Raw genomic sequence first — 72,089 nt, 5'->3', positions numbered from 1 at the left:
TGATGTCATTTTTTTTTGTTCATCTCAGTTGCATACAAGGAAAGCTTCTTATGATGTCATCTTTTGTGCTCATCTCAATTGCATGCAAGGCATTTGTAAATGTTTTGTCGTATTGCTCTTGGAAAGCTTATAAGACACTCTCTTCTTTGGCAGTGTCTTGATGGCTTTATCTTTCTTGTTCAAAATTGCTTGGTTTGCCAAGAGCTAGGTCATATGTAATGAAGTGATTGTAGGTACACATGCACGTAGAGGATGGGCCTAGACACATGGGGTCTTAGGGTCATTTACACATGGGCGACATGGTGGGCCTTGGGGCTTTAAAAATGCACACGTCTTGTGTATTTTATGCCTTCATCATTACCTCATTAACTTTTTGACATATTATACACTTTACCTTTCTTAGAGCTATTAGCTTCTTGCCCAAGCTTTCATGGCTTTCATGAACCTATGGCTACTATAGGTATTGAGGAGCATCCTGTGTGGACTCCAACCATTAAGTCTATTTGTGTGAGCACTCCAATCAATGAGTTCTATTCTCTCACTAGATCTCTTTCTTGCATCAGAGCTTTGCTTAGATCCTTGCTTAGGGAGTGATTTAGTGCACTTAATCATTTTTGGATTAGGTTTTACCTAGTTTTTTAAATTTTCTTTGATCTTTGTTGCGAGCGGAGTAGCAATAGGATTAATGTTAATCTTTTTTGGGTACATACTAATCACACTTTTTAGAAACTCTAACTTGACTATTTCTTGATTATCTTCTTGATTAGAGTTTCTTTTATCATAATCCATGATTAAACCTTAATTATCATTTTATAAATCCTAATTTCTATACAGTATTACAACAAAACCTAGAACCAACATTTTCTTAAAAATATTTTGGGATTTCTTGTGTTAGTAAGGGATTTGCCAAAAATCTTTAGTCTTGTGAAAATATTGATGGAAAAAGATCTAGAAACGGTTAATGTGCAAGTCTTTGGAAGACCTTGGAGTGATGATTGCAAATCTCGATCAAGAAAGTTTATGAGTTGAAATCTTGGACTGCTGATTGCAAACCTTGATCAAGAAATTGTGCAGAGTTGAAATCTTATGCAAATCAAGTTTTCAACATAGATTTGGAGTGCAATACATTAAGTACTCAATCTTTCAACCTTTTTCAATTCTTGGTTGATTTTCTTTTAAAGAATCATTACTGTGCAAAGAAAGGCTACAAAGAAAGGTTAGAAGGGAATAAAATAGGTGGACATCAAGCAGATTACTCAAGTTTGTAAGCTACGCCACTGATCTTCTTAAGGATTTTGAAAGGTCCACAATATCTTGGCGAAAGTTTTTGACACTTTCCCGTCTTGAGAGTTTCCGACTTCGCGAGAACTTTCAAGAATACAAATTCACCTTCTTCAAAGGCTACTTCTCTATGACCTTTATTTGCATACGTCTTCACACGATCCTGTGTGTTGCGTATGCTATCTCTTACTACCTACAACATATCTTGCATATCTTTAAGGAACTCCTTGATAGATTGCAACTTCTCCTTTTCTAATCCTACGGCTATAGGAGACCTTGGCTAGAAACCATACATATCATGAATGGACTAAATCTAGTTATTGAATGTCAGACATCTTATATTGGGACACATTCAGAGTGTCCCTACTCTTAGACCCCATTGGGAGTCTTACGGCATTTCGATTGACATTCAGAGGTCATTTTGGCGGAGATTGTGGCACACTCTTATAGGAAGCCACATATTTCCTCCTTTTTCTGAGTTTCCCTTCATGGTGGTCTGGCCACCAATCAGTGGAGGTCTGTTTTACTGGTGCTTGCCCAGCATGCCCTAGATGTGCAAGAGTTTCGGAGTCAGTTTACCATTGTTTATGGGAATGCAAGGAAGCACATAGGGTTTGGTTTGCGACGATTGCACACCTCTTTGGTAGGATTAAGAGGGATGCTATCATTTCTTTTGGTTCTATCATTTGGTTGACACAGTTTGGGGCCTCAGTTGAGGTTCGAGGGGACTGACAGGAGCTTGGCCTTTATGGTTAGGCAAGGAGCTGCTCGGCAGTGTTGTCTTAAGGATTTGCCACTTTCACACTTTGTCCCTCCGGCACAGAGGCTAGATAGTTCTTGGGAGATTTACACCATTATGGCTACCTCGGCCAGAATCCAGGGATCTTCGAGGGCTGCGGAGAGGAAGCGCGCCCAGTTTTTGAGAGAGTGGGACATTGGTATCTTTTTCACATCCTCTCATTCGGGACCCTATTGTTGGCAGCACATGGCTCTTGATTGGTTGAGATCTCCACCTTGCTTGGTGTGAAATCTCCAATTTGTAAAATTTTCATACTTAATAGAAGTCTCCTTTTTGAAAAAAATTAAAATGTTTTGAACTATTATAAGCAAATTCTAAATGCGGCATTTCTCCCAATTGGATGACTTTTTACTGACATATGCTCGAAGCATGTATTCCAACACTTGGTTGACTCTTTTCTGTTTGACCATCAGACTACAGATGATTAGCCGTACTCATACTGAGAGTAGTGTCCAAATTTTTGAAGACTTGCCTCCTATCGAACTTCCTAGCTCTATCAAAAACTATATCTATAGATAGGCCATATAGCTTGTAGAGATGTTCGATGAACAACCTAGCTAACTTATGAGTTTCTACCTCCTTTTTAGTAGGTATAAACTCACCATCTTGGTCAATCTGTCAACCACTACCCCAACCGAGTCGTGCCCTCAATCTTTCTAGGTAAACTGGTGATGAAATCCATGGAGATACTCTCCCATTTCCCTCTGGGAATATCCAATGGATGAAGCAAACCTCCATTCTTGAGGTGCTCATGTTTATTGACCTGACACTCCTTGTATTTCAGCACATGAAGTCCTAGATGTCCTTGAACAAACTCGGCCCAACGAAACTGTCTTTTACTAGTGCATAGGTCTTTTGTATCCTAGGATGACTAGCACTCGGGCTATCTTGACAATGGACACTACAACCCAATACCATTTCTGCAGCACGTCCTCTTCGTATGCGTGTCTTTCTCAAGTTTATATGAACAGCTTATAGAGCTCAAACAAGCATGAACATCAAGGCTATAATTATATTCAGTGTGAGAAATCGATGGACATCGATAGAGATCTCAGAGTACATCGCAAGGTAGATAATTCCAAATTTATTTCCACATTTGAATCTAAGTTACACGTCATTCATCAAGTCATAGGATTTTCGTGCTGGTTTGTGTGAGAAGTTTAAAAAAAAACCATACATAAAGTATGGGAGGGAATTGGCACAGTCCTTCCCAAAATTCTATAAACATAGGAGAACGTGCCCTTTCCCAAATAGCACTTTCGATTTGGTAACAGAGTTGCATGTCAAACTCTTGTAGGATCTCCATCGACTGAGCTTTTCTACCTTTTAACTTAGAAAGCCATTTTAGACTTTTATGGTCCATCCGGACATCAAAAGCAGTGCCATACAAATAATGTTGCGAATCTTTTAGAGCATGAATAATAGCTAGTAGCTCTCAGGCATAGCCCGAGTAGTTACGTTCGGTGGTGCGGTCAAGTTTTTTGCTCTCAAATGAAATAGGGCATCCCCTTTGCATTAAAACCGCCCTTATAGCCTTCCCACTCATGTCTGTCTCCAATAAAAACGGTTTATTAGGATCCACAATACTCAAAACAAGTGCCGCTGATATGCCCACCTTGCGTTTTTCAAAACTTCTTTGTTGAGGACCCTCTTAACAAATACTTTTATCCTTTGTCCTCAACTGATCAGTTAAGGGGACTACAATCTTCGCGTAGTCCTTGACATGCAGTCGGTTAAACCTTGACAAGCCTAGAAAAATTTACAATTCTTCTACGTTCTTTCGTTCCGGCCATTTGAGAATGGATTCACCTTCTCAAGGTTCATTTACGTTCCTTCACAGATATAATATGACCCAAATCTTGAATATTCTTAGCTAAAAATGTGCATTTTCTTTCCTTCGCAAATAACTTATTTTTCCTAAACAATTCGAACACCAAGCACAAATGTTGTAAGTGTTCCTTGCCGGACTTAGTGTAAACTAGTATGTTATCTAGGAAAACTACTTCAAATTTTCCTAAATATGGGTGTAACACATTGTCCATTAGCGTCATAAATGTCACTGCACATTTGTTAAGCTGAATGGCATGACTAGGAACTCATAATGTCCAAAACGAGTTCTAAATGCGGTCTTGGGAGGAATATCATGTTCTTTTATCTTAACTTGGTGATACCCCGATCTAAGATCAATCTTAGAAAAGTATTGCTCACCATTAAGTTGGTCAAACAACTTGTCAATGCATGGCATTGGGTATTTGTTCTTAATTGTAATTTGATTAAGAGCACAATAGTCTATGCACATCTGCATAGACCCATCTTTCTTTTTTACCAAAATAATGGGTGATGCCCATGGTGAAGAGCTTGGTCTTATGAATCCTTTCTTTACATACTCAGCTAATTGTCATTCCACCTCTTGTGCTTTCGAGTGGTTGATTCTGTAAGTAGTCTTGCTTATGGATAGGGAACACCTTAATGCTATGGTCGATATCCCTAGATGATGGAACACCATCTAGAAAATCATCAAGAAAAATATCCCTAAACTCTTGCATTAAATAACTAAACGTAACTACGTACTTGTTAGCTTTTTTATTATCTTGATTTTTGCCTTGGATTTTTGGTTTTGTTCACAAGATGATGAAACAATGTTTAACAAACATGGGCCTCTTCCAACGCTGTTTAAGTTTTCATTACTTAAACCAATTTCAACTATGAAAACATTAACTTTAACACTTGTTTCATCTATGAAAACAACATCATCAACATGTTTCATCTATGGAAACAAAACTATGTAAATGGGTACAAATATATACCTCATGAATATCGTCGGCATCGATGGCATGTCACAGCTTTGGACGTGCTGCTTTGCTATCTCTAGCCTCAAAACAAATAAATCATAGATTTTCCTTTCTAGCTTTACTATATTGCTCCTTCTTAGTGAATTTAGATTGGCTTTTCTTTGTCCATCCCCTACTTTGCCCTCTCTATCACTCACTCTGGCTCCCTTCCCCCTATCACCTCGAAAGAATTTCCTCTTAAAGCTAGATCCCTCTTTACCCTCAGTTGTCTTGTTGAGCCCAGATTTAGAGAGCGATGTGAAAAGTCATAAATCTGCACATATTTTATGGCCTCACCGAAATCCATCGACTGCTTAGGCTCTGCAAAAGCCTCATAATCTGGGTGTAAGCCTCTCAATGAATCTGCGTAAGGTCTAGAATTCATTGATTCCATTTAATTTTAACACAATCTCACGGTAGTTGGAGATGTTGAATGCTCCTAAGCACATATAGAATCTCACCTTGATTCTTTGTTAACCACTCTGATTAACATTATTTTTCAAGTGTGGCTATGCTTCTTGTAATTTATCTTTTTGTAATTGCGCAAAGCGCTGAATAATAAAAGCGATACTAGATGATTGAGCTTATGGTTTTTGTAATGCCGATCATAGGAAAAAGATGTACATAGAGCTAGGAAGCTAGTTTTGGGCCCCCAAATCATAAATGGGCGGTTGGCCATTGTAAAATGAGAACTCTTGTATATAAGAAATTTTATGGAATATGAAAGGGGGTCAATCCCATTAGTCTCATTTGAGTTTTGCCCCTCTCTCTCTCTCTCTCTCTCTCTCTCTCTCTCTCTCTCTCTTGCTTGTGGATGCATGCATGCTTGATTGTTGTTGTGTATGCATATTAGGGATGGTGATGATCTAGCTTCTCCTCTCCTCCCTCTTGTCTCTCTACCAAGGTCCCTCTTTCTGCATGCATGTGGTATGGAGTGAAGGTTGAGCTTTCCATAGCTCCCTCCTTCTTGCTCTTCACCTAGCTCTTGAATCTCCACTTGGGTGACACACGTGGTGGTGGAGTGAGCCCCTACTAGCGGCCTCACAAAGGGGAGTTAACCCTCACTAGGGTTGGCTAAGTGTATATCTCTAACTCGACCCTTGCATGATGGTTGTTTCTCTTATTCTTTCCCTCTCTTTTGTGCAAGGTTGTATGTTTGGATTAACATCTTTGGCGTTATTGCCGGCGGGGATAGCACTTAGCTTAGGGTTCTCCACATATTTCATTTGCTAGAGTCCTCATTTAGCCTGGTTGGAGTGCAAATCCAACGGTTGTTTGCATGTGTTTGAGTTTGTTGTTTGTTTGTTTGATGGTGTTCCATGGAGTTATGGAGGTCAACCAGAGCATTGGAGCATTGAGGTCTTCACCAAGTGCGAGAGACACAAGTAAGTGTTTAATCTTTGCCCTTGACATTCATACAATTTTTGATTTTTTGTTCATCTTCCATTAAGTGCACCATAGTTTAATTATCAAATTAATCTTAATTTATTAGGTTTCTTTACACATTCTAGGCATCAATAGGTAGCTAGAGACTAGCTCTAGCTCCCTATCAAAACAAAAATCCAAAAAACATTGGGAAGGTACCTGAATCTGCAAAAATCAAAGGAGGAAACTAGGCAAAAATCCCATTCTGGATGAACCTCTAAGAAGCGAATGCTCGTTCCATTCACAGGGCACAGTTGTGGCAAACTTGCCACGCCCGTTCCATTCCTCCTAGGCAAATCTTCAGCCATTAATTTGGCAGTTATAGCATTAAAAAGATAATATTTTCATTAAGTAGACAAATTACATTTAACCAAGGGGTACAACTGCACTTTCAGACAATATTGTAGGTGGCAGTCAGACCTACAACATTAAATTCTCTGAAAACTCTTTGAAAACTGGAAGCAAACGCTCATTCCATTTGTGACACGATTGTTCCATTTGTGCCACGACTGTTCCTTCCCAGAAGCGTATGCCGTTTCAACGTGTTCCCTTCAACTGCCACGCTCGTGTCATTCTCTTTTGCCCCAGCTCGAGCAAGCATATGTCTGTGCCATTTGTGCCATGTTTGTACCATTTCTCTTTTCTAAAGTGTATGCTCGTGCAACCTTGCCATGCCCGTACATCTGCTTGCCACGCCCATACCTTCTTCATCCAGAAGCACACGCCCATTCCTTCTTGAAGCCACATTTGTGTCTTTTAGGAAGCATACGCTTGTGCCATCTTCTTCCTGAGAAGCGTACGCTCGTTCCCTTCTAAATTGTGCGCCCATACCATATTAAAGCGTACGGTTGTACCATTCCTTAAAAAAAAAGATTGTTCACAGGGGGGTTCTGCACATTAGTTCCACACATTCATGCACCTACGTTCGAGTAAATTGGTACAAAACAATCCTCTCTTTGACGATATAAACTCTCCCAAAGCTCCCTCGCTTATAAGGTCAGACCCATCGGTCAATACCGCTTAAAACCAAACGGTGCTCGTCTTTGACAGCACCAGTGAGAGCGAAGACCATCCTAGCACGGGACGAGAAACTCATGACCTCGAAATAGGAGAGCTCAAAGCTTAGCGTATGGACAGACCTCCTGTCCAAGAGCAAGACCCTACCTCTGCAACTTTATCCTGGGAAACACACAGTTGGAAGAGCCACAACCCAGGGTGAGAGTTATGGAACATCAGCAGGAAAGTGAGCCCACGCCATCTCTAGATCCTAAAGTAGAAATTGGGTAAAGCGAGAGCCATCAAACCCAGACTCAACCACTAGTCTGGAGAGCCGCGCCTATCTTAGAGTTGGTCGATTTATTCAGAGCCCAAAGACCCATACAAAACCTAGGGCTAGATTCATCTTCCCAAGGGCCAAAAACATATTACCAAAGATAAAGGGCCTACCTGGTCCCATCTCATCAGCAAAATCCACCTGTATATCAACAATACCCACCACGGGAGCATACCCCAAATATCACATGGGGCCACATGAGGCATTGCCTAACCCACCCATGAGACAAGGGCCTCCAATGGTCTATTATCCACCTGGACCCGCTCCTCCACCAATCATTCCCCAACCAACACCCGCTCTAGCCATGGCATGGCCAACACTAGAAATGTTAAGATTAGCCATGGAAATAGGGAGGGGGTGGCTGCAAGCATCACACCCCTAGCCTTGGCTCAAAGGACCCAGATTAGAGCGGAATAAACCCACAAACATCTTGTAGCTGTTCACTAAATTTGATGGGACTGGAGACCCCATCCCACACTTAGAGATGTTCAACCAAATCTTTGAAGCCTTTGGCCATGTGGAAGATCAGGTTAAGGTGAGTGCCTTTGGCCTCACCCTAGACGGTAAAACCAGCCAATGGTTTAGGTCCTTGAAAACTGAGGAGGACAAGGCCACCTTTGAAGCCTTGAAAGAGGCCTTCAAGGTAGGATATTCTCGTTAGGGTACCAGATGGAGTTCTGTTGAAAAGTTAGATAAAAGGATGGTGAAACCATCGAAGACTACATCAATAGAGTTAGATATCTCCATTCTCGTTGTGGAGCCAGAGACAAGTTCTCTAATGAAAGGTTAATAGGGAGATTTTTGGAAGGTATGGATGACGTACCCCTACACAATTCCTTGTATGACTTGGCCCCCCATACCTCCTTTGAGCAATGCTGCAGGAGTGCTATGGACTTCGAGGACAACTTCAAGGGAACACATTCCCAAGAACTTCATGAGGGTACATCAAAAGCCTCATTCAAGACCACCAGCACAAAATCTGATGTGGAAGCAGAAAGTAGACCACTTCTCGAGACAAGAAGTCGAGTAGTTGGCTACTTCATTAATGCAACAAATGGCCCAACATTGAAGAGCCGGCAAAGGCCAGATGGGGTTGGCCAATCCCATCTCTATCCAAAGAGGGATCTAGTATGGTGCCTGATTTGTCGAGCTAACCATACCACCATGGAGTGTCCACATTTGTGACCCCGTTCCACCCTCTATTGCACATATATTGCCAAAGGTGGGGCAATCATGAAGCCACGAACTGTTATCAGCAAAGGGATGCTCAAGCCCACGCTCTGTCTCTCAAGCCGCCCTGCTACTACTGCCTGCAAACCCAAGGGAACCGTTGGCCTTGCCAGCACCTGCGCTTCACAATGTACCTCAACTAGGCCAAGAAATGGCCCAATGAGGAATTATAAGGGTACCCGAAATGCCCTCTCCACCCCCTGTTCTCCCACCTCAACCCCTATTGCCGCCGCAAATCACACCTCTTTGTTAGCTAACCCTGACGTAAATTTTTGAAGAAGGGGACAAGGGGGAAGTTCCTGAAGGTCCTACCTACAAACCTTTGGAGCCAACCAATCCACCCTCTCAAATTCTAAGCCACTTCGTGATGGAGGGTGACCAAATGTTTCCACAGTGTACTTAGCTTCTCCAATCCCACGGGGCCAGGACATGAATACAATGGAAACGACCACGCATGCAATAATGCTATCATTGCGAATGACCTCATTGGTGTCCAATCAAGAAAGAGATGACAAGTACCTCTGCAGGCGCTTCCGCATTAACCCCTCTATGCATTGGGTGTGGGATAGACCATGTGTATAAGGATTGTCCACTGAGACTAGGAAACGATAGGGAAGGCTTATGAAACTACCCCAGCACCAACATTAACCTGTTGAGTGTAAGAGATGGCTTCATCCATATGGTCCCTCTTAATACCCATAACTAGATTGCAAAACAAATAGAGGACCTAGCCCGCCTAGCTCATGTTGCAGCACAGGCATCAACCTCGCGAGATTAGGGACAAGCAAAGTTCTTATCTCCGAAGAATGTCCTTGAACAAGCACGAGCAACTAGACACTCGAGAAAGAAAACTAGAAAAATCGGCAAAGGAGATAGCCGAGCAATTATCAAGAGTGGTTTGGAAGATGGCATGATCACACATGTCAACCTCTTCATCAGAAGAGGAAGATCTACTACACTTAGCCACCCAAGCCAAGGAACAGATTGACAATAACCAACTCCCTAAAAAGCTTGCCGAATACCCTAATCCCATAGAGGAAAAGAAAAGACTCCTAGTAGCCCAATAATTGGTCAGGGACTCCCAAGCTCAGATAGAAGATGAGCCTCTAACTACTTACCTTGAGCCATGTCCTTCGGTCTCCAACATGTGACCCACTAAAGAAGCTCAGGTATATAATAGAGAGCTCCCAGACCTGCTGTCACCCCACACATAGGCAACACAAGCAGTAGCACCCACTACAAAAACTACCCCTCACCAGGGAAACTGGGTAGCTGAATATCTCAGAAACCTGGGGGATGACCATCTTAAAAGAATGGACATAGAGATCCCCATCCAAATACCATATACATATAAGAGCTTAAGAGCAAGCCAAGGCAATCTTCCTCACGGAACAACCTCAGCTCCTAGAGACATTGCTGGTCTTCCTTCCTCTCTTCTTAGATCCAGATCCCCATTGGCACCTTGCTTCAAGGTAGCCCAAGCTTATGGAAAGATCTGAAGGATTGGATGGAGGGACACCTCGGGGCGGGCATGCAAGAATTCATAGAGAGCTAGACAACACTAACGAGTCAGAGGAAGATAGCTCTAGCGAGTTAGAGGAAGACAGCTCTAACGAGTCAGAGGAAGAAGAACTTGTTGAACCCCACGAGATTACCGACACCCCCACAGTTTGAGTAAATAAGCTCGGACAATACTTTGAAGGAAATGAACTCAATGCGGAATTGCTGATAACCTTCGATGGCCTCCAAGTCATAGCAATCCTGGACGGTGAGTAGGAGTGAGCATTGTTACAAAACAATGCTCGAAAAAATGGGGAGCACCCGCCATGGATGGCACAACATTACTAGTCAAAATCGCATGACGGAGCCATAGCCAGAGACCCATTGTTCTATTGATGAAGGATTTGAAAATAAAGATCCTTGGAACTACCTTGTGCCACACCTTTGTGGTGATGAACTTTGGATGTCAGCTAGTTTCATATGACTACATCCTTGGGTGACCATTCATGAGGGAAACCAAAATGATCCATGATTGGGATACCAACCATATCTACATTTGAAGGAAAGATCAGACAGTGAAGAAGATCAACCTATGCACGTGGAAGAAGGTACATCCCATGAGCGGCAGGAGAGATAGTGAGGAATGTGCACCTCTTTTAGAGCTAAAAGACTCTGAGAATTGGATGCATATCCTTACTACGCTGTACATACTTTCAAGGCATATAGGAACCAGGTTTGCTACGGTAGACAGACAGGAGATCACATCTCTCTACATGCTTAGCTCTGCATACCTGCCTGCCTAATGTTGCCACTCAAGAACTTGAACATGCCAATAAAGCGGAACCATCAAGGGAAACACGCTCACATAGAACTCGCAAGCCTGATAGATTCCATGGGCTAGAACGCTATGTGTTCCCTTACAATTCAGACACCCATTGGCTAAAATATGTCGAGGCGATTGAAGCACATGACCACTTCAACCAAATATGCCAAAAGGAGTTCACAAATAACTCCCTTCTGGTTTATAAGACCACCCCAAAGACAATGGAGCTTGTTGATCCCAAACCCAAACAACCTGAAAAGCTTTTCTGTTCTGCGTGCAAAGCACACAATAAGAAGTTAGCACTGTGGTGAAAAAAGAAGCCAAAAAGCTAATAAAAGAAGAAAAAAATAGGGTCGAAGTTCCCAAACAAGTTCCCAAACACTTTAAGACCTTCCAGATGGCCAACATATTTGTACAATATGACTCGGCCCAAAGGTCCCACAATGGATAACCAAGGACCTCATATGATGGTCCAACCAAGGTAAAAGAAATTATTCTGGCAGGCCTGGCGAAGACTCGAGGCCAATATACATTAGAGATGACCCCTCAATGGAAGAAGATACTGAACTCATCGCTCTACTCATAGAATTCTAGGATTGCTTCGCTTGGAAGTACACAGATATGAAAGGTGTACCTCCCGAAGAAGTAGTCAAGCACACCATTCTGATGGTTGATGGAGCAAGACCGGTCAAACAAAGGGCTTATCCTATGAACCCAAATTATTCCAAGATGGTCTGAGAAGAAATCGATCGACGCATTGACGCCGGATTCATCTACGAAATAGAGCACACAAAATGGGTATCACCCATAGTGATAGTGCCCAAAAAGAATGGGAAGGTAAGAGTGTGCGTGGACCTTAAAAAGGTCAATGTCGCCACCATATAGGATCATTATCCCTTACCCTTCACGGAGCATGTGCTCGAATGGGTCATGGGAAAGGAAGCCTACAACTTCCTTGATGGATTCTTTGGCTACAACCAGGTGTTGATCGACCCCAAGGATCAACACAAAATAGCCTTTGCCACAAAATGGGACACTTACGCATACCGTGTCATACCCTTTAGGCTAACCAATTCCCCCAGAACCTTCCAGCAACTAATGTGCATGGCCTATAAGGAATATCTTCGAAAATTTCTTGAGGTCTTTATGGATGACCTTTGTGTCAACTCCTCGCGAAGGCCCACCTTGCCTTTTTACGTAAGGTGTTGGAAAGAAGGCCCACCTTGCCTTTTTACGTAAGGTGTTGGAAAGAAGAAGGTTGTATCACATTTCATTGAACCCACTCAAATACCAGTTTTGGGTTAGGCATGGAGTTATCCTAGGACACATTATCTCCCGACATGGAATCTCCACGTATGATAGCAAGGTGCATGTTGGCTATTATCATAGCGTTTCATTTTTATGTATGCTGATATAGCTCGACCTCTTTTACGGACTCTTAATCCTTTTCGAGTGGACGAAGGAATGCCAACAAGCTTATACGACCCTCAAGAAAGCCTTAGTTAGTGCTCTTATTCTCAGGTCCTCTAACTGGGACATTATCTTTCATGTCCACATCGATGCCTCCGCTTTTGCTGTTGGATGTGTGCTGGCCCAACCTGGCGAACACAAGATGGATTTTCCTATTAGCTTTGCCAATCGCCAAAACTGAACGAGGCCAAGAGAAATTATACTACGACTAAAAGGGAAGAATTAGCCATGGTTTACATTGTTAAGGACTTTCACCATTATCTTCTAGCAACCAAATTCATCTTCTTTGTAGACCATCAAGCTCTTCTATACCTGGTAAACAAGCCTGTACAACAGGAAGAATCACCAAGTGGTTACTTATCTTGCTTGAGTTCGACTTCACTGTCACAGTGAGGCTTTAGGCTCACACCATGTCCTGGTAGACCACATGTAAAGAATCCCCAAATGGTGAGCCACTCGTGGGAGTTGATGATGATTTACTAGATGCCGCCCTATTCCAATTATGTTTAATTCTTGAGTGGGGCGAGGAGGTAGCACACTTTTTATCCAATGGCTTACTAGTGGACCCCCTTCTAAACAAGGACCGTACTCGTCACCTCATTAAACAAGGACCGTACTCGTCACCTCATTAAACAGCTAGCCCCCTACTAACTCATTGCAGGTCAACTCTACAAGTAGGGGAAAGACAAGATTCTCAGATGTTGTGTCCATGAAGACGAATATGTCTTCCTTCTAGAATAAGCTCACTCTACCTGTGTTGGAGGGAACTTTGCAGCAGATATCACTGCACGCAAAGTCCTCACAGTCGGGTTATGGTGGCCCACCTTAAGTTGATGCGGAAGAATACATCAAGCGATGTGATGAATGCCAACGTGTGGCAATCCGACACTTTAAGGACAGCATGCCCGTGAACCCTGTTGTGTCCTTGTAACCATTCAAAAAGTGGGGCATTGATTTCATTGGGCCCATTAGTCTCGCAGCCAGATACACTCATGCCCGATATATAATTGCTGCCCACGGACTATTGCACCAAATGGGTCAAAGCTTGGGCCACTCGTAAATATGATGCGTGATTGACTGTAAAAATTCCTATATGATTCAGTCATCACATGCTTTGGTTGCCCTCTTGAGCTTGTGAGCGACAATGGAACACACTTCATTAATGAGGTAATCCAATTCCTCTTACAATAATTCCTTGTCACTCATAGAAAGTCCTCCCCATATTACCCCCAAGCTAATGGCCAAGCTAAAAGCACTAACAAAGTTTTGTGTGCCGTTTTCTCACCAAAACTGTTAAGGCTAATTGCAAAGATTGGGAACAAAAGTTACCGGCAACACTTTAGGCCTAAGGCAGCTACTAATGCCACACCCTTCAGTTTAACCTATGGTACTGAAGCGTTTAGGTCTATGGAGTTCTTGGTCCTAATCTTACGCATTGCTATACAAGAAAAACTCACGGGGAATGTCTTAGGCTGTTGCCTACTTGAGCTTGAAAAGCTTGATGAAACACGTCTTTTAGATGTATATAGCATGAATGTCGAGAAGCTAAGGCATAAAAAATGGTTCAATGACTAGCTGAAAGAAAAGCAAATGAATGAGGACAACATGGTCCTGTTATTCAACACAATAACGCACAAAAAGAAACTCAAGCTCAGAGGCTTAGGACCTTTCCTAGTCACACTGAGATAACCCTGTAAGGCGCTGTGCGCATAGAGACACTTGACGGTGTCAAAATGGCGAGATATTTCAATGGTGGCAAGTTCAAATGCTACTATGGCCCACTAACCAAAACCACCCTAAGGGCCATTCATGACAAGAAAAAAAGAAAAAAGGACCACGAAGACATGAAACAAGCAGCCCAATGAAAGGCTAAAGCCAAGCAAGCCAAACTTTGGCAGAAGAATATAGTGGTCAATATGGCCCAAGTGGTAGACCTCAAAGAGGAAGAATGGTAGGTGAAGCCTACTCATTTATGGTTAGGAATGACCACCCCGACGAGCTTCGCCCAAAAATTAGCGCTAACACACGCACATAGGGCACACCTTCTCGACTATGGATACCTAAAAGACTCCTAAACCCAACTCTCATCCTCATACACCAGCACCTCGAGCTTGTCTCCCTCGTAGTAGGCAACCAATTCAACAAACACAAGCCCACAGGGTACTAGAAAAACGCTGGCCCAAATGCTCTCCAAGGCCCAACAATCCGCAATCACACCCTCAACCTTGCCTAACAATAACCTTTCAGTGGATCCCAAAACCTCTCCTACAGGCTCAACATTTCTATGAGGGCAATCACCACATATCACCATGGCACCAACTCCTAACTCTTGTCACTCTGCAGTCATACCCACCCTTCAATGGAGACCCACTCTTGTCACTCTGCAGTCATACCCACCCTTCAATGGAGACCCACTCTTGTCACTCTGCAGTCATACTCACCCTTCAATGGAGACCCACTCTTGTCACTCCGTAGTCATACCCACCCTTCAATGGAGACCCAAAGTGGCCTCCGCCACAACGATTACACAAGAGAAAGGGAAGTAAAAGCTTCATGATGACGACACAGTGACCCCCCAACTACAGCCAACAATCCAGACAAAAGATATACCCTCGACGTTAGCTACTCCTCCGCCGTCATTGTCAAGCTACATCGCAGTACTCCCAATCAACTCCCAACCTCTCTAGTCTCATGTACTCCCTTGTCACCAGCCTTTGAACTTTACAAGGAAATCCCAACCTCACCATCCCCTAATTAGGGCCAACTCCTCCATTTGGCGAATTGGGTGTGCAGCCAGTACAAAACTTGCAATGCGATGCTGGCAGCATAGCCCAAGGATATAAAACTTGGCTATAGGGTACGTTAAAAGAAATGCCACGGCAATACCATTCATCTCTACCTTTGCCCCCACGGCCATACCATTCAGAATTCTAGGTGCCACGCTCGTACCAATATTCAATTGAACTACCCACAGCCGTTCCAATCTCATCCCTATTTGCCAATGGCCAACTCGAATGTGCCACAACCATTCCAACTTTAGCTCCAATAGCCACGCCTATTCCAACCTCACCACTCAAAGCACATAGCCATTCCAACCAAATGGTATGCCTATTCCAAACAGATTCCACACCCATACCATTCACATGGTATGCCCATTTCTTGGGAATGCAACGCACGTACCCTCTTGCCATGGCCGTGTTCTTCTAGAACCTATATATATGGGCCCACCCTCTCATTTCCTCACTTTTAGCCTTTAGCCTACCCGAACTCTTGCAAATTTTTTTCTCAAGCTTTCCCTTTTTGACCACCCTCCCTTTTTGACCACCCTCCCTCACCATGGCCGACACATCCGCGACTCCTCACTTGAAACCCTCAAGCACCCCACCCTCATGAAGAAGAGCACAACGGGGGGATGCTTTGAGGAGTACGGCTGCCACCCGTGAAGGTGCAGTTGATGAAGTAGGTTAGCGACACATAGTCCACTCATTCGTGAAGAAGAACAATCATAAAGTGGAGAATAAGCTGCTATACTTTACTGGGTCATGCTATAGGGCCATTGCAGCTAATCCCCTTGCTGGTTGGAAGCCAAAATGAAGGATTTTGCCCTCAGATGCTGAATCCAATCTTAAAGAGCTTGATGTCGGCTTTCCGATGAGTACTACAATGCATTTATCGGATTCATGGTCTAGGAGATATGAGTCTCCAAACAGGGTTGTTTTCAAGACTCCCCCTTTTTTTTTGGTCAACGGACCCCCTTTCATGACGTGAACCAACAGGGTGCGGTTCACGACATGAGGTGGACTTCATGGATTTTATTAAATTTGTTTTTTTTTTTTGGTGTGAGACCTTAAGGCGTGACCTTAACGTGTGTTTTTTTTGGGTGTGAGGCCTTAAGGCGTGAGACCTTAACGCGTGAAATGTTCATTTTTTTGGGCGTGAACTTAACGTGTGAAACATCTGATTTAAAAAAAAAAATATTAGCACGGGGGCTGTTTCACGATATGAAACAGTAGGTACGGTTCACGGCGTGAACTGGGTTGTTCATGGGTTTTTTTTTGTAGTCTAGAGGGAAATTAGAATTTCCTTGTTTGGGGGGAATATTTTTTGAATTTTAAATTGGGGAGATATGGGCATTTTTCCAAAAAGGCAAGTGGAAATTAAAAAAAACTCAACCTTTTTATGACACCTCCTTACACCCTTCATAAATGACTCCCAAAATGGATAATTTGATAACTCATTGGTATCTTTTCATTCAATGCTTATTAGACTTAATGAGTTATGTAAAAAAGTGCTTAGGAATCAATAAAAAATTAATCTTTCCACTAATCTTTCCCCCTTTTAGATTGATCAAGGATTCTAATTAACCACTAATAACTAATTAATTCATACCATTGAACACATCATTGGATAGAGCATGAAATTGGTAAGCTATATGCATCGACTCATGTGTAAATTATTTCATAATTAGATATTAATTGAACTTTTAATTTTAGTCTCTTCTCTTTATGTAAAATTAAGAAAAAGAGACAGAAATTCCTCCAATTGATGTAATTAGGTGTTTTGATGCAACCTTTTACATGATTAATTTTGACCCAAAAAACACATTTTCTAATCTTTTTGCCTCTTGAACTGAATTAATCACCCTTAATGACAAAAACTAGATAATCAAGGAAGATTAGTCGATTTCAAGAGTTTTTTATTTTTTTAAAAAATAATTAAGCTACTCCTAATGCTTGCTACTAACACTCTAATGCATACAAATCAAACAAAAAACATACAAATCAAACAAAAATTAATGATTCTAGCTCTATGTTTAACTCTAAAGAGAGCTAAAAATCACCAAAAATTACATTCTATTGCATTTTTTGATGCAATGGAAGCAAACAAAGTCTAATAAACTCTATGTGCAAGTCCTATAACATTAAAAACTAAATTGACAACAAAAAAACAACGATTTAAGTTAAAAATTAAGCAAAAAGGCATTCTTTACAAAACAAAAAAGAGAGGTATTCTACACCAAATCACCATCAAAACCACATCTTTTTCATGGAAAACCATTTATTAAGACACTGGGCAATGGGTAATGCGTAGATTAGAGAAAAACGATGAAAAAAACCAAGGGATGATTCCTCGACAGCGGTGCCAAAAATGTTATGGCTCACCCTAATCCCCCAACACATCCAACAAGAGATTACCTGATGAATTGCAACTGTTGTGAGGATCTTTTGGATGGCCGAGCTCGTGACCCTTGAGGTCTCCAAGCTCTACAACTCCTTAAGAAGCAATTCCATCACGTCTCCCATGACTGTTTTATCACACCGTCGCGTTGCACTACGTGTACTCGTCCCTCCTCTCACCTCACTTCACTCACACACACACACTAGCATGCATTAGAGAGAGAGATTAGCAAGAGCAAGACTCTATTGCACAATGGGAGAGTTGTTTGTGTTATGAGAGATATTCACTTATATACATGGCCATAAGAGTTCACACTCACTTAAACTGTGGCCGGCCAGGCACTTTAGGCTTATAAGAGGCCTAATGCTATACAATGACTACTCTCATAATATATCCATGAAGTACATCACTTGGGACTTCATCCTAACTTACTACCACACGCTCTTGAAGCGAAAATCACCATAAGTATCACATAGGACCATTACAGGTGCCCATCCACCAAGTTGTAGATTGGGATACCATTGCCACATATCTTGAATGTATGATCTTTTGGTGTATCTACCTTGACTCCTTGATACAAGATAATGGTAGTAGCTCTTGTCAACCCCAGAAATGGGTTAATAACCCTCCACACCAAAGTCCTCTACCACACCGCAAGGTGGGAGAAGCTTTCTAGGGCCATACAGCTCAGTGGGCCCGACGCCACCCTCATCTTTGTGCCTCGTCACTAATATAGAAAGGTAGATGCCTTGATGGACAATGCGACGGAGCTCCCTGACCTTGCCATCCCTCCCCAAAACCCGTTCCTTGACCTCCACTACAGGATGGTCCGCCTCAACCTGCTGCAACATAACATCTTCATTCCAATCTCCCATACCACCTACACATACATCCTCACCAAACTCCCCCTCCACAGCATCACCCTCCTCCCCTAGTTCTTTTTCCAAGGCCTCATCTCCCTAGTTCTTTTTCCAAGGCCTCATCTCCCTCACCCACCCCCACATCTTCTTCGACCATCCTACCCACCCTCTCCAAGAGAACCTGATGAGTTGGTTGCACTTGCTTTGCTTCGGGAAGCCCCAACCTTACTCTCGCAGCTGGCCTCTTAATCCTTTACTATAGATGTAATATCCAAATGGAAGTAATGGAAGCCACAGGCATCACATAGTTTAATGACTCGCATGTGGCGTTCCCAATGGAGTTTACCCTAGAGGAAGTTGCGGAGGCCAAGGTTTTCTTCCACACACATGGCCCAGAATACTCCGACAAAGAAGACAACGACAACAACCATGACAGCCATGACTGTGGAGATGGCGCCCTAGGAGCCCAGCCCCCTTAGCCTCCACCTTCATCTTCCCCCCCTTAGCCTCCACCTTCATCTTCCCCCCATCAGCCTCCACCCCACATCCCCTCTCACCCAAGCACAAGCACCCAACCACCCCCACCCCCAACCCCTCCTGGCACCACAACACTCCCCCTCTTCCCCTCCCAATCATCTACAGCCATTCGTTTTCCCACTCCACCTCCCTCACCAACCCCCCTCACCTCCCACATGGACATTGAATTTAGGCATGCACATCGCTCTCACACCACAGATTTACCTTCAACATCACTAAAGCCTCCTCCCATGGTTCATGCCAGCCTCGCCTCCCATGGTTACCTCTTCATCACCAACCCTTCCAACCTCATCGTCGCCGCCGCCACCCAGAAACTCCCATCCTTGGAAGGCAAGATCTCGGCTGCCACCACTCGAGTGTGAGGAAGTCAACCCTTCGCTCAACCCACTAAATTGGCGTGACCCACTTGACAAAACGGACTTCGAGCAGGCAATATAGATCCTACTCGATTGACAACTCCAGGCGGTGCCACTCACACGAGTCACAGATCGCATGGACATCCATGTATTGCGTCCATACATCGAATGCGAAGCATCACAGTTGGCGACGAGAGCATTCCCCCCAACAAAGAGGCGGCTACCATCACCCAACCACCACCCGCTACTCGCCCCATAACATTCAATCTCATGGGCGAGTAGTCAGCCTGGAGACGCCTATTCTTACTGAAGCCCTACATCTAGGAGAATTACTGCAAGGCATCGCACCCCCTTTGAATTAACACGAGTACGTGCCAATAAGATGAAAATGGGCTTGGAACCTCTTCCACAAGGAGCAGAAAAAGAACCCCAAGCTGCTATTCAACTTTCCATGGTTCGCTCCTCCAACGCCCCAGCAGCCATGCACAGAAGAGAGCATGTTAAATTGCATCCATGATTTCATCCGAAGATATGAACAAGTCCTCGATCTTGCACTTGTTGCCACTATTCGATTTTTCAACCTGATCATCATCACGCTGCTGGAGACATTCCCCAAGTGGAATCACTATCGTGAAAGAATGCAAGGATTGGCCTTTTACACCAACAAAGGGCCAACACTAAATCAAATCTTTGGTCACTACGAGCACGTCATGTGGATGCTAGACTGGCGCCTCCAAACTTTTGAAGATATGATGGAGACTACCTTCTGGACTAGCTCTACTGAGTCTTCCATCGAGCCCCCCTGACTCCTACCTCGCAATGTGATTTTTTCAGAACCTATTCAATCTACTACTGCTAGATCTGGCTAGCTTCGAGAACAGATTTGAATTAGGGAGGGGGGTATGTTAACCACTCCGGTTAACATTATTTTTCAAGTGTGGCTATGCTTCTTGTAACTTATCTTTTTGTAACCACGTAAAGCCCTGAATAATAAAAGAGATATGGGATGACCAAGCTTACGTTTGTATAATGCCAGTCATAGAAAAAAGATGTACATAGAGCTAGGAAGCTAGTTTTGGGCTCCCAAATTGTAAATGGGTAGCCAGCCATTGTAAAATAAGAGCTCTTATATATAAGACATTTTATGGAATATGAAAGGGGGCCGATCCCATTAGTCTCATTTGAGTTTTTCCTCTCTCTCTCTCTCTCTCTCTCTCTCTCTCTCTTGTGGATGCATGCTTGTATTGTTGATGCTTGCATGCTTGATTGTTGTTGTGTATGCATGTTAGGGATGGTTGATGATATAGCTTCTCCTCTCCTCTCCTCTCCTCTCTCTTGTCTCTCTACCAAGGTCCCTCTCGAATGCATGTGGCATGGAGTGAAGGTTGAGCTTTCCATACCTCCCTCCTTCTTGCTCTTCACCTAGCTCTTAAATCTCCACTTAGGCGACACAAGTGGTGGTGGAGTGAGCCGCTAGCGACCTCACAAAGGGGAGTTAACCCTCATTAGGGTTGGCTACGTGTACATCTATGACTCGACCCTTGCATGGTTGTTTCTCTTCTTCTTTCCCTCTCTTAAGTGCAAGGTTGTATGTTTGGATTAACATTTTTCTCTAATGCACTGGTCCTAGCAAACAATTGGGCAATGGACTTTGCCAAGATACCTATCTCGTCATCCTCTACATCTACACGAGTGCATAGAGAATCATCTCTGTACTCCTCCCCATCAAGAAGGTCATCGGTCATAGCTATGGTCGTTAGCCTACAGAGGCTGATCGTCCACTAACTCCATCTTGTCCATCGCTCTATATAACGGATGAACCTACGAGGTCATCTATGGACATGGGAATATCAAGAGATGTGCCAATGGGAATGTCCCCGGTCTCTTGTGAGCCCAAGTGAGATTAGCCTTGCGAGCGGTCACTACTTGACATATACGGTAAGCTTGGCCTAAGACATGCTTGACATGGAGGATAACATACGAGAAAAACCTCGTAAACCACCTGTTGTTGATGGGGTGAACTACCCCCGCTAGACATGTTGGAATCGGATTTCTAAGTCTTATTCTTTTAACTTTTATTTTGCAGATAAATAACAAATGTGATAAATAAATAAATCACAAGGGAGAAGTTGGAACTAGCTACCCATGTCCTAGAGTGTGCTGGTCCAGTTGAGTAGTGCTTTGTTGCGGGGGTGATGGCTTGGCGATGACCCTCCAGTGATTCGATGACTAAACTAGAGAGCCCTCACCTTTCTCTATAGCTGCGTGTAGCCTTTAAGGCACGAGAGAGAGAGAGAGAGAGAGAGAGAGAGAGAGAGAGAGAGAGAGAGAGAGAGAGAGAGAGAGAGAGAGAGTTGTGTCTCTAATGTTGTGTGCACACGGGATGGAGATGCATCTCTGATGCTATGCACACATGAGAGAGAGAGATAGAGATAGAGATAGATAGATAGATAGATAGATAGAGAGAGAGAGAGAGAGAGAGAGAGAGAGAGAGAGAGAGAGAGAGAGAGAGAGAGAGAGAGAGAGAGAGGGAGAGATGCGATGGTGTTCTCTCTATGGGTTACTACGCATGCCAAAGCGAGAGAGAGAGAGTGTGTTTCACTCGATAAGGCCCTGTGTGCCTCTACTAGTTGCATTTTATGGTTGCATTTTGGCTATGGCGAGATGAGAGTAAAAGAGAGAGAGTTTACTGGTTTGTTGCTATGCACATGTGCCCTTTGTGGATTAAACCCCAAGCTTCAAGCTCCTTACGACACAACCATCTCCACCACAAACACCGTGCTATAGAATCAATAAGGTGATCTTTTTCCACCACACAAAAATTATTTTGATAAGGTTGATTAGCCTTTGTGGGCCTAGCCCCCATTCATGCAAGGAAGACGGGAACCAAGGTTCTAATACCAATGTCATGCACTCGTAGTGGTAACATGCAAATAACAGAGAAGAAGATGCTCTGGATCACCACCCATCAAAGGAATGGGGTAAGACTCCCCACTACTGGCTATATATGGTGGCATGCCTGCCCACACATACCTGGCCACTCGCGGGACTATGCTCGGGTGCCTTCTCCCGTGAACCCCGGCTCACTTGCCGCCCATGCTTTGATGGGCAGTCTTGGATTTCGGTCAACTTCCTTGTAACTGCTACAAGCTATGTAACAATCATCATCTCACTGCTCACAGATAGAGTAGCTCAGCTTTTAGCATGCATGAGGGGGAGAGTAGAGTCCGAGTGCATGAATTGAGCAAAAGCTTTCCACTACACTATGATCTTGTGGAGTTGTGCATATAGCCATTGAAGACACTCACAGGCAGAGAGTTGTGCATGAGAGAGAGACCTACGTGATAACTAGTTACAACTATAGAGAGAGTCTAGCATGATAACCAACTACGTAGCACACACGTGATAACCAACTACATAGGATAAATAGCACTAAGGGGTTTGTAGAACTTGTCTAAGAGTAGGACTCTGCCTATAACACAACAAAAGAAACACAAGCCCTTACCACCATCATTGAGCTTGGAGCTCTAGGCCGTGTTTGCAATCAATAGGGAGAAGAAGAACCTATAAGGGGTTTGTAGAACTTGTCTAAGAGTAGGACTCTGCCTATAACACAACAAAAGAAACACAAGCCCTCAATAGGGAGAAGAAGAACCTTTAAGTATACAACAAAAAGAAGAAGAAAAAAGAGACACATAGCTTTGAATTTGAGCCTCTAGGCTACATTTTCTAGGATCATCATAACTCAAGTGGGAAGGAGAGAAAGTGCGGCCACATGAGAGGGAGAAGAAAAAAATAATCATGATTTTCACTCATGGGGAGGAATCCACCCATGAGTCATGGTGTGACAGGATTGGGTCCTTGGAGGATGTGTGGTGCATGCTTACATATATGTTGATATCGTAGTGGTGTTCACAGGGGCCTCGACAACCTCTATGACTCGTCCACCACGACATCTACTAGTCATCATCTCATTGATTCCCATTTACCTAGATCGATCCATTCATTGTATTATGATACGAATAAGATGATGTATCATACATAAATGCACATGATGACACATATACATGATGATACAGATGCACATGATGATATTGATACACATGCATACGGTGATGATATTGTTACATATGCACACACGGTGATGTATTGATACATATGCACATGATGATAATGTATGTGGTATTGATGTGTGTGAGTTAGATCATGAGGACATGATCTCTGCTTATTTCATAGTTGATGTGTTACTCTAATTCTATGCACCTTTGTTGTGTTTTTTAATGGGGTCTTTTGTGATTTTTTTGCACTTCAGATTCGAGAAATTCTCATATGTGAAGTGAGGCTATGAATGGCATCTAAAAAATTTAATGTCTCTCTCTTCCTTTTGTAGAACGTTTTAATTTTGATCTTCAAGGTATGTTTCCAACAAAAGAATGGCTTTTAAACTCTTTGATGTGTACAATCTAGTCTAGATTAAGTTGTGAGTTGTTGTATATTGTAGTTTAAGTAATGTGATTTATAAATACAAAAGATATTATTGAGGACTCCCATATCTGTATCTCTCTTATACTCGATGTACTCTCTTGGTATAAAGCAAATGCAACACATAATGATACTTCTCCACTTTCTCGACCTCTTTAGAAAATTAATCATCACACTCTTGAATATTGAAATTCTCATTGCATTTTCTCTTTTAGTATAAGTTATGAACATTATATAAGCTATTTCAGTGAAGGGATATAGTGGTACTAGGAGACTAAAAAATGATATAGTGATATATCATTTTTTGATATAGCGGTACATTATATAAGCTATTGGAGTGTCAAGGGATATAATGGTACGAGGGGACTAAAAAATGATATAGTGATATATATCAAATCTTGTATGAAAGAACTGTTTTGAAATTGCCATGCGTTTTTTAGTAGTAAATGCACCCCAATGGATCCCTAAGAGAATAAACCAAAGCAATAACCATAAGTTCTTTGCTATCATCCCTATAACCTAACCTTAAAGCACTTTAAGTAGCAAATGCCTTAACTCTATCCAAGCAATCTCATCTCAGAAACTAAAAAAATCTGAAGCAACCAAGCAAAGATTTCTAGTAAAGTAACTTTATATAAGGTGGTTTCAGTGGGCAAGGTTTCCAAGTTTTCTAAAGGCTCAAGCACTCCTATAAGTTGAGTAGATTTTTCAAGAAGTCTAGTCATATCTGAAGAAAGGCGAGTATCCAAATCCTCCAAAAATTCAAGCATTCGAGTGATGATTTGCACAAGCCCTTGGAAGCCTCAAGTCTAGCTAGAATTGACTCTTGCTTGGATATGAAACTTGAATTTTTGACCCCATATCGTAATGTAGATAAGAGGTTTCATAGTCCTCCACTCTCTCTACCTACTATGAATCTTTTGGATCCTATAAATTTGTTGTATATATCATGCTTATGTGAAAGAATGGTCTCTAAATCATTTCATGTGTAATGTGTGGCTACATATTGTCTCACGTCATTCAAAGGCCTTCATGTGTACTCTGGGGATGTGGACCCTCAAGACTAAATCCCACAAGACATTTAAGAGGCTAGAGGCACGGGATCGACAGGTGAGGAAATGGGCGTGGGACTTTGAGGGAGGATTGCCGTTGAGATTGGGAAATTGTAAACTTGGCTAGCTTGGAATGGCGACGCCACTTGGCTTGACAAGCATGAACGACACATGTGGCGCATGGTTGACAGGGTGCGGATGCGTGCAAAATTTGGGCTTTTGTAAACATGGGCAAAAAAGTAAACTTGGGCTAGGAGCCAACCACCTCTGGATACACGAGGCTCTCGAGTCAATTTTGTCTAGCCCAAGAGCAACCAATGAGGCAAGAACAGGGGTGCATGAGGAAATTAATAGGGGTGCATGAGGAAATTAATAGAGGAGGAGGGAGCAATGCACTCTTGCACTAAATGGAACCAAATGCGCTTGAGTTTGATGAATGCTTGGATGAGGATGTGCAAAGCCCAGATCCAAGTAGTGATGATCCAGACATCCTGAACCTGGACAAAGATTCTAGGGGGAGTTTTTCAGCTACTCTACCAAATCCTTAGATTACGTCTCATCCATGTACTTTGCTTTTGATAGGGAGAGCTATGAGCTTATGCTAGTAGATCTTCAAGGGGGTGTCCATGTCACCTTGGAGACATTGAAAGCGTGTGACAACAAAGGGAGTTATGACTTGAAAAAATAGTGGAGGATGAAGGATGCCATTATGGTTCAAGGTGACGAAGGTTGTGATTACTATTGGCTATGCTTGAAAGAAAGACCCCATTTATTAATTGCACCAATGAATTTTTTCACGCAAAAGCAAGAACTAGGTGATGGCTTCTTGCCCTGCTTTCTATATTCATATTAGAATGTTCTCTTTGTACTTCTCTCTTGCGTTTACTATATGGTTTTCATCTTCTTGCTTTGCTTAATGGTTTGCCTCTTTTCAGCTGATTGTGGTCGGTTCAATACATACGGCACAAGCAAGAGAGATACAGCTAAGTTGGCTTCCAGGAGGAAAGATGCTTGAAAGGTTCAAGGTTGATCCTTCCACTCTTTCAGTGTGAATGAGGCCTCGATGCTTTTTAGGATTTAGAGTGTGAGTACACAATCCCATTGGTACTTGGTCAGCATGTAGTCAAACTACTGTGAATGTCTGGATTGGACAAGTGATTGTAAGCATATGTACATTCGGCTTATACTCAAGGAGCACTTTCCACACCTGCATTCCATTTTTCCCATTGTTGACTCTGTGCATGCAATGGTGAGAATGTCTGCCTTAGAAGATATGCACAATGAAGCTGATGTTTTGGAGTTAGAAGTTCATGCTACCTCATCTCAACAGCTTGTCAACGATGCAGATCTACTTGCCTCCATTGAGGATTTCAAGAAGGTTCTTGAAAAGCTTTAGGAGGATCTCCCCACATTCAGCTCCATGTTCAAGGAAGCAACTTGTCTCATCAACTAAAAATATCTAGGGATAATCTCTTGAATGTGTTGACCCCGAATGAGATTGAGCAAAGGAGCCAGCAAAGCAAGCATGTACTATTACCTTGAGGCGCAAGCAACAATGTGACAGAAGTCGAGTTTGCTTCAAAAAGAGGCCTTGTATCTTCTTCCCCCACTGCTATAGTAAAACCTTGATGGTATATCCTTTGGAGATAGTGTCTTGTCACACTTGCCATGCATTGCTCCCACTATCCCAAAGACATGTGCTTGTTGGCTTGCAAAATCACCTCTTGACTTATGTTGTACATGTAATGCAATGGCATGCATTCGTTTCGAGCAATTCTTAGTGTTTGCACCTATTGAGAGGGCCAAAATGATGAGAGGCACTTCAACCTAACCCTTCCTTCTAGAACTAGATTAGAAAAGGTTTTTGTATCTCATGTCAAGATTATGCTTTTGCATTGTCCATGATACACATGAACTAAAATATCTACCGGTAGATGGATGCCGTGAGAACATACAAACATGACCAAATTCAGCAGAGTTATGAACATGAGTCGTGATTCAGCTGTGAATTGCATGTAAACCAGCCCTAAAATATCTACCGGTAGATGGATGCCATGAGAACATACAAACATGACCAAATTCAGCAAAGTTATGAACATGAGTCATGATTCAGCGATGAATTACATGGAGTGGAGTGTGGCAATGTGAACAACGGAGGGAAATTAAGATAGTAGTAGCCAGCAGATAACAAAGTGAACGTGTTAGTTCCTCAGTCTGGCACAAGCTTCAAGCATATAGATTCAACTAATTCTGAAAATGTGAGTTGAGGAACGTACAATTGGAACGTCAGTGAGTAGTAGAACAACTTGAAGCAGCATGGTATGTGTCATGTAAGGCATATCATGGTCACGATGGCCAGAGCTCATTTGTCCATGAAGCATGGCTTCTGCAATATGCTAGCCATTTTGAGTATGTGGATATTCAAAGTTGAACTCGTTCTTGAGGACGGGTGTAGGATAAGATCATGATTCCCCATCTTTTGGGTGTGCAGCACACAGACAGAAAAGTAACAACACTCTTCAAGAAAGTCTTAGAGTGCACTGTATTTCCCTACTTCAATTGGAGTTTATGTAAGTAGATCTCCAGCATAATGAGGGTGATGATGACACTGCCCATTGTTCTGTCGAGTATAAAGTTATGGCGATCTCTACCCCCAGACCCATCAAAGCTCTTCCCCACCCATCAAAGCCCTTCCCCACTCGCCGCGTGATGTTCCACCTCTTCCAAGCTCCCCCTATAGCTTGCAAGTGGATCACGATGTTGCCTAGCTGCGTCAACTACCCCTCACTGGGCAGCGGCTAGACAAGCACACTCTTTGGCTACAGAAAAGGCCATGTCCACTTTGCTGTGCAAGAAGCCTTAGCTGCCCCTCCTGTTGCTTGAGCTAGCCACACCCACCAATATCCTTGTCCACAAAATAGTGTCCGGTCTAGTTTGGATTGCTCTAGAGTGTGAAAGGACACAATCATTCACTGCCAGCAAAGAAAGGAAACTTCAAAATGTTGGACAACAAGCCCATTCTCTGATCAACAAGCTGCCCAGCCATTCTCCAATAGTAAAAGAAAGGTAACTATTGTTACAAAATGCCTGATCTCAAGGTCACCTAAACATTGATATCGATTGTAACTCTTCGGCACTTTAGTTTAAAGAGAGGAAACAAATTACTGAATATGCAAATATCCAACTTACTGCATATACATACACTTTAGAAGACTTGCACAAACTCACTCAAAACACAACAAATAGCCAACTTACTGAATATACATGCTGAAATTGATGGGAATAAATAGCTCTAGCCTCCACAACAAAACACAACTTGCTATATCACTACAAAGCTCAAACTTTATATTACTACAAAATTTAAACGTCGGCCAAGTCCACAGTTGGATCATTGGGATGAATTAATGTTTGTTTGGAGTTCCACCCACCATCCCATGACTACAATATACAAAATTTTTGGGCAAGTGACTTTTGAGTTCAAAAAGGTATCCTGTCACATTAAAAAATGTAGCCATGAAATGTTCGGCTGTTGCAACACACATAAAATTCAGGGCTTCTTAATTCAGGCAAAAGGGGATTTAGGCATCAAAAAATGCAGCCACCACATTTCGGCTACACCCTACATAGATTCACTAGGCTCATCGACACGCCACGCTAGCCGTGCACTTAGCTCCCACTCTTTATGGCTGCAATAGTGTCTCTATGCACCGTGCGTGTAACTTTCCTTTTAGTCTTTCCACGTCCCCATGATCAAACCAAGCCTTCATGAGCTGCAAATGACAAAAGGAAAAGTAAACTAAGTCATGCCCAAGCCACCTCCAGGACAAGAAAAGGAGGACATGCACCGACAACCTTACCCACGTCTTTATCGTCTTGTCTTGTAGTCCACTGGCAATGAGGTATCTCATGCAGGCCATGACATAGGAGCCACAATCCACACCATTGGGTTGTTGAGGAATCTGTGATGAGCGACAAAATTTCAGCTCTAAACAAACCTTTTCTCGCTTAATGTCAGTGAATATGCTCTTGACCTGAAGATGCTTGAATTCCAACTCTGTAGACAGAGTTGCCAATGCATGTTCATCTGTCTTTCTTTCCATTGGCTTATGTCTGCTGCAGAGTTGTGCTATCTGGCCCCTTGTGAGAGGAGGGGTATGGCAGATTGAAAAGGGTGGAAACAGAGATTGGGACAGTGAATGTATGTTTGTGCTGAGTTGTTGAATCATGTGCATAAGATATGCCAGATGTATGCTCAAGGCTGTCCTGCTGAATGGTCTTGGCTGATCAGAGGGAAGCACAGAGTGTTGCTTTGAGACACAGATCTGTGTGTGTGAATCCTCTGTGCTAAGAGGTATTGTGGGTGGCCAGATTGGACATACAAGTGTATTCTCTTGGGTGGTTTTTGTTGTACTCAGCCTTACATATTTTTGAAATTGAATAAAGAAATACCGCAAGGGGCGCCAAGCTTTGGGGCCAACAGGTGTCGTTCTATTTTCAGATTTGGGGCACTCTAGCTCCAATCAAATTTGTTTTCATATCTGGACTACAAGTGGAAGGGTGACTGCTAGTCTACCGCACTCTAGTTTCTACCAGAGGCCGGTTTCAATTCGTGCCGTGTTTTGCCTATGGGATTGTCACACCATAGGGAGGCTCGTCCCTGGAACTGTGTCTTACCTATGTGACTGTCACTCCATAGGAAGACTAGGTTTTTATATTTTACGTCGTGCCAGTTTTGTGCCGACAGATATTTTGTACTTGTTCCATGCACGGGAGATATGTCCATGTTACTATTTGCACATGCATACATGATTTGCATGTTTGAAACTGTTTTCGCATGACATGTATTTTTGTGTTTGCCTGTTTGACGTGTTACTTACTGCCTGCCAGTGAGTCGTGAAGTCTGCTCTGTATTCTGACGAGTTTTGTTGTATGTGAACAAGTGGTAAGTATAATTAACATGTTGTTTTAAATACTTTATTTCTAACCTTTTGATTTATAAGGTTACAGGTTCACACCCACTTAAAAGTGGGCACCCCCTTTGGGCACCCACTTAGGGGTGGGGAGCCCCATTTAAGTGAGTGTGGGAGTGGGCATGGTCACCTACCACACCCCTTTGGAACTGGCCACCCACATGCAAGTGTGGGGGGGCCAGCCAAATCACTAGTTGTATCACTCCCTCTCCCACCTTAATAAAAAGGAATCCCACGACCACCTTGGAGATACGATTATTTTTGTGCGCCTCCATCATCCGCTTCCACCATCTTCGTGAAGATCAAGAACCGGCGTCTTACACTTCTGCTCCCAGGCGGCTGAAGCTTGTTGCGCATGCTCTTCTAGTAGGCTGTGCGCTCCATCTGCAGCAAGACTGCTGCGCATGCTGCCTCTCCCACTGTGCATGCTACCTCTCCCACACAGACGGCGCATGCTTTTACCTCTACAACAGGCGACTGCATCTAAGGCTGCTGGCTGCCCTATCCTCTGCACTACAGGCTGCAGCCAAAGCACCTCCCCATGCTCCCCTGCAGGCGACTGGCTGCTACTCCTTACATGCTGCGCAGGCTGCTGTGTATCCTCCTCCAACCGGCGGCTGTACTCCCTGCACTACAGGCTGCTTGACTCTCTTCCAGGCGACTGCAAACTTCACGTGCTGCACCTGTCATTCAGCAAGGCTGCCCACCATCTACAGGCGGCTGCCTCTTCAAATCAGCCGGTTCCTCCACGCTGCAGCCAGGCAGAGGGTACTCATCACACAGCAGGCGGCTGTGGTCTTTGCGGTTGTACTTATCTTGGTAGCTGCACTAAGTTCTCTACGAGGGGCTATGCCACCCCAACAAAGTGGCTGCTTCTTCAACAAGGTGTTCTCTCCTAAGGCTGCCTCTCTATTTCTTACTTTGAAAGAGGTTGCACATCTTCTCCACTGGCGACTACAAGAGGACTTCACATCTCCTGAGTGGCTACATCTTCTACACAAATACCACTGGTATTGGTCCTCTATCTGCCATCCACAAGTAAGTGAATTTCAGATTTAAGTAAAGTATTTTGTGTTAAATCTGATAAGGGATTCCCGACTCCCTATACAGCCAACACCCGTTCGGTGCCGGGTAGTCCACGCTCTATTGGCGAACCTCGGTCCAAAGGTGCTGAGATTGGGAGAGCCAGGCGTTAGTACGAGAGCTCCTGTTTGTGCGTGGTCTCGGAACACCAGTGAGGCGCTCTCCGCGGAGTCCAGTGAAAGCACAGGACCGTAAAGATTGGACCACGCTAGTGGTCGTTCTGCTTCGAGCATCTACTTCGAACGTCGACTTCGAACCTATTTGTTTGGTACTGTTTTCATATGTACATGGACATCATCTGGTTCTTGGAACCCATGGAGCATTGTATTTGTTAAATACTCCCAATAAATATATCATATATTGAGGGGGGGGTCGGCCCGTTCCGGCCCCAGTGCTGGTGTCCATCTTTCCATTTCATTTCATTTCAATTTCAAGTTGTATTAAGTTGTCCATTTCAAATTGTGGTTTTAAAGTTGTGATATTAAGCGTGTGGATGTCCAACGGAGTCTTTCCACTTGACGGGATCGGTTTCAATTCCCATGCTGGGATCTAGGCAAGTCCATAATAAAATCCATAGTAATACTTTCCCAAGGTTGCGAGGGAATAGGCAATGGTTGAAGCAAACCTGGAGGTTTTTGCCTGTCAAATTTCACCTTTTGGCAAGTAATACATGCACGTACATATGCCTCAATGTCTTTATGCGCATGGTTGGCCAAAAGAAATATCTCTCAATCATGCGTGTAGTGGGCATGATACCTCTATGACCAGCATAAGGTGGAGCGTGGCATTCCTCCATAACCTTTGGACGCAAATCCTTCACCACACAAAGACAGTTATTCTTCATAAGATAACCCTCGTTGTTAACATAAGAGGCATGTGAGTGACCAGCCATCAAATCAGTCCATATATGGCAAAAATCAGCATCCAAATGATACAAATCTCGCATAGCAGATACATCCCCATGAGAGGCCACTGAAACTGCAGATAAGTCCCCATGAGAGGCCACTGAAACTGCAGCCACATAAGGCCTCCTGGATAATGCATCTGCCACCACATTTTTCTTTCCCGGAGTATGCACAATCTGAAAATGAAACATGGAAAGAAAGTTTGCCATTCTCATCTGCTTCTCCGAAAGCTTTGTTTGAGATAGAAAGTATCTCAAGCTTTGATGATCTGTCTTGACTACAAATTCAGCCCCAAGAAGATAATGTTTCCATATCTTTAAGGCATGAATTACAGCCAAGAGCTCTTTCTCATAGATATCCATATGAAGCTCAGCATCATGCAAACGACGGCTCTCATATGCAACTGGATGCCCTTCTTGATTTAGGACAGCCCCTATACAATCGCCACAAGCATCACATTCTACTACGAATGACCTTTGCAAGTCAGGAACAATCAATACGGGTCCACATATGATAGCATGCTTGAGTTGCAAGAAGGCATCTTGTTCTTTTGGAGTCCATTTGAAAGTGGTTTTCTTCTTTGTGAGATCATGTAGAGGGGTGGCTATCATAGCAAAATGCCTTATGAAACGCCTATAATATGAACATAACCCCAGAAAACTACGTACTTGATGAACGTTTTGCAATTCTGGCCAATTCCGAATGGTTTCTATCTTTGCAAGATCCATTGTTACCCCATCCTTGGATACAATGTGACCCAAATAATGTATCTCGGAAAGGAAGAACTCACTTTTCTTGGCATTAATGAAAAGTTTATGCTTCCGCAACTCTTCGAACACGATGACCAAATGAGTTCTATGCTCCTGCTCATTCTTGGAGAAAACCAAGATGTCATCAAAGAATACACCTGTGAATTTGCGATGGGGTCGGAATATCCTATCCATCATACGATTAAACGTAGCAGGAGCATTGGTGAGACCAAAAGGCATCACCAAAAATTCATATAATCCAAAAGCTGTCCTGAATGCAGTTTTATGGACATCTTGTGGCTCCACTCGTATTTGGTGATAACCACTCTTCAAATCAAGACGGCTGAAACAAGCCGAACCATCAAGCTTATCCAAAATGTCATCAATACGTGGAATTGGGAATCTATTCTTGATGGTAAGCTTATTTAAAGCTCTATAGTCCACACACATGCAGAATGACCCGTATTTCTTTTGAACAAGAAGCACGGGAGAGCAATAAGGTGAGGAACTAGGCTGAACCAAACCTTTCTCTAAAATCTCATTTACCTGCTTCATGATCTCTTCTTGTTGTGCGGCACTCACATGGTATGCGGGTTTGTTAGGTGGAGAACTACCTGGCACAAGATCTATGCGATGATCCTTGGGCCTTTGGGGAGATAATTCACCTGGCAATGCATCAGCAAAACAATCGTTGCATGCATGAAGAAAATTCAGCCTATCGTAAGTCATAGCATCCACATTTTGATGACTTGGTACAATGCTATCACGAACAAAAACCAAGTACGCAGAAAGACTCTTTTTCATTGCTTTATTAATCTGGATGTGAGATACAAGTGGGATGGAATCCCCTTCTTTGCCGGCATCAATGAAATGCATGCGGCCTCTATGCATAAAAGAAATCATGTTGGTCTTGTACTCTTTGCGGGGCTCAAGCCTATGATGCCATGGCTTGCCCAGCAATACATCACATCCATTTAGTGGTGCAACTAAGAAATGCTCATTATCAAGGTAGCCCTGGATATGTATGTGCAACTTCCCTATCAGTGGGGTAACCTGCACCTCTTTACCAACAAAGGCAGCTTCTGCTTCAATATGAGGTCCCATGTTCTCAACCTCAATACCCAAGGCAACTACCGTTTGTATAGAGATGAAGTTATCGGTTGCACAATCATCAAACATGAATAAGGCGGGCTGATCCTTGATTTGACCCCATGCTTTGCATACCATCCGCTCTTTTGCATCATGTTTTGTGTTTCCCTGCACATCGGGAACTGCATGCACATTAGCCTTGGTTTGCTTATCCTCATGCTTTGGTTTGCGGTCAGGGCATTGTTGAAACATGTGCTCTTAGCTACCATAAGAAAAACATTTTCCCTCCTTGGCATACTGCTCCCTTTACTCGGGGGTCAAGCCAAATTTGTTCTTCTTTGGCCCTTGATCTTTAGATGAGGTATTTTCAGCTTTACCTCCCTTCTAGATCTCCCGGAAGTTCTTTTTAGGTGGCTGTCCACCTTTTTGCAGATTTGGGACAGCCTTGTCTTTGCCCTTTGAACCGCCTTGATCTTGCTTAATTTTGAGCACCAATTGCTCCGTAGCAAGAGCAGAGGCTGTAAGCTGTTGCAAAGTATGTTTTGGGTGCAATTCAATGCCCAAACGATAAGCTGGTTGCAATCCTGAGCGAAACTTCCTCTTTCTTTCATCCTCAGTGATTTGCATAAAAGGAGTTACCTCAAGCAATACTTTCCAAAACTTATTGACATACTGTTGCACACTTTCATTATCTCTTTGCTCAAGTCTATCCCACTTTTGGGTGAGAGTTTGCTCTGCATTAGGTGGCAAGAATTGAGCATAAAATCTGTCCTTGAAGTCTTTCCAGGTGCAAATAGGGTCTTTGGTGATCTTTTCAGTGATCCACCAATGAGCAGCGGTCCCCTTCAAGAACATGCTAGCATGGCGTACTTTAGACTTCTCAGTGAAGTCCTCATTGCTAAAAGCAATGTCAAACTGTGCCACAAATGCTAACACTTTGGAAGCATCATGCTCTCCATGAAAAACACCAAACTTAACGGACTTGTCACCTACTTTAAATTCCTTGAGCTTTCTGGCATGAGGCTCATGGTCCTCTCTTTTCTTTTCCCTTTATCCAACGGGGCAGCCCTATCTGCATGGGCTCCATGGGCCATCATGGCACGGTGGCATGTGCTCCACAAACTTGAGAATCAAATGTATGTGACCTTCCTGCATAAGGCAATGTCTCTCCATGAGACAACTCAGTAGGCAAAGCTCTTCTAGTGGGGCAGACCTATCACCCCTTCCATGGGATACATGTCTTGAATGCATGTGACCATCATGCCCTCCATGAGCACTAGCATATATATACCTGTCAGCCTTTGTGCCTTGTGGAGAAGATGCATGACGAGAGGTGACTGTCACCTCTTCCCTTTGCATAAATGACCTCAACCTTTGAGATGCGAGATCTCCATGCTTCAAGCGAGGTGGATTTCTGAATTTCAGCTCTCCATCTTCGCCCTCTTTGATGTCACCTTTGCGGAGGAGGTAGAAAAGTGCCAACTCCCTTGGCTTCTTGCCCACTCCCGTGCCATGGACTCAAAAGTCACGTCTACCATTGCATCGGCTTTCCTTGCTTCAATGGCACTTTGCACATGGGGATCTTCATGCAAAAATTTCAGCTCTTGCTCTTGTGCCTGCAAAAGCTTTCTCATATGCTCCAATTCAGCCCTCATTGCATCAGGCTTTTCTTCTTGCATGATTGTCTTTCCTCGAGACAGTTGTCCCCTTGAATCACTATCATTTACCCTCTCAAGGGGCTTGTGCCTTCCTTGTAAAGCATCAGAACCACGTGAGGCACTTGATGGGCCCCTCGAATTGGGCACTTCCAAAGGGTTGCCTTGGCTGTCCATTGTGTTAAGTGTGCTAGAAGCGGGGTGTCCAAAACACAGGTTCGTTTCCCCACTAAGAAGAGGGAAATAACCGTGCTCTGATACCAATGAAACCGATCCCATCAAGTGGGAATAGACTTCGTCGGACACCCACACGCGTAATAGCACAAACTTAAATATCACAAATTGAATGGACAACTTAATAACAACTGAAAACTGAAATGAAATGAAATGTTGATCAATGGACACCAGTACTGGGGCCGGAACGGGCCGACCCCCTCCTCAATATATGATATATTATTGGGAGTATTTAAAAGATACAATGCTCCATGGGTTCAAAGAACCAGATGATGTCCATGTACAACTGAGATGAATAGAGTACCAAACAAGAGACTCGAAGTAGACGTTCGAAGGAGAGCAATCCACTTGCGTAGTTTAGTCTCTACAGTCCTATGCCTTCACTGGAATCCGCAGAGAGCGCCCCACTGGTGTTCCAGGACCACGCACAAACAGGCGCTCCCGTACTAACGCCTGGCTCTCCCGATCTGGGCACCCATGGACCGTGGTTCTCCAGAAGCTTGGACTTCCCAGCACCGAACGGGTGTTAGCAGCAAAGAGTAACCTTTATCAGATTTACATCAAAGTCCTTTACTTAAATCTCAATCCACTTACCTGTAGCCCGCTAGTGGAAGACAAATACCCGATGCATCTAGGTGCAGCTACTAGAGATGGACACCAGGGCGCAGCAGCCTACTGGCAAGAGGGAAGAGCACGCAGCCGCCTAGAGTTCTGAGTGCAGCCGCTTGTGGAAGAGGGCAGCCGCCTGTGTAGAGAGAGAACAGCCGCCTCTGGAAAGGAGCGTAGCCACCTGCTAAAATAGGGCACAGCCGCCTGTCGAGGAGGGGGAGCAGCCGCCTATGGAAGGGAGGCACAACCCCACGCAGCCGACTGTAGAGGGGAGCGCAACCCCACGCAGCCGCCTGTAGAGGGGAGCGCAGCCCCACGCAGACGCCTATAGAAGAGGGTGCAGCCGCCTGGGAGGGCAAAAGTAGCTAGGCTCCAGCCACCTGTGGGGTGGCGCAGCTGCCTGCAGAGTGGGCAGTCGCCTGTGGAGAGAGAGCAGCCGCCTATAGAAGAGGGCGCAACCGTCTAAGGAGGTGCAGCCGCCTGGGAGGGCAGAAGTAGCCAGGCTGCAGAGCCGGGTGGCGCAGTCGCCTGCAGAGTGGGCAGTCGCCCGTGGAGAGAGAGCAGCCGCCCGTCGAGAGAAGCACAACCTCCTGCAAGGAAAGGACGCAGCCGCCAGTAGTCGCCTGCAAAGTGGAGAGAAGGATGATAGGATGGTCGCCTGCACAGTCCCTCCTCTAGTTGGTGAGATGGTCGCTTCTTTGTAGGTGTTGCAGAGAGAGCACACGACCACAGTTGGTAGTTTGCATGGAGGCGGCCAGTTCCAAGGTGGGGTGTGGGTAGGTGGCCATGCACCCACCCCCACACATAAACCTTTTACCCTTTGTCATGGCCCTGTGAAAATGGAGCAGGACAAGTGTGGGCATGGTGGTGGCAGGGTCAGAATATTTTATGATTCACATGGGGGGTGCCCGGACAGTGTTTAAAGATGTGTGGACAACCCTAGGTGTGAAGGGGGAACATTAAAACATTAACTTTTAATGTTTATAAAAGTTGCCCCTAGGCCTTAGTGGCCCTAGGGAACTTATTCAAGTTGGGCCCTAGGGATTATTATTATTTTTGGGGGAGGAGCCATTTTTGGAGAGTTTCTCTCTCTTCTCTCTCTCTCTCCCTTCCCTTTTGGGAGTCGTGTAGCAAAAGCATGTGTACATGCGTGGAAAAGCTGAAGGAGGAGGAGGCGACTGCTGTACAACAGTTTGGCTGCTGTTTTTCAGAGTGGATCCAGCCGTACAGCACTGTACGGCCAGAGTAGGACACTCTCTCTCTCTCTCTCTCTCTCTCTCCTCTGTTGCTGGCGGCGCACAGAGCTGCTGCTGGTGGCTGCGCAGAAGCTCTGTTCAGGCTGTGTATTGTGTTTTCCAGCAAGTACACACTGTACGGCTGCCGTACAGTGTACGGGCAGCCAGGTACAGAAGGTACAGTTGCTGCAGAAGAGTTCACAGGTGCTGGACAGACTTGTGCAGGCTGATTCAGGCTGGTACAGAAGTGGACAGCAGGCTGTTTTTGCAAGTACAACGCCTGGCACGCATCCCGAGGCGGTACAATCAAGTACAGTGCTGATTTTCAGATCTGTATTTTCAAGGACAGCATAGGAGTGAGCATCAGGAGGAAGATACAGGCAAGTGCAAGCACATGTGTGAAGCAGGATTGTGGGTTCAAGTGCCTGCAGGCACAGATTGGTGCTGTTGCTTCCTCCAGAGTTGTTTCACGAGCTGAACTTGGTAAGCCTTGACTCTGTTCATCCATCTCTCTTTCTATTGCTTGATGTCTGCTACAGGTATGTGTTATCTGGCTCCTTGTGAGAGGAGGAGTATAGCAGATTGACAAGAGATTAAGACAGGGATTGAACAGCACATGTATGTTGAGCTGAGAATATGTATCATGCTTATGAGTTATGCCAGATGTATGCCCATGGCTGGCCTGCTTTGTGATCTTGGCTGATCAGAGGGAGACACAGTGTGTTGCTTGAGGACACAGATCTGTGTGCATAGATCCTCTGTGCTGAGAAGAATTTGTGGGCAGTCAGATTGGACTACAGGTGTAAACTCTTGGCTGGTTTTTATGTTGTACTCAGCCATACATATTATTTTAATGGAATAAAGAAATACCGCAAGGGGCGCCAAGCTTTGGGGCCAACAGGTGTCGTTGTGTATTCAGATTTGGGCACTCTAGCTCCAATCTGTGTTTGGTTTTTCATCTAGACTACAAGTGACGGGTGTTAGCTCTTACCGCACTCTGGTATTCTATCAGAGGCCGGTTTCAAGGTTCCGTTGCCGGGACCAATCATCAACTTTCTGAAGGGGGTGAGCTCGTGGTTGTTTTGGAGAAAGCCATCGCTGAAAATTCAGCAATCATGTCTGATACAGAGGAAGAGTACTTCTATCAAGAAGAAGAAGAGCAAGAGTCTTCTCCTGAAAGAGATGTATCTGAGGATATTTTTGCAGGAGAACAGGCTGCAGATGTTGAGCCTTATGAGGATGTAACACAGCCAGAAGATGTGCATGGTAAAGAGGATGATGATGCTCGGTTCAAAGATCGCTTGGCTGGTGTTATGGATACTTTTATGCAGCTCACACAGAGCGAGAGATTTGCTGAATTTATGAGATCTCGCACAGAGCCCCGCACAGAGCCCCAGAAAAAGAAGAAGAAGGTTCGTTCGAAGAATCTTTCTCATGGTCATAGTGGTACCACTCCACAGGATCCATCTCCTGCCCAGTTTCCGAATATGCAGCATGCTTTTGGTGCAAACCCACAGAGTTCCTTCTATGGACAGCCACCTATTCCTCAGCAGAACATGCATCCAGGGTACTTTGGTGGTGGCTCAGTGTTTCAATCCATGACTGGGGGTTATCCTCAGGGAGGCATGGGTATGTATGGGCCTTTTGGAGCCAATTTTCAGCCTGGCATGCAAGGGAATATGTATGGTGGTATGCAGTCCGGTATGCAAGGAAATGTGTTTGGAAGCATGCAACCTGGGATGCAAGGCAATATGTTTGGTGGCATGCAGCCAGGTATGCAGCATGGAATGTATGGAAACATGGCTGGGATGTATGGTATGCCTGGTGTTGGAATGGGAAATGTTGACCCAATGATGGGTATGAATGTTGGGGGCAGCAATCTCACGAAACCACTTCCATATGACAATCTAACGCCTATGGGAAAGGCGAAGGATTACAAGGAAGGGGGAGCTGCAGTGAAGTTTGACACTTTCAGTGGGGCCAAGGATAAATTGAAGGCACTTACCTTTTTACAGCAGTTTGATGCTGCTTTTTCTGGTGGAAATTACACAGAGTCCTCGAAGGTGAGGAAAGCTGCCACTTTTCTCAAGGGCAATGCTTTGCAGTGGTGGTCTACTCTTCTTTTGCAGGGCATAGCACCCACAACATGGGTCCAATTCAAACAGGTTTTCTCTTCCGTTTGGCTCACATCTACATTTGAGGTGGATGTTATGACAGCATGGCACAAGCTGGATGCTTCAAAGTGTGATAGTTTGGAAGACTATAACAAGAAGTTTTGGGAAGCTCTACTCCCAGTGACTTCTTATCGTGCCGTGCCATTATCTGAGCAGGTAGAGAAGTATTGTTGTGGGCTGCCCAAGGAGGTACGCGATTACTGTATAAAGACAAGAGTAACGAACATGTCACAGATGATTGAAAATGCTATGACAGCTAATGCGTTACTCACAGGTGGTTCATCTGGGTTTAAAGGCAGTAAGAAATTGGGCAAGAAAGCTGAAAAATTTGGGCATGCTTCTCGTGATACTAAAGGGTCTTCAGAGACAAAGTATAAGAAGTTGCCAATGCCCAAGAGGACTTCTGAGGAAAGACAGGCTTTGAGAGATGCTCAAAAGTGTTTTTACTGTACTGAAGAGGGGCATATGTCATTCAATTGTCCCAAAAGAACGTCCAAGAAGGACCCTGACAATAAAGGAGAGCCCAAGCCAAAGAAACCAAAGCCTTCTGCAGGTTTAGTTCCTGATCTTGTGGGTGAGCAGCTAAGTGGTGAAGCTACAGAGTTGTGCAGGGCATGGGGCAAAGTGAGAGATCAGAATGCTTTGATCTTCTTTGACACAGGTGCTAGAGCCAACTTCATTTCACCAGATTTGGCTGGCCGATTGGGGATTCGCGCAGAGGAGATGGGGCCGTTACATGAGGCAAATATGGCTTGTCCAGGGTATGCAGAACCCGTTACTCCTATCATTGGGAAGCTTCGGCTTCATTTGCAGGGTTATGTGGACAGCGAGGAGTTCTTCATCATGCCTTTGGATGGCTGTGATGTTTTGTTGGGGATGCCATGGTGCCACAGGGTACATGCGGTGGTGGATACTTACAATAGGAAAATTACTCTGACTCATAGAGGGAAAGAGCATGTATTGGATGTAAAACTCAAAGGGGAATCTGTTCCTATTGTATCCGCTTCGGCGATTTCATCAGTAATGAAAAAGCATCTTTCCGCGTACTTGATTTATGTAAAGGATGCACAGGATGATGAGTCTAAGTCTAATTTGTCAATGTTAGATAAGGACAGGGCTGATTTCTTAAGTGGGTTTCAAGACTGTTTTTCCGAGTCATTGCCAGGAGAATTACCTCCTGAGAGGCCAGAAGATCATGCCATAGATCTGATTCCTGGTAGTACTCCACCGAATAGACCGCCGTATCGTGTTAGTGCAGCCCAACAGGAAGAGATTATGAGTCAGGTGCAGGAGCTATTGAATAAGGGGTTGATTCAGCCTAGCTCATCACCCTTTTGCTCACCTGTGCTCTTAGTGCAGAAGAAGGATGGTTCTTGGCGCATGTGTATAGATTACAGGGCGCTGAATAAGAATACCATCAAGAATCGATTCCCCATACCGAGGATCGATGACATATTGGACCGCTTACAGGGCTCCACAGTTTTTAGTCGTATTGACTTGAAAAGCGGGTATCATCAGATACGCATTAGACCCGAGGATGTGCATAAGACAGCATTCCGAACCACATTTGGGTTGTATGAGTTCTTGGTTATGCCCTTTGGTTTGACGAATGCGCCTGCCACATTTAACCGAATGATGGACAGGATTTTCAGACCTCATAGAGAGTTTGTGGGCACATTCTTTGATGATATGATTGTGCATTCACAAACTGAGGAAGAGCATAGAAGGCATTTGGCCATTGTGTTTGCAGAACTCAGAAACCATAGGTTGGTGGTTAATGGCAAGAAGAGTGAGTTTTTCTTGCAGGACATACATTTCTTGGGGCATATTGTGTCTGGTCATGGAGTCCGTATGGATCCAGCAAAGGTGGAAGCAATACTTAATTGGCCAGCTTTGAGGACCGTGCATGATGTACGCAGCTTTCTAGGATTGTGTTCCTATTACAGGCGTTACATACGGCACTTTGCTGAAATTGCTTCGCCTCTTCATGCTTTGACGAAGAAAGCAACTCCGTTTAGATGGGCTGATCGGGAAATTACAGCATTCAAAAAGCTCAAAGAAAAGCTTACTTCGGACCCAGTATTGGTGTTACCGGACCTCCGAAAGGCTTTTGTTGTCCAGTGTGATGCATGTGGAAGTAGCATTGGTGCAGTTCTCATGCAAGAGGGACATGTGATAGCCTATGAGAGTAGAGTTTTGCAAGATGCCGAGAAGCATTTACAGGTGTATGAGAAAGAGATGTTGGCTGTAATTCACGCTCTTTTTACATGGAAACACTACTTGCTTGGGGCTGATTTCACTGTACAGACAGATCATCAGACCTTGCGTTACTTCCTCACGCAGACTAAGCTTTCAGAGAAGCATATGCGTTGGGCAAACTTTTTGTCAATGTTTCACTTCCAGATTGTCCATGTGGAAGGCAAAAAGAATGTAGTGGCAGATGCTTTGTCACGCAAGCCACAGGTCTCTGCAGTTTCACTTGCTTATCATCATGAGCTTGATGAAATGAAAGAGCAGTATGCCCATGATGAGGATTTTGAAAGGTTGTATGATCAGATGTCTGAGGGTCAGCGGCATGAGCATTATACTCTCAGAGATGGGTTTTTATTGATGCATGGCAGACTGTGTGTTACCAGGCCATTGCGACTCAAGGTTATGATTGAAAGTCATGCTCCACCGTATGCAGGTCATAGAGGTATTGACGCCACGGTCAAAGCAGTGGAGACTTTCTTTTATTGGCCAACCTTGCGAAGAGATGTTGACGCCTTTGTGAGGCAATGCATCGTATGTCAGAAGGTAAAGTTTGACCGTCAGAAGACACCAGGGTTATTACAGCCTTTACCTATTCCGGATAGACCTTGGGAGAGCATTGCCATGGATTTTGTATTTGATCTTCCACGGACACAAACGGGAAATGATGGCATCTGGACAATCATATGCAGGTTCAGTAAGCAGGCACATTTCATTCCCGTGAGGAAGACAATTAAAGTGGACCATATGGTGAAGTTGTTCATGGCGAACATCTTCAAGTATCATGGCTTGCCTACGTCTATCATTAGTGACCGTGATCCACGGATGACGAGTTTGTTTTGGAGAGGGTTGTTTGACAACATGGGTACAACTCTCAAGTTTTCATCGTCATTTCATCCACAGACAGATGGTCAGTCAGAAGAGGCTAACTCTACAGTGTTGGATCTTCTCAAGTGTTATGTGTCAGAGCACAAGCAACAATGGGAAAAGTATCTTCCTCTAGTGGAGTTTGCATATAACAACACTGTACATAGCTCGACAGGCAAGGCGCCTTTTGAGATTGTAGAAGGAGGGAAGAAGGTACCACCCATTTTGCATACAAAGGATAAGATTTTTGAGGCTGATCAGTATGTGGAGAGCTTGGATGAAGCTTATCGGAGAGTTAAGTTGGCCCTCCAGAAAACTCAGCAGAAGCAAAAGAAAGCCGCAGACCGTCACAGACGTGATTTACAGTTTGCATTGGGTGATTGGGTTCTTTTGCGTTTTGAAAAGGCTAGACTCAAGAAGATGAAGGGTAAAGAGCGCTTATTCCCTAAGTTGAGCATGCGATATTATGGGCCTTTTCAGGTTTTGGAAAAGATTGGTGAGGTAACCTATCGTTTGAAGTTACCAGATCACTGGAGGATTCACAATGCTTTTCACGTGAGTCTTCTTAGACCTTTCCGTGGGGATGTGCCTGAGGATGTATCAGATGAGGCTCAGCCGGAAGTTGAGGAACTTGATGAGGTTCTGATTCCAGAGCAGATACTGGCACATAAAGAAAGGAAGGTACGAGGTAAAGTTTCCCGTCGCTATCTTGTGAAGTTCAAGAACTATTCACCGATGGATGCGAAGTGGATGGAGGAAGGTGACTTAACAGATTCACCTCAGGTTTTGCAGCTTTATCTCGATGCCTTTGAGTTAGAGCCGACTCTTATTGTGGCTCATTCAGGTTCAGCAGAGCATGGGTCTGGAGCATTACCTGATGCTCAAGAGGGGGGTAGCACCTCCACTCCCTTGATACAGACAGGCTCAGATGACATCTAGAGGTCGCTTGGTGCAGATTTTATCTCATCCGAAGGTACTGAGGCTGACAGTACATCTGTTTATGGGACTTCTATGATATATGTGTACTAGTCACATGGAACTTTTTGTGGATATGTATGGTTCACAGTGGTATACAACTTGGACTATTACTATGCCATTGGTTTGCAGTGAATATTGATACATGTGTATGGCTCAGAGAGATTGGGACGCTGATCTTGCCATATTGTATATTTCACTTTGGATATTTTGATGCATCACCAGAATGCAATCGAGGACGCTTGCCATCTTTCAAGAGGGGGGTATGTCATGGCCCTGTGAAAATGGAGCAGGACAAGTGTGGGCATGGTGGTGGCAGGGTCAGAATATTTTATGATTCACATGGGGGGTGCCCGGACAGTGTTTAAAGATGTGTGGACAACCCTAGGTGTGAAGGGGGAACATTAAAACATTAACTTTTAATGTTTATAAAAGTTGCCCCTAGGCCTTAGTGGCCCTAGGGAACTTATTCAAGTTGGGCCCTAGGGATTATTATTATTTTTGGGGGAGGAGCCATTTTTGGAGAGTTTCTCTCTCTTCTCTCTCTCTCTCCCTTCCCTTTTGGGAGTCGTGTAGCAAAAGCATGTGTACATGCGTGGAAAAGCTGAAGGAGGAGGAGGCGACTGCTGTACAACAGTTTGGCTGCTGTTTTTCAGAGTGGATCCAGCCGTACAGCACTGTACGGCCAGAGTAGGACACTCTCTCTCTCTCTCTCTCTCTCTCTCCTCTGTTGCTGGCGGCGCACAGAGCTGCTGCTGGTGGCTGCGCAGAAGCTCTGTTCAGGCTGTGTATTGTGTTTTCCAGCAAGTACACACTGTACGGCTGCCGTACAGTGTACGGGCAGCCAGGTACAGAAGGTACAGTTGCTGCAGAAGAGTTCACAGGTGCTGGACAGACTTGTGCAGGCTGATTCAGGCTGGTACAGAAGTGGACAGCAGGCTGTTTTTGCAAGTACAACGCCTGGCACGCATCCCGAGGCGGTACAATCAAGTACAGTGCTGATTTTCAGATCTGTATTTTCAAGGACAGCATAGGAGTGAGCATCAGGAGGAAGATACAGGCAAGTGCAAGCACATGTGTGAAGCAGGATTGTGGGTTCAAGTGCCTGCAGGCACAGATTGGTGCTGTTGCTTCCTCCAGAGTTGTTTCACGAGCTGAACTTGGTAAGCCTTGACTCTGTTCATCCATCTCTCTTTCTATTGCTTGATGTCTGCTACAGGTATGTGTTATCTGGCTCCTTGTGAGAGGAGGAGTATAGCAGATTGACAAGAGATTAAGACAGGGATTGAACAGCACATGTATGTTGAGCTGAGAATATGTATCATGCTTATGAGTTATGCCAGATGTATGCCCATGGCTGGCCTGCTTTGTGATCTTGGCTGATCAGAGGGAGACACAGTGTGTTGCTTGAGGACACAGATCTGTGTGCATAGATCCTCTGTGCTGAGAAGAATTTGTGGGCAGTCAGATTGGACTACAGGTGTAAACTCTTGGCTGGTTTTTATGTTGTACTCAGCCATACATATTATTTTAATGGAATAAAGAAATACCGCAAGGGGCGCCAAGCTTTGGGGCCAACAGGTGTCGTTGTGTATTCAGATTTGGGCACTCTAGCTCCAATCTGTGTTTGGTTTTTCATCTAGACTACAAGTGACGGGTGTTAGCTCTTACCGCACTCTGGTATTCTATCAGAGGCCGGTTTCACCCTTCATGATTAAACGTGGGTGCCCACCCTACCAAGGACATCATTAAATATTTGGGAGGGTGCCCACTCTTTAATGAATGTGAACTTGCCACCTTAAAAAAACAAAGGTTTAAAAGAATGCTATAAAGTAAAGAAGTGCAATACACTTACCACCTGTTCACACGCAACAAAACTCGTCAGAAGACAGAGCAAACTTCACGACTCACTGGCAGGCGTCCCCGCTCAGTAAGTGGCACGTCAAACAGGCAAACACAAGAATACAAGTCATGCGAAAATAGTTCCAAACATGCAAAACATGAATGCATGTGCAAATAGTATCATGGACATATCTCCTGTTCATGGAACAAGTACAAAACATCTGTCGGGCACAATGATGGCATGATAGAAAAACATAAATCCCGGTCTTCTTATGGAGTGACAGTCCCATAGGTAAGACACAGATCCAGGCACGAGCCTCCCTATGGAGTGATACTCCCATAGGCAAGACACGGCACAAATACTAGCTCTTCCATGGTGTGACAATCCCATGGATAGAACACACTCCAAGTCATACACGGGTGGCACTAGTCTGGCTCCCGTCCATACGACACCGTCTTGCTAACACATGGGGTGGCACCAGCCTGGCTCTCGTCCACATTATGCAAAAATACTGGCCCCTTCACATGAGACACTAGCCTGGCCTCAAGTGAACAAGACACAAATCTGGAGATGGACCAAATGGTCGGCCAATTGGTGACAATATCCCCCCTGTCATCAGTGGCCACCTGCCTTACATATAAGAATGTGCAATTTAGTTTCTCATGGTATCCATCCACTTGTAAATTGGCCTAGGAAGCAATATTGTACACCTATATAAAGTAAACCAGGACAAAAAAGTGAACTAGGACAAAAAAGTAAACCATATCCCCCCTATCAATCAGTGCCCACCTGCCTTACATATAAGAATGTGCAATATACTTCCTAATGGTAGTCATCCACATGTAAATTGGCTTGGGAAGCAATATTCTATGCCCAGATAAAGTAAACTAGGGCAAACAAGCTACTATATGATATCCACCCTTGTCATTAGTGCCCACCTGCCTTACATGTAAGAATGTGTAATTTACTTCCTCATGGTAGCCATCCACATGTAAATTAGCTTGGGAAGCAATATTGTATACCTCCAAGGAGTAAACTAGGGCAAAAAAATGAACTAGGGCAAACAAGCTGCTATATGACATCCCCATTGTCATCAGTGCCCACAACCCACATATAAGAATGTGCAATTTATAACCTCATGGTACCACAAGTAAATTAGCCATGTATGCAATATTATATACCTTGATGGAGTAAAGCAAGGCAGAAAAGTAAACCGCCCAAAAAGTAAGAAGGGGCAAACAAGAAAACCATGGTAATAAAGCAAACTACCTTACCAACAAAAAAAGCAAGAAATCCATAAGCTACCATGCAAATTTAGAGTCCCTATTACCTGCACTGAGCAATGGAACTCCCTGTTTCCACATAATTATTTCCCGTCTGTTGTGCATCCACGTGCCCATTTGAAATTCAAAACACATAATGAGTGCTATCATCCATGAAGGATCTGGTCGGCACTGATATGCAAATGGGCGTGCTGATATTAGCCCTTCCACATGCCCACTTGAAAGGCATCTTCATCCTTATAGGGATTTCGTGTTCTTGTTAATAAACAAGAAAAAGGTCGATAATCATTTTACCTAAGACAACATATACCAATCTCCTCCCCATCATTACGAGACAAGGATGAAAGTATGCCATGCATGTGCGTACCTCATTGCTGGATGCCCAACTTTCAAAGTTGCCATGCAATGAAGAGCCTCATCCTCCTGCATATCTTCCTTCTGCAATGGTGGATGGTCTTGTGTGTGGTGAGAATCAACATCCTCGAACTCTTCATTGCATGCCCAACTTTCAAAGTTGCCATGCAATGAAGGGCCTCATCCTCCTGCATATCTTCCTTCTGCAATGGTGGATGGTCTTGTGTGCGGTGAGAATCAACATCCTTGAACTCTTCTTCCTACATCAGCATCCTTGAACTCTTCTTCCTCAATTTCTTCCATGACAAGCTCGACCCAAGGCGGTAGTCTCTGAGTTCGACTCTACACAAAGAAAGTGAATTCCATGTTTTATCTTCACAAATACTTAAAGGGCCCTCAATCAGGCTCAAATGAAGAGCAATAAGAGACAAGGTGACTTACATGTTTTTCATAACCCTCATTGATACGCCTCTGTATGCAGTCTAAATGGTGTGCCTTCTTAGACATGTATCTAATTGCCACCGTCTTCATGTAATTGGCAATGAAATATTCTTTTGTCATGCTTTCAACCTTATGGATACCATTTTTCCAAAAGGGGTTCTCTCGTGTGATGCCTTGCTTGATGTGTCTTAAAGTTGCATGTAAATTTCTTTTCTCTATCACCAAACTGATGCATGGCTTGCTTATGCCAAGCCTCACTATCAAGATTCGGGAGCATCCTCCCATTTTCTTGATCCTTGCCCTTAGGAGGCCGACCAATCTTTTGCAAAGGGATATACACATGCAACCCATGTTCTTCAAGGTGGTCCATCATGTAAGTCCTTTTGTGCTCAAAAGTGAACCTCGTTGGACATGTCAAGGTTGCCCGACATTGCACACAAGCCTTTCATCTGGTAAGTACTGAGGTTGTAGGGGCACTTCTAAACCTGAGGGGTGATTTTCCTGTCCACCCACCACGTCATGAGGATGAGTGCTTAGGCCTACATCATTGTTGGCATCATGCGCCATGGAAATGAGCCTCTTCTTAGGCCTTTTGTTCAAGGTCCCTCGGCGGAGCCGAGGGTTCCTTGCCTTGCACTCGGGGGGGGGGGGGGGGGGGGGGGGGGGGCGGGGGCGGGGGGGGATGCACACGCTTTCCTAGGCCTTCTTTCAACAGGAGCGGAACCCTCCTTAGATGGCACTTGATGCGCATGTGTGGACTTCTCTTCAATTCTTTTGCATTGCTGAGCTGAGCATGAATCTTCACATGTGCTTTCGGTTTCTTGCCAGGTTTGTTGTCATGTTCTTGGGGCCATCCTGGATCAAGCCTTCCCCCCCAGGCATAGTAGCATTTAACAGCATGTTATTTAGTAGCATGTTAACAGCATTTAATCGCATTTAGGTGCATTTAACACAATATAATCCTTCAGCATTGCTCGCCAAACAGGCAAGTAGGACTTTTGAAGAAAAAAATGGTGGAAATTGCATTGTTTACCAATCAAGCCATGCCTGGTTAATGCCCTGCTACGTCGTCCCAAAGCGTAGAAGATGACTAAATAACACAAACTCAGAGCTCGCGATCTTGGCTTCCCGACGCATTCTCAGACAAAACCTGGTTTTCTTCCTCAACCCACAACCAGAAAGCACCCCTTGCTTCGTGATTCTCGAACCCAAAACCTGGTTTGCTTCCTCAACCCACAACCAGAAGGCGCAGCAGAACTTAGCAAATCCAACTGTCGTCGATCCCGCATTTCTCCTTGGACAACTCATCAGCCCCGTGCCACACATGTCATTCATACTTGTCAAGCCAGGTGGCGCCACCATTCGAAGTTTACAAATGTGACCGAGTTTACAAACTTAGCCGACTTTACAAACTCCCAATCTCAATGGCCATCCGCCCTCCGAGTCCCGCGTGCCTAGTTCCTCACCTCTCTTAAACGTCCCGTGGGATTTAGTCTTGAGGGATGTGGATGGATTCTGATGCTCGTGTTTGAATTGTTTCATGTGTGATATGTGCCTTTCAAGGATTTTTGAATTCTTTCATGTGTGATGTGAGTACTATGGAGGGTTCTTTTATGTTTGATGTGTGTCTATGAATAAGAATAATTTCTTTTAATGTAGGTTATTAGTTATACATATCTTCAATTATATCCATGTGTTAATTTTGTTGTTGTTGATTCCAATGCTTGTGTCAACCCGTGTCTTTCTCATGGACCACCTATGTCTCTCTTACTAAGAGAAGTCTAACTGAGTCTTTTTTGTGTTCCTCCTTTATCTCTCTGATACGACATGATTTAATAGATTAGTTCCATGGCTTCATTACAACAATTAAAGGATCTCTTCATAATAGAAGCCACGGTTTTTGTTTTTAAATAAAGAACCCTGACGAGACTCTTTGCGAGTATGTTTACCTTAGCTTGCAAACATAAAATTGATGGAGCAATGCTTTATTCCAACGAGAGCAATGGCTTAAAAAGAAAGGTAAACTTGACTTTATAGCTCTAGCCGAAGTCAAAATTAGTGGTCTCGAGCTAGATAAAAGGCTCCAATCCATTTCCAAAGATCACATATGGATATACACTACCTACACTCAAGGTTCAGGTGGAGTTGCAGTAGGTCTGCACCTTGACCACCAAGATGACCTAAAAGATATATAGTTGGATGTGTATGACCAATGGGCTACCTTTGAGATGTCTACATACTCTTTTATTGGCTTATATGATGCTGCAAGTGCCCAGACTAACAGAATCAGAACCTAGAGAACCTTGAGGCTAATCCCAGATCCCATTATCCCCTGATGGGTGACTTTAACATGATTGAGCTCAGAGAGGACAGGTTCAGAGGACTAGGCCAAATCATTAAAGGTGCAGAGTTGCAGTCCTGGCCAAAAACATCAGATTATTTTGGGTTATGTGATTTGGGCAATGCTGGTGATTTCACATGGCAGAACTATGCTTTGGGGGATCTAGCCTGGAAGATAAGGCTAGACATAGGATATGTAAATAAGAGTTTATGTAATGAATTTGTAAGATGTGAATGAAAAACCAATTTCTCCACATGTTTATCAGATCACTACCTTATCACCCTATGGTAGCTGGACAATCAGGATAAAAAAGTTCTTAACTAGTGGTTTCATAGTGACCCTGTTCAAATTGCCCATTGTGTAGGAGGAAGTTAAAAAAATTTGGGGGGATTTATTTGGGAGAAGTCTCACTCCAGCCAAGGCTTGGAGCTTGGCCATTAAATTTACTTAGTCCTATCGATATGCATCATAAAGGAGGTGACCAGAATTAGGAAGAAAAGAAACGAGATACTCTACCTAAAGCTTAAGTAGCTAGAGGAATCTGCAAATAAGAAGGACCTCCTGTCAGTTCAAAATGAACTGTGTAGGACTAGAGCAGAGATAAGAAAGGAGGAAGAGATATTTCTACAACAAGCTAACCTTTTTTTTAGAGATTACTGGGCAGGGAAAGGTGAGCTTCCCTCTCCAGAAGTGTTCAAGATGTTGAGGGTTAAACAAAGCAAAGATAAGCTACTCCCTCTCAAAGACAACAATGGATTGAAGAGTTTCTCAGAGGAAGTAAACATGAAAATGGTGTTCCAACACTTTAACAGTATCTTCAATAAAGGGGTGAGCCCACAGAGGACTAGGTCAAATGTATAGCAATCATAGGTGAGGCCAGGAATCTACAAAACTTTGGAAGGTTGAAATGGATCTAGAGTAAAATATTGAATCAAACACATCAAAGCAAGAATCTAGTATCCATTAATCATGAGATTAGTTATCAAATGGCTCATCACATGAATATACAAGAGAGAGAGAATCTATAAATGCATGTAGCAAGAGAAGATGCACAAATAGCCTAAGTGTGTTTAACCTCTCACCAAGAGGATGGCTTTCAAGCTAGCCAAATCTCCATAGATGGAGCCCAAAGGTACAAGATGACCAAAATTAGTAAAAGTGTCAAAAGATCCTACCAATGTTCCCCAAGCCCTATTTATAGCCCCTATCTCCTTTTGCCCATGGGCCCCTATGTACATGTGGAAATCAAGCTCTATGGTTCATGACAAACCATCCCTTCCCAAAGATTTTGTCCTCAAAATCATACAAGATAGTTACAATTGAATCGCAATCTCAATGTAAACCCATGGAAAGTAGGGAGGTCTTCAAAAATGCGCCTCGAATACATTTGGAATAGGGAAACCAAATGTAGTGAAGCCAGCAAACTCCTCCTCCAAAAATAGCATGTAAGACTATTATGGTAGCCATGTTGTCGATGAAGCTTCCCTTGAAATTCTTCATGAAATCTCCATAAAAATGAGCTGCAAATGATGCATAGCCGCACCCAAAAGGGTCCCACATATTTGTCATCGAATCAAATGATCTTCCAAGTGTGTTGGAGTAGATTGGTAACCCCAACAATAGATCCAACCAAAGTTGTCCAGAAATTACAGCACATATAAAACCTCATGATATGCCCATTCTTCACATAATAATCATGCCACTTGATCAAGGAATACTTCCATCAAGTAAACCATGTTGTTGAACATACTCCATTGATTGCCAAGTAGCCTCATCTATGGGCAAGCGCTTCCATTTCACAAGGAATTCATCAATGTTCCGGTTCCTCAAAACCCTTGTCCTCTTGTCCACAATCCTCTCCGGCTCATAGATAATCTCTCCTTCTTCATCCATCGGTGGTAACTCTTCAATCTCTTGAGGAAGAGAGCCCACAAACCTCTTACGGTTGGATACATGAAGCACATTATGAATCCTTGTAGAAGGAGGTAGGTCAAGCTTATAAGCCAAATCACCACTTTCTTGACTTCCAAATATGGTCCATAGTATCTATGTGCCAACTTGGAATTGGAAGACACTTTGAGAATATTGTGATGGCTCTCAGGAAGCTTGAGCAACACATAATCACCTTCCTTGAAATCCATTTTGCGTCTATGCTCATCCGCATTTGCCTTCATGACTTCTTATGCCTTCTTCATATTATCCTTGCATAATTGAAGAAGCTGTCTCATCCTTTCCAACTCTTCCTTGGCTAAAGGATTAACCATTTTATCCTCATGGAAGGCAATAGATGGCACATGCACTTAATACCCATAAAGAGCCTCGAAAGGTGACATCCCAATACTCAAATGCTTGAATTATGACAAAATTCAGCAAGGTAAAGCCATTCATCCCATAATGCTTGCATGTCATGACAATAGTGCCTCAAGTACACTTCGAGCCATTTGTTTGTGCACTCCGTTTGCCCATCCATTTGAGGGTGATAGGATGTAGAAGGAGTGATTTGAGTCCCCAAGTTCTCATACAATGTCCTCCAAAAAGTGCCCATGAACTTGGTATCTCTATCACAAACTATGTTGAGTGGCAAACCATGTATCTTGAATACATGCTCCATAAATTGCTTGGCAATGTGAGAGGCCCCATAAGTAGTCTTGGAAGCAATAAAATGAGCTGATTTGGTGTGTCTAGACATCCACCACCACAAATACTTGATCCCATCCATGCTTCGTCTTTGGCAAGCCCGTGATGAAGTCCATGGAAATGTGAGTCCATTTTCCATCCCGAATAGGCAAAGGATGAAGTAAACCACTTGGCAATTGGTGACTATCCTTATTCCTTTGGCATGACACACATTCCAAAACAAACTTCTTGACATCCCTCCACATGCCTTTCCAATAGAAGCTTTTGCTCACTTTGTCAAATGGCTTGACAACACCAAGATGACCCGAAAGCGGTGAAGAATGCATCTCATGAAGCACCTTGGGAATGTAGGATGAGGTTGGAACCAAATACACCTTATCCTTGTGCCATAGTAGACCATTCCAAAGCTTATAATAATGAGGAAATTCTTCATCATTTCCTTGCTGTAATTTTCTATAAATATGGGCAATACTCTCATTGACAAGATACTCCTGCATTTTCTACATTTCCTGCATCTTTTAGCATATTGTCCCTCAAAATGCATGCATGATCCCTTCCACCGAGGTCGAAAGGAAACTCATCCTCTTCTTTGACAAAAGAATGACCCTCCAAGTCTTCTTCATGTGTCTCCTTGCTGCAATCTTCAAACTCTTCCACATCATGAGATGACTTGGAATCGTCATCCTCATCCATAATGATCATAGTAGCCACCACTTTCTTTGATTTGCAAATGTGCCCGGGTCACCACTTCTCTTTGCATTTAAAACATAGGCCTTTGCTCCTCAATTCCTCAATCTTAGGATCATCCATCCGTTGAGTCTTCTTGAATGGTTGAGAAGGCTTCTTGACAAACCCATTGCTCTTCTTAGCATCATTATGAACTCCACTTGTGGACTGTCCACTTCCAAAAAATGTATGGAATTTGGAAATGTAAGTGGATGTAGAAGAAGGTAGACTTTTCTCCACATTTGAAGAAGTGTGAAATGGACTGTCCACTTCCAAAAGATTTATGGAATTTGGAAATGTAAGTGGATGTAGAAGAAGGTAGACTTTTTCCCACATTTGAAGAAGTGTGAAATGGCTTATGAAAAGGTACATTGGGCTGAACCCTCTTATACTTTGGCTCATATAGCTCCGCCAACCTCATAGCCTCTTTGATAGTGCTTGATCTTTGTGCCGAGACATCCGCTTTGATGTATGAATCTAGACCATGCACAAACTTCTTCAATCGTATGCCTTCATTGAGTCCATCCACAAACATAGAGAGCTTCATGAACCTCTTGATGTACTCCCTAACCGACATGCCCTTTTGTGTGAGTTCATACCATTCTTCATGGTATCGGTCAAGAACCAAAGGCGAAACAAATGTCATATTCATTCCATGCTTGAGTTCTTCCCAAGTATGTGGCATAACTCCTTCCTTGAGCATATGTCTCCACCATTGTTGATGTGCATAGTCTTCCAAATGCAAGGATGCAAAATGCACTTTGTCCCTTTCACTCTTCGGATAGAGCTAAAAGTATGTATCCAACTTATTCATCCATTCTTCCAACTCATGTGGAGCTGAACCATCACCCTTGAACTTAGAGAGTGAAATCTTGTCCTTTACATACTTTGACACGGTTGACAATGTATTCTCATGATGGTGCGAGGGCTTGTGCTTTTGCATTTGCACAAAAGATCCAAGGAATTGTGCAAAATCCTTGTACTCCCTCTTGAGGAAATTTGGCATTTCCATCCACCTATCATGAGCTTCTCTTTGTCTCTCAATGAATGACATATGTTCCCAATCAAGCTCAACCACATTATCCCTATCATACACCTCCTCTTCAAGCATGGAGAACTGATTTGCTTTGGGATGCAAAGGTACTCTCCTTGGATCCCCAAAATTTGACTCCTCATGTCTGAATATAGGTGCATGTTGCTTTCCATCCAATTGAGAAGAACCCGCTTGGAATGTAGTAGGCTTCATCTCCCGCATAGAAGGCCTCCTCCTAGCATGCGCCATGAATCCAAAAGTGACATTCTTGGTGGAATGCTCATGTGTTATCTTGGGAGAAACCTCTTGTACCATGGGTAGCTTGCCTTCCCTATGGCCTTCAAAAGCTGTCCCAAATTGCTTGCCTTCATGTAAGGCACCATGACCACTATCATAGGAAGGTTGGCTCATTGGCCGAGCGACCCTCTCTTCCAAAACTTCCATCCTTGTAGTCATAGTGTCAAGCCTACCATTGACTTCCACCCTTGTAGCCATCGTGTCCATCTTAGCATTCATTTCCATCAGCATTTGCATGATCGAATCGATGGGGATGGTATGCGAAGATTGTGGGGTGTGCTTATGGGCACTTCCGACATTCAACTCCTCATTCCCTTCTCTTGAAGTATGCCCAAAAGTATCCCCTTATCTTGAAGTGTGCCCAAGAGTATTCTCTGGAGCATCCGAAATTCCTTGTTCCATCATTGCCTCTTCACCCTCTAGCTCGTCGGAAGCCAAAGTGTTGCGCCTCGGTCACCCTTTTGGCTTCGACCTTCGGTTTTAGAAATTTGGCTCTAAATTGAGGTAGGGATGTCCGATTGAAGTGATCTAAAGCTTGTTTGAGAGCTAATGAAGTGTACTAGACCACTATGCAAAGACTCGTAAGAGATGAGGTGTGCTACTATTCTCTGTTTTAGGGTTTACATGGTTATACGTTGACACGGTATTTTGGGTATAACTTGAGCTAGAGATATCCAAATGCAAAACTTTTTAGTTCAAATTGAAGCCTTCGATGAGTACTACAAGCCTATGTGATTGGATCTAGAAGACCTTTAAACCCCTGTGGACTGAATTAGGGTTTACTGTTTCTGCAAAACCCTAAATTCTACCCTAAAAGATATCGAAATGCGAAGGTTAAGGGCTCGTTAAGGGCTCGTTAGGTAGCTCTAAGGAAGCACTAAGAGCTCATATGGTCTAATTCAGTCCAAAAGGGTTGGGATTAAATTAGGTTTTTTGTGAATCTGCAGATTCTTGCCAAAGTGACCCTTTTTGTGCCCAATTGATCTTTGTTTAGCTCCCAAACCAATGTCAACACCTTCCGCACCTCAATGGCATCCCAAGGTCTACAAATTATGCTCCACAAGCTTTAATTGTCCATGTATGACCAGAAATTTGAGAAAATTTTGACATAGTCTCCTTTGTTTTAGGAGCTAAATCTCAAATTTTCTCAGTTGCAATGCAAAAATCCATAATCCTCTTATCAATTCCCATCCATTACATAGCATGTGCCTCAACTTGCATCACCAAAAGGCATACAAATTCCTTGCAATTCCAAGCATTCACCATACATTTCCCATGGCATAATGCAAGATCAATTCCCATGAGATGTCCATATTAAGGCGCCATTGCCATGTACATAAACCAAGAGGATGATTGTGCGAAGAAGATCGTCGGTGTAGCGGGTTGAAGCTTGCCGATCTCCCGGCCAAGCTCTTCTCACCCCCGTACCTAGTCCGAACCAAGGCACGGGTTGAGGCCAAGTCTTCACCTCCACACCTAATCCTCCACTGTACTGCTTTACCACGGCACTCACTCATGACACGGTGGATTCAAGCCATGCTCCTCCCCCGGGCCTCTCTGCCAACACCCGGGGTACCCTCACCAACATATCTAGTTTCTGGAAATTGAAGTGAGTGCAAACAATTATGAGGTGCATATAGCTTGAATATGAAAATGAGGCGGATCACTTACAAGGATGTGGCATGAATCATGCCCATTACAATACCATTATGCATGAACTCATGCTTATCCACATAGCTCCAAATGTCCGCCATTCATCCAAAGATCCAACATCAAGCACAAGTGAGGTAATACCATATACCAATGACATCAATATCCAATTGGTATCACTCCCAAAAGCATTGCTTATGAGTAATTGCATCAAATGGCATTCAAGGGCATCAACTTGCATTTGAATGTAGCATTACCAATTGATTCCAATCACACATCAAGCTCTTCCAATGATCAATAGCATCATACCAATGCATAAAAGCATCATGTCCATAGCAAAACCCTTGTCATTATTACCCAACATCCACTCTATGCATGTGGCTCAATCAATGCATCTAAGAATATGCATTCCTTTATCCATTTATGCATGGATTCATCAAAGAATCTTGCATTTGTCTCACAAATGGCCACATGACATCCAAATGGGTGTGATTAAAGAAAGATGTGAGCAATAAGAGCATGTAATCACTGTCCAATGGATCATGAGTTATGTAGGAATGTTAAAATTCTGTAAATTAGGGTTTCCTTTCATGAATAACCCAAATTTGTCCATAGCATGAGGATTAATCACCAATGCTTGAGAAAATGGCGATAGCAACTCACCAATGGTATTCCAAAAGCTTCAATGGTTGGATTGTTGCTTGATAGAGTCTCTAATAGGTACAAATCTTGAAGATTTTTGTAATTTCTGAGGGCTGCTCAAACCTCCTCTTCTCCCTCTCCAATAGCAATGAAGAACTCCCCAAAATCCACCAAAAAGATGCCAAACATCTTAGCTAACAACCACATGGTATGGAAGGGCTTGAAATGAAGCTATTTCTTGTGATTTTTAGCCGTGAGGCTGCGTGGGAAAACGGCGCATCCACGCCTATCCTCATGGTAAAAAAGAAGCAATAGCAACTCCAAGATTAGCCCTCATTAGCAATAGAATACACTTGCAGCCATTTAGAGTGAGTGGAGATGGACAATGGTGAGCTATGTGAGAGAGATTAGGGTTTGGAGCAAAGGGAAAGAAAAGGGAAAGAAATTTTCAAAAATTTTCAAAAAAATGCATGTAAATTGGTACTCTATGTGTTCCTCTCCTCAAGATCAACAAAAGCCCTAGCAAATGGGAGCAAAACGGGGGAAAGATGAGAAGTAATGGCTATGGAAAGATTGGAAAAGAAGCACAAAAAGATAAACATGATTAACAGAGAGATTAACAAGTGATTAATTCAAATTTTCTCCAATTTTTATAACCCGCCCCAAATATTTGGTCCAGGGTACCTAAATTAGATCCAATTGAGCTAAATCTCCATGAAATCACATGAAATCACATGAAATGATGCCTCCCCTCCACTAATCTTCAAAGATTAAGTAGAAATTAAGTAAGATTAAGCTAAAACTCTAAAAAATCAAGAGAAAATTTAAAAAATTATCAAGAAAATGACTAATCTCATGCCTAAAACCTTGAAATGGATCAAAATCAAGGCTCTGATACCAAATGAAATGGATCTAGAGTAAAATATTAAATCAAACACATTAAAGCAAGAATCTAGTATCCATTAATCATGAGATTAGTTATCAAATGGCTCATCACATGAATATACAAGAGAGAGAGAATCTATAAGTACATGTAGCAAGAGAAGATGCACAAATAGCCTAAGTGTGTTTAACCTCTCACCAAGAGGATGGCTAGTCATGAACTTGACCATGGAAGGCCAAATCTCCCATAGATGGAGCCCAAAGATACAAGATGACCAAAATTAGTAAAAGTGTCAAAAGATCCTACCAATGTCCCCCAAGCCCTATTTATAGCCACTATCTCCTTTTGCCCATGGGCCCCTATGTACATGTGGAAATCAAGCTCTATGGTTCATGACAAAGGTAATCTCTCCAAGGAGAAAATTAGCAAGGCAATAGGCATGCCTTCATAATTCTACAAAACATTCAAGGAGGCTCTGGTTGGCCCCCTATTAGTTGTGTGGCAAGAGGCTTTGTCCTATGGGGCTCTTCCCCTCACAATAAATGAGGCATGGATCAAACTCATTCATAAGAAAGGGGATAAAGAAGATTTGGGTAACTGGAGACCCATCACCATGCTTACTTGTGCATACAAAATTTTTGCTAAAGCTCTAACTTTGAGGCTTTCCAGCCAGCTGAAAAATTGGATTAGGTAGGAACAGAAGGGTTTCATAAAAGGTAGGTATATTCTTGATGCCATCATCACTCCGTGGGAGGGTCTGGAGCATGCTAAAGAATTTGAACAGGATTACATTTTTAATAGATTTTGATAAAGCCTATGACCAGGCTGAGCTGGCACTATGTATTGGAGTCTCTCAGGCATATGGGAATAGGCAAACACTTTACCTAGATAGTGGGGACCTTATTTGGTAATGCTAAAGCAAGAGGCAATGTAAACGGGGTGCTCACTGAGGCCTTCCCTCTAACTAAGTCCAATAGGCAATGTAAATGGGGTGCTCACTGAGGCCTTCCCTCTAACTAAGTCCAATAGGCAATGTAAATGGGGTGCTCATTGAGGCCTTCCCTCTAACTAAGTCCAATAGGCATGGACGCCCTTTGGCCCCCTTGCTCTATGCTATTGCTGCAGATGGTTTGAATTGGCTAATTAGAGATGGAACAGACGAAGGGGAGATGCAGGGTATTACCCTCCCCAATGGTAGGCAACTATGCACACAGATGTTTGCAGACGACACCAATGCAATGGTGGCCAATATTGAACAAAGCATCAGGTGTTTTTGGTCATGCCTTTACATTTACCTGCAAAGCTTCAGGTTCAGTGATTAACCACCAAAAGACAAGCAAATTAGAACACTAATTGAGAAGCCTCCATAGTGGTTGATACAAGCAGGATGTAATACATTGAAAGATAGGGTGATTTTCAGGTCACTGGGTATCCCAATGGGTTTCAAAGTCACTCTGAAATAGAGATGGCATGGGTTCTCAACAAAGTAGAAAGTAAACTTACAAGACGGCAAAAAAGGCAACTCGGTCTTGTTGGAGGAAAATGATTATCAATCACTTCATAGTTCCCTCAGTCATGTACTTTTTGAACTGTTGGAGACCCCAGAAGAAGACTGAGAAAATTCATTAGATTCTGTAGGAACTTCCTTTGGGGGGGGACCCTTGGATAAAGAAAGCTCCCACGGTCAAATGGGACTGGTGCTACATAGAAATTGGTAAAGGGGACCCTTGGATAAAGAAAGCTCCCAAGGTCAAATGGGACTAGGTCTCATGGATGTAATAAACCTAGCTGATAGAATGTTTACCAAATGGATTTTGAGAAGCTTCTCAACCCCTCAGAAGATTGGGATTGGCTGATTCATAGGAATACCAACTAGTTCAAACTTAAACCACACCCCAAATGGAAGAATCTTTTGCCCCTTACCATAATGGTGAGTAGCTTTCACATCAAACTTGTGGGAAGACCTCTTGTCATATCTTTGTGGTCAGCTTGGAATGCTGTGAAAGGGGACCTAATCCTCTCAGAAAAGCCTAGTCATACTTGGGGCCTTCATGGTAAAGATTCTATTTGGTAGCCTATGCTTTCCTTTCCCCCAATAGATGAGAACAAGGTAGAGGCTGCCCTTAGATTGCATAAGATAGGTATCTCAGAAAAGCCTAGTCATACTTGGGGCCTCCATGGTAAAGATTCTATTTGGTAGCCAATGCTTTCCTTTCCCCCAGTAGATGAGAACAAGGTAGAGGCTGCCCTTAGATTGCATAAGATAGGTATCTATAGTTGGTTATCCATGGAAGATCTGATAAGGATATTCAATGTCTCTGATGCAGAGCTAGAACTCATTGGTGAAAGGATAGGTATATGGAGTCGTACTGACTCTACTGGTTACTTTCTATTAGAGACTTGCCACACCCTAAAGCCCTCCATTGGAGCTCACACTCTAACCGCTTGCATATCCCTGCTAAGAAAAGGGCCCCCATGTGCATTGTAAACTAAACAAGAGATGGGCTATTCTCTTGGACATGTCACAATGGCACTTCCTCTTTGACAAATTGTGGAATAAGTATGTAGAGCTAAAGAAGTAGGGCCATCTGGACTCAACAGAGAGCATGAATATAGGGGATGGCAAGTGCCATAGGTGCCATGATATGGAGGATGGCATGCACATTTTTATCCACCACCGCCAAGCCAAAAGATGCTTTGACTCTCTGGCAATATATATTCAGTCCTGAAATGGTCTCTCCTTAGGTTGGAAAAATATGGTTTTATGAGAGAGTATTGGTTGTTCTATGGAACTATGGGTTGTGTTGAGGATTGAAATGCTTTGGCGCTTGTGGTTAAATAGATTGAATTTCATATTCAATAGTAGTCCTACTCACCACATCTGGCTGAAAGAACATTTGATCCATGCAGGTGAAAGGTTCACTCAGATGAGATTGAGGGACTTGGATATTAAAATAGCTCATCCACACAGGAAAACAAAGGGAAGCACAAGCTGAACAGTGTAATTTAGAAACTTATGGTTTTGAGAGAGACAATAGTCACCAAGGATATTTTTTTATTAAAAGCTCTCCACCTTATGCAAATATTCTCTAACTTCTTAATATAAATAGCCATTAATTTGAAAAAAAAAAGACGTAAAAGGCTGCTAAATAGGGAAAAAAAACTTCTGAATTTTTCCTTGTTGACATTTGTGCAGCATCCATCCCTCCTCCTTGTCATCGCTAGTCCTCCCTCACTCTCTCTCTCTCTCTCTCTCTCTCTCTAACGTAGCTTGGCTCACAGTTAGTCTCTGCTCGCACCTAGCCTCAACGCAGCATCTCCTCGACAGCTCCTGCAAATTTCACTCTCTCGCTGTATCGCACACGCCCTTAAGCCATCCCTCAGCTGTTCTCCCCCTCTCCCTCTCGCTCTATCGCGCACAGAATCATTAAGCTCAAAGGGCACAGAGGTGCAAATTTTGTTTTTCAGCACAGCACCCTTGCCTCTCTCTCGTACGTGTGGGGTGGATCTCTTTGAGTGGGAAGAGCTTGAAATCACAGAATAGAATAGCCAGGGGGAGGCGCAAAATCGCTCTCTCGTGGTATAGCAGAGGAGGGAGCTCGTATCGCGCTAGGATTTTTTCATGTTAGGGGCATAAGATAAAACTCGAATTCTTTTAATTGGCGTGTTAAAAAATTGCCATGATCTCCCTTTAATGAAGCCATGGAAAGGTTGGCGTTGGAAACATGATGGCTACCTGTATTTATACTCTCACAATGGGTGGTCAGTCTAAACTGCTGTTACATGGAAGATTTGTGGGGGGGGTTGAGATTAGAAGATATGTGAGATAGGGGTGCCTTCTTGCTCCCTTGCTATTTGCTATTTGATATTGCTTCCCATCCCTTGATTGTGGCTCTGGAAGATGCATGTGACAAAGGAAGGGTGACTGGGTTAAAGTTGAGGGGTGAGAAACGATTGGCTTTACAATGCTTTGTAGATGATTCATTGCTCTTTTTGAGGGTAGATAATGACAACTTGAGATAGGCTCTATGTATTGTGCAAGAGTTTGCTATGGCCTCTAGCTCTAGGTATAATTTTCATAAATCTAGGATCATTAGCTTGACTGAAGATAATGACTTTGACTTGGAGAGATAGGGGTGTGATGTAATAAGGAGGGGTCATATAATGAGACATTTGGGTATTCCCTTTTGAGTGGAGGTGTCAAATAAGCAGTTGATTAACTGGGCTATTGAGAGATTCCTTAACAAGCTGAAGATTTGGGAAGGAGTCAAGGTTCCTTTTCATGAGACAGGGTGGTCATCATGCAATGTGGTGTTAAATGGTTGCATTATGTTTTTATGCCATGTTCTTGATTTTGGTAAATGTCATTCGAAGAAGATTGTAGGTGACTATCCAACTATTAAAGGGGCATAGTTCCCAAAAAAAATTACCATGATCACCCACTAGCTAATTCACTCCACTAGATATATTTATTATTTAGTGCTGCTCGCGGGCACTAAATAATGAATTACCTAAGATTTAAACCTTACATAAGGTTTTCTTAGAATCAACATTCTCCTCTCTCTCTCTCTCTCTCTCTCTCTCTCTCTCTCTCTCTCTCTCCAAAATAGCATTTGTCTTTGTCTCTTTCACCTCTTTGTCCACAAGTCTTTGATTGGCTTCAAGAAAATTGAATTAATCCAAAACTCTGATACCACTATCACGAGACCTTTTTGTACTTCTTGAAGAAATAATTAAAAACTCACAAATTCATCAAAGATTAAAGAATAGACTTGAATCAAATTGATATGAAAGAGCATAGCATAACATAAAATAAGAGAAATAGAGCAATATCACCATCAAGATACTACTGGGTTCAATCTCCCTCCTCATGTGCGTAGCTCCACTTCCATGACATTAGTATTTTGAGAATTTCATTTCAAGATATAGCCCAAGGAGCTATTAATAGTTGTGCGTACAAAATTGGGCTTGTTTTTTCACTTTTTACAAAAATAGCTCAAGCACTAGAGCTTGTTCACACACTATCTTAACTCTTCTAGCATATGTGCTAGGAATATAGAAACGCCATGCACAAGCGTGCATAAATAATTTGTACAAACATTTAGCACGTGGCCAAGAAAAATAACTTATAAAATAACCTTAGGCACATTCGCACATATAATAACCTTGTGCATATTCGCACATATAATAACCTTGTGCACATTTGCATATTCTATTTATTAAGATGGTTTCTGCATACATTAAATCAAGCATATTTTTCTATGATTATTATGCATAAAAAATATGATAAAATATGTACCTATAACACTTGGACCCATTGCCTTTTTGTTGTTGTAAAATATGTACCTATAAAATATGTACCTATAACACTTGGACCCATTGTCTTTTTGTTGTTGTAAAATAAACAAGTCCATTTCCTAGAGATCATTAAAAGTCTTTCTAGATAGAGGTACATTCGATGCTTAATACAATATGTAGTGAAGTTCTTAAGAAGGTACCAAATATAAAAATTTTCAAGTCAAGAGCTTATCCTTATTGAAGCATGTGTTGTTGGTCTTCGAGCCGCAAATGAAACTTTTCATTGTAGGTTGGCTAGCTCGTTCGTCTCGTGTCCTCACCGTGTTATCACACTCGAATGCTCCTTATCAAAGGAGGGAAGGGAGACCTCTCTATGCCTTGATAGAGGTAACAAGAGATCCGTCTTCTCGGTGGTTCTCTCTCATAAAAGGCGAAAGAAGAAGAAGAAGCTAATACAAGAAGAAAACCTACCATTAAACCTATCTAGCATGCATCCGTTAAGCAAGAAAGATTCAATAGCATGCAAGCAAGCAAATGAGGAAAAAAAAGAGAGCTCGTAAGAAAACTATTGCAAGGGAATGTATTGTCAAAAATGACTTATATACAAGTTACTAGCTTTCACACTAGGACACCCAAACTTAAATGACTTATATACAAGTTACTAGCTTTCACACTAGGCCGACCAAACATAAAAATAGTCTGACCTCTATTATTAGTCTTAAGCAACTATGTACACTAAGTCCGTAAACTTTTCCTATTTGACATTAAGCATAGGGTAAGGTTGCTTTATATGTTCTAATGTCATCTTATAAAAGTTAAGTGCCCATTTTGGTGGGTAAGATGGCAAAGCGCCTTACAATATGTCAGGTAAGTAGAACCATATTAACCTACAGAGTGGTTAACATACCCCCTCCTAATGGTGATTGCATCACCCAAGTTGGTGGTGAAACTATTGTGTCGATGGTGTGGATGGTCCATGATACGCCATGGAGTTGGTGGCCTAGGTTAAGTAGTATAGTTTGGGACCAATGTGCAGCCAAATGTGGCAAGGCAAAGGGATAAGAAGCTTTAGATAGCCCTGATCACCGGTGAGACAGGTAGCTTGGTGAGGTGGCATGGAAAGTGATAGGGCAATAAAGAGGTCCTTCTCATGCTAGGCCTCTATTGGTTATGGAAGTGGCATGGACTCTTCAAGATTAAGTAGTTGGTAGAAGCGATACACACTATGTGACTGACAGAATGATGACCATGACCCGATTAGCATGGGTAGATGATGGCATTTGTGACGCCTTGGCACGACAGGGTATTATGCTCGGATCTCACAGCATGATGGTTAGACATTGGGCTTCTTTTTTTGTGAGATGAATATGTTGACTAGGGCGAGGTGTTGTTGGTATTGAGTTGGAGCTGAAGTAGAGGTTATATGCATTGTGGAGGTAGGTCGAGGGTTCTCTAGGCGATGGGTCGTACCATGGGCCATGCTCTAAGCTTGCGCCCGCCATGGTCCTGTTGTAACCTCCTAAAAGAATCTAAGTGAGATCCCAAAGTTAGAACTGGAAATGTCTTGTAAATACCTTGTCGCTAGGATAAATGTAGCTAGAGGCATGATATATGCACTTGGAGAAAAACTAAATTGCTCAGAGTTTCAACTAGAGAGCTTTAATGTTTTGTCGAGCTTGCTGTAAGATCCCTCTTACTAAACAACAAGTTTAATTGATAATTGTATTCATTATTTTGGAAAAAACGTGTAAATAAATATATTAAGGCCTTTTAAGATGAATTTTAAGATTTATGTGTAAAAAAGGGAAGACCCTGGGTATCCATGTGCACATTAGCATGCACACACCTACAAATTAATTTAGATCAATAAGAAAAAATGATAAAAAATTTAAAAATAATTTATTTAAGTTACAATGATTAATTAAAATATTAGAGTATTTAATTACAAGGCTATCCCTTGAAAAATTAAATTAACCACTATGTGTGTGTACATTTGTTAAATACCTAATTAATTTTAGCTTTCTTTATAGATCCATTTACATCTAATTAACTTTTTTTTCCTTAGGCGAAGGTACCAACTCCCATGTATCATTTGCATCCAATTTAGCCACCTCTTCATCCATGGTCTTCCCAATGTTCAAGTTTCTCCTCAAAGCACGTGGATTCTATCTCGTGTATTTCTTTGACCATATATGCATAATGATGGGTTCTGTAATCATGTAAGCATAATGATGGGTTTTATACACATCCCATATCTTAGCCTACTCTATTGGATATCTAGTCCCTGGAGACTTGCACATAGCTAGATCAGTGCACCCACGTGAACAATAGCCAAGTATTCTTAACACACCTTTAGTCCTTTTGTACACCAAGATGTAACAATAGCCAAGATCCCATACTCCTCATCAAGGCTCTATTTTGAGCCACTTCCCCTATCAACAAATCAATGGCATCGTGTCGAAACATCAAGCATTATCAAAGGCTAATCCACCTTCTCTTTGCCTTTAGTGACATGTGAATTTGTTGAATTTTTAGCACCTATAGCACTACCAAATGATGTGACAAAATTCATGGCATTCTACCTCAACCTTCTTGGTCAAGGTCTAATAATAGACTCATTGGTAGAGGACTCTTCAGGTCCACTAAGCACATGTGATCATGTGATTATTGCTACGCTCCTTTTGCTATCACTAGAGGACGCTCCTTTTGCTATCACTAGAGGACTCTCTAGGTCCACTAAGCACATGTGATCATGTGATTGTTGCTACTCTCCATTTGCTATAGCCAGATTGTTATTTACATCAGCCTGTTGGAGTAAACTAGCTGTTGTTTGTCGCAGTTCATCTTTTCATTTCAAGCATTTCATCACCTCGAAGGCTCAGCGTTTTCAGTGCCCTGAGGCTCAGCATTTCATCACAGTGGATGAGGAAGCCTAGCCCTGCTAGTGCCGACGCTCAGCTACTCTCGTGCCTAGGCGCTAAGGTGGTGTACTCTCTCAACACTCTCACGGGTAAGATCCGATAAGCTCTTGATGTTGAGATAATTGGCAGCCAGGATAAGATAGAAAGAGAGTAGCCTGGTCGACCTTGACGAAATTGGCATCGCAGACCTTGACATCATCCTGAGAGAGGCCGGGCTTGTGGTCACCGCTCTTGGGAACCTCGAGGGCGTGGTAGCGACAGTACACGTGACCTTCAGGGGGAGACATTGAGCAGAGGGACGATGCTCTTTGTGCTCCTCCACCCGAATGCCATGATCTCCTCCACCTCGAACAGCTCGTCGTCGGGAGGCCTTGCGTGCAACCAGAGCGGACATTTCCCACCGTCACAAGCTGCAGCGCACTCGGTACCAGACATTCAAGCTCCATTTCACATTGCAGCGCAGCACAGAGCATAACAAAAAAACATTATAAAAAAAAAAAACAAGCTACAACGCAGAGCAAAGGGGCTTTAACAGCCAACGCACTTTGCTATTTGTGTGCAGGCACAGCTAGAAAAAAAAAAACACATCAAGCTGTAGCGCAGAGTGCTGGCTTGCAAGTAGCGTGGGGCTATTGTGTACATTATAGGCAATCGTCTGGATTACTGCAGCACACAGAGAGCGCTTGCATCACTCCAGTGTGAAGCTTTTAGCATCATGACCTTGCTTGCTCAAGGTTCAGCCAACTCAACAAGCATTTCAATGCTCAAGGCTCAGTGTAGATTGGGGAACATTGCCACTCAGAGGCTCACCGTGCCCAGCAGAAAAAATTGAGGAGGAAAAAGAGAAGAGTTTTTTTAATAAAAAAAACTTTAGTTCTAGGGTTTTACTCATCTTCTTTTCACACCCCTGGTTGGGCCACACTTTATCCACACTCTCTAGTCCATCCACACCTCCTTTCTTTTGACCCTTGCCCACATTTCATACTCTCCTTCACCCTTAAAATTTTTGAGATTGTTCACGAGTTGTGTGAGATTTTGGTGCATTGTGGGTATTTTTGGGAGTTTGTACATGCTCCTTGTGGTGTGAGGATCTACACATTTGGTGTTTTGTGAGATTTGCCTATGATCGTGGATTTTGATACATCACGGAGATGTTTTGGGTTATGGGTGAGATTGCCTTATGAGTTTACCAGAGGCATGACTTATGATGAGTTTCGACATGGATGGACGATGTGTAGACATGTTGATGATGTAAATGTGATATGGATGGCTACATGGCAAATGACAATCATGATTGTTATTCATTGGGAACATCCTATCAGTCATGGTATGACAAGATGGAGTCCTTCTAAAACATGTGTAGTGCATGTTCACATATATGTTGCCATTATAGTAGTGTTTGCATGGGCCTCGATAGCTTACGACTCACCCTCGACATCGACTAGCCATCATCTCATTGATTCTCATTTACTTGGACTGACTCATTCATTGTATTATGATAGGGATGATGAGGATGATGTTGTTTGTACACACACACATGATGACATTGATGTATCACACAGGCATGCACATGATCATAGTGATATATGTGCACATGATGCCACTGACACATATGCACATGATGAAGATATATGTGATAGTGATGTGTGTGAGTCAGATTGTGTGGGCATGATCTCAAGGGTAGAGATGGTAGCGCATATCGAGCATCTACATTTCTATACCTATTATCTTTCCTATGGATCACATGGATACTCCAGTTGATTGTGGTGACATTCTAGAGGATAGTGTGCATCTGATTAGTGATGTATCCATTACCACAACTAAGGTTAGTGATACTCTGCATACGAGTGACAGAGCACCTAGGAGCATAAGTATCTCAGACAAATGAAGATCATCGTGAAAGCCCGGTAGTTTAGTGAAAGATGAGGCCAAAAGCTGGCAAACATGGGTGAAAACGCAAATTGTGTTTTCTGTAGCTATGCATAAGTGCTTTCAAATTGGGTGGCAAAAATGCTAACACATTTTCTCTAGTTTCTTACCATAAGCCGCATTGGTCAGGGCGGATTGCCTCGATATGATACGAATTGTCACATGGATACAATAAGCGCTTTGACGATCTCGTTCCAGGGCACAAAAGAACTCCATAAAATACGATACAGACAATACACGTTTAATCCTATGAGGATTAGTGCATTAGGAAAAATCCTCGATTACCAACAGCTTTGAGAATACGATATGCTCAACGATAATCTAGGCATCCTTACGGTGGCAGATTGCCTTGCTCACAATCTTGAAGTGAGAAGGTTCTTAGTGTTGACACAGGTTTACCTCTTGCAGACACAGATCTACTTCTTGATACTGAATATTCTCTGCATCAAATCCATCAGTGCCTCACGCAATTTGATCGCTCACTTACCTGATTTCCTAGAGTTATATGCATCAGGCTATTCTTTTAGGATTTCTATTGTGGAGATATCAATGATATGACCATTATTCATAGTATTCATAGCATTCCTAGCATTGTTCATGTGGATAGAGTTCATGTATTTGAGCAGTCATGGATAATGCATGAGAGTAGTGATGATTTCATTGATGTGAGACATCGTAGTAGGATTATGCATATTGATCATTTCCATAGTGGATCATATGGCATAGATCTTGAGAGATTTGCATTTCATCTAGACATCTCCTTAGATCTTATATTGTTGGAGATAGATTTATCATGGGATATAGGTTACATAGGGGCATCATTGATGGAGATAGATCATGTTTATGAGGATGACCTTGGAGGCCTTGGGGATGCCATAGATGATGATTTAGGAGATGATACCATTTGCCTTTCATGTGAGGATACCTCTTCATTTTTTAATGAGATGACTATGATGATGTTGATGATTATATTGATATCCTAGATCATCATACACACATAGAGGGTTTTGCACATGAGGAGGTAGTGCATGGTTTGGCTCATGCCCATATACCTATTGATGTAGTGGATCATGCCTTTGACATTTTGAGTGATGCTACGTGGGATAACGGCATTGGTTCACTTTTACCCTCGCATGATGTTGACCTTGAGATATGTTCCTTTGGCTTCTATGGGTGTTGACACACGATCCTATTTTCTTTGGAGCTAAGACATTTACTTTTGAATGCAGTAAATGTCATTTGGGATGCATGGTATCTGATTATGTGGCGCATTATGTGGATTTACATGCATCACATCGAGATTTTCACCTGAGCATTTATTTGGACCATGGATTTGATGATATTTCTAGTGGCCATTTCACTTTGGACGAAGAGCTTGGATACTTCCTTCTTGGTCCAAGTGGTCACACATTTATTCCATGGTTAGATGGTCTACACTTTGGCTATCCATTTGACCTAGGTAGAGATATAGTGAGATACGTCATCGACATGGGTGATTATCCATTTGATCCAAGAGGATTGGCGTGGTCACACTTGCATGGATTACCTCATCTTTGGGGTGACACTAGTATCTTTTCCATTTCATCCTAAAGGATACTTGACTAGCCTCATCATTGAGGGGAGTCCCTTACCCTTTCCATTTGACCCTTAGGGTCATATGACTATTGTATTCATATTTGGGTCTTCCGCCGGCGACACCAACACTATGTCATGGGCGTGATTTTTTTTTTTGTTGTATATAGCCTTTACGTTTGATTTTTTTTAACAACCACCCTTTGATTTCGAGGACAAAATCATTATAGGAGAGGATGGTTTGTAATGAAGCAATAACTTAAGATTAGGTCTAGGACCTTGGTCATGGACTCAAGTATAAAAGGGGGCTCATGGACTACTATTGTATGTTTTTGATACCTTTTGATATCTTTTGACCTCTTGACTCTTGGAGCGTCATGACTTTCAAGCCTTGGCTTATGTGGAAGGCTATTTTCATCCTTTGATGAAAGGTTAAATCAATTAGGCATTATGTATGTTAATCAACATAATGATTGTCCCTAATCTCAACTTTATGATCACTCTATTTCAATTTTCCCTCTCTCTCCCTTACGCACCCTCCCGTCAACCCCTCTTCCAGCTTCCCCATGTTCACTCATCTTCTCACCAACTTCCCTCTCTATCATAACTCCTTAGCGTTTTCACAATGAAATCACCTCCAACTCTCCACCTTTGCTAGTCCATTTGGTCATGCATGGCTCATGACTTTACTCTCCACCTCTCCTATTGACTCTCACTCATGATAATGATGTCCTCTCATGGCTCTAACTTACATCCACGTCAACTTCCATCCACGTCATTGGCACAGACACCTGTCAACCTCCTCTCGATCCAATATTTTTGGAGTCCACATTGTGTGGATGAGACTTTAGAGGTAATTGGTAAACCAACCTAGGACTACTTTTCATATGGCGCCATTAGAGATCTATAATGGAAATCTTGGCATGGATTGGTTAGAAGCAAATAATGCCAACCTCAATTGAGAGACTAGAAAAGTCTCAAGAAGTAGTAGCGGGGCTACTCAGGGAGAAATGGTAGACCCAAGCCATAGTTAATAAAAACATGCAAATTGAAAAAGGACCTTAGGAAAAATCAAAGGGTGTTTGTAGTTAAACTCATCAAAATCAATGATGATACTAAAAAGAGGGACCTAGACTGATAATAAGAGTTTGAGGCTTATTCAAGGAACATAACTAGTGGCTAATAGGAATGAAAAATGTCAAAGATTGAGTGTATAAAACTCAAAGAAACAAATCTAATAAATGATGAAGCAAGGATTCATCAGACTGAGTGTATCACCTTAGGGAATTCGGGCCCTATTTCAGAAGAACTCAAAGAAACAACTCTAATAAATGATGAAGCAAGGATTCATCAGACTGAGTGTATCACCTTAGGGAATTCGGACCCTATTTCAGAAGAACAAGGACATAACCTTCCAGTTATGTATTACCTATAGAGGTCTAAATCAACTTATGTTGTGAAAAAACAAGTATCCTAGTTCGAGGGATTAATGAAACTCTAGACTGACTACACGGAGAAAAAGTTCTTACAAAGATTGACTTGAAGTCTAGAAACTATCAGATTTGAGTTAGGGACGAAGACATCCCAAAGATCACATTTAACTTCAGATGTGGGCATTATGAACACACTGTGATACCAATTGTGTTGACTAATGCCTTCTTTCAACTTTCAATAGGCTCATACAAGATCTATTCAGGAAGAAGCTAGACAATCATGCCTTTCAACTTTCAATAGGCTCGTACAAGATATATTCAGTAAGCCACTAGACAATTATGCCTTGATGCTCTTTGATGATATTCTTATCTACTCTAAGGATTGGAAGGAGCACGAAGCCCAAGTTAGAGAAGTTCTAGAAATCCTAAGGGAGCACCAAAAAAGAATAAGTGTATCTTTGTTACAAACAAAATTGAATATATGGGATTCATTGTCTCCAAAGATGAAATCTCATTAGACCTAGCAAAGGTACAAGATATAGTTAAATGGCCTCAACCATTTAATGTTAAACGAAATTTGAGGATTTCTTGATATCACAAGGGGCCGTATCTTTATTTATGATTATGCAAGGATAGCCACACCTTTAACCAAGCTACTTAAAAAGAATACAAAGGTATTTTGGACTAAGGAGCATCAGTAAAGCTTTGACAAAATCAAGGAGGCTCTAGCAACTACACCCATTCTTCAACTGTCAAATTTTAATACAAATTTTGAAGTAGTCATTGATGTTAGTGGATTAGCTTATCAGTAGGAGTTGTCTCACAAGAAGGGAGACTAGTAGCTTACACTTCAA

General features: G+C 43.0%; 1 long non-coding RNA gene across 1 annotated transcript; it reads right to left on the bottom strand.

Annotated features, from left to right (window-relative positions):
* Window positions 1-28,540: 28,540 nt before the first annotated feature.
* On the bottom strand, window positions 28,541-49,166 carry LOC147614924 (uncharacterized). The gene is made up of 3 exons (XR_015262891.1): window positions 48,907-49,166; window positions 29,015-29,116; window positions 28,541-28,927 (listed from the first exon to the last, which is right to left on the bottom strand). It is a non-coding gene; the product is annotated as an uncharacterized LOC147614924 (long non-coding RNA).
* Between the last annotated feature and the right edge of the window lie 22,923 nt (window positions 49,167-72,089).

Source organism: Cibotium barometz, chromosome 41 (genome assembly GCF_041138505.1).
Source record: "Cibotium barometz isolate CiBa-2024 chromosome 41, ASM4113850v1, whole genome shotgun sequence".
Classification (NCBI taxonomy): domain Eukaryota; kingdom Viridiplantae; phylum Streptophyta; class Polypodiopsida; order Cyatheales; family Cibotiaceae; genus Cibotium; species Cibotium barometz.
The sequence above is the reverse complement of the archived record's forward strand: the minus strand, read 5'-3'. Positions and strand labels throughout refer to the sequence as shown.